Source organism: Heteronotia binoei, unplaced genomic scaffold (assembly GCF_032191835.1).
Source record: "Heteronotia binoei isolate CCM8104 ecotype False Entrance Well unplaced genomic scaffold, APGP_CSIRO_Hbin_v1 ptg001434l, whole genome shotgun sequence".
NCBI lineage: Eukaryota > Metazoa > Chordata > Lepidosauria > Squamata > Gekkonidae > Heteronotia > Heteronotia binoei.
This window is the reverse complement of record NW_026800273.1, coordinates 1-72,089: the sequence shown is the minus strand read 5'-3', so window position 1 is coordinate 72,089 and position 72,089 is coordinate 1. Positions and strand designations below refer to the sequence as shown.

At 45.4% G+C, this 72,089-nt stretch overlaps 1 protein-coding gene across 1 annotated transcript; it reads left to right on the top strand.

Moving 5' to 3' along the window:
* Window positions 1-28,232: 28,232 nt before the first annotated feature.
* On the top strand, window positions 28,233-67,794 carry LOC132591066 (B-cell receptor CD22-like; the record flags this gene model as incomplete). The annotated part of the gene is made up of 12 exons (XM_060263952.1): window positions 28,233-28,485; window positions 31,861-32,133; window positions 32,388-32,492; window positions 33,303-33,394; window positions 35,338-35,379; window positions 37,849-37,892; window positions 50,827-50,972; window positions 53,771-53,878; window positions 56,862-57,143; window positions 63,767-64,009; window positions 65,455-65,727; window positions 67,546-67,794. Coding segments are annotated over exons 1-12 (2,110 nt in total), but the record flags the coding sequence as incomplete, so codon positions are not given.
* Window positions 67,795-72,089: the final 4,295 nt, after the last annotated feature.

Sequence of the window (72,089 nt, the reverse complement as noted above, 5' to 3'; positions counted from 1 at the left end):
GAATGGAAAAACATCCAAAATTTTTCCCCATCAAGAGTATACCATTCAGTGTGATATTAAAAATTCATCTTTCCCAACCCTAAACGAGACCCCAATGTTAAATGGAACATAAGTGTGTCCTGAACTCTAACCCTAACCCTAACCCTTACCATATGGGCCCATTCACTCTAATGAATCTCATAGGCTATAATGGAGAATAGAAAAACATCCAAAATTTTTCCCATCAAGAGTATACCATTCAGTGTGATATTAAAAATTCATCTTTCCCAACCCTAAACGAGACCCCAATGTTAAATGGAACATAAGTGTGTCCTGAACTCTAACCCTAACCCTAACCCTTACCCTATGGGCCCATTCACTCTATTGAATCTCATAGGCTATAATGGAGAATGGAAAAACATCCAAAATTTTTCCCCATCAAGAGTATACCATTCAGTGTGATATTAAAAATTCATCTTTCCCAACCCTAAACGAGACCCCAATGTTAAATGGAACATAAGTGTGTCCTGAACTCTAACCCTAACCCTTACCCTATGGGCCCATTCACTCTAATGAGTCTCATAGGCTATAATGCAGAATGGAAAAACATCCAAAATTTTTCCCCATCAAGAGTATACCATTCAGTTTGACATTAAAACTTCATCTTTCCCAACCCTAAACGAGACCCCAATGTTAAATGGAACGTAAGTGTGTCCTGAACTCTAACCCTAACCCTAACCCTTACCCTATGGGCCCATTCACTCTAATGAATCTCATAGGTTATAATGGAGAATGGAAAAACATCCAAAATTTTTCCACATCAAGAGTATACCATTCAGTTTGATATTAAAAATTCATCTTTCCCAACCCTAAACGAGACCCCAATGTTAAATGGAACATAAGTGTGTCCTGAACTCTAACCCTAACCCTTACCCTATGGGACAATTCACTCTAATGAATCTCATAGGCTATAATGGAGAATGGAAAAACATCCACAATTTTCCCCCATCAAGAGTATACCATTCAGTGTGATATTAAAAATTCATCTTTCCCAACCCTAAACGAGACCCCAATGTTAAATGGAACATAAGTGTGTCCTGAACTCTAACCCTAACCCTAACCCTTACCATATGGGCCCATTCACTCTAATGAATCTCATAGGCTATAATGGAGAATGGAAAAACATCCAAAATTTTTCCCCATCAAAAGTATACCATTCAGTTTGATATTAAAAATTCATCTTTCCCAACCCTAAATGAGACCCCAATGTTAAATGGAACATAAGTGTGTCCTGAACTCTAACCCTAACCCTTACCCTATGGGCCCATTCACTCTATTGAATCTCATAGGCTATAATGGAGAATGGAAAAACATCCAAAATTTTTCCCCATCAAGAGTATACCATTCAGTGTGATATTAAAAATTCATCTTTCCCAACCCTAAACGAGACCCCAATGTTAAATGGAACATAAGTGTGTCCTGAACTCTAACCCTAACCCTTACCCTATGGGCCAATTCACTCTAATGAATCTCATAGGCTATAATGGAGAATGGAAAAACATCCAAAATTTTTCCCCATCAAGAGTATACCATTCAGTGTGATATTAAAAATTCATCTTTCCCAACCCTAAACGAGACCCCAATGTTAAATGGAACATAAGTGTGTCCTGAACTCTAACCCTAACCCTAACCCTTACCATATGGGCCCATTCACTCTAATGAATCTCATAGGCTATAATGGAGAATAGAAAAACATCCAAAATTTTTCCCCATCAAGAGTATACCATTCAGTTTGATATTAAAAATTCATCTTTCCCAACCCTAAACGAGACCCCAATGTTAAATGGAACATAAGTGTGTCCTGAACTCTAACCCTAACCCTTACCCTATGGGCCAATTCACTCTAATGAATCTCATAGGCTATAATGGAGAATGGAAAAACATCCAAAATTTTTCCACATCAAGAGTATACCATTCAGTGTGATATTAAAAATTCATCTTTCCCAACCCTAAACGAGACCCCAATGTTAAATGGAACATAAGTGTGTCCTGAACTCTAACCCTAACCCTAACCCTTACCATATGGGCCCATTCACTCTAATGAATCTCATAGGCTATAATGGAGAATGGAAAAACATCCAAAATTTTTCCCCATCAAGAGTATACCATTCACTGTGATATTAAAAATTCATCTTTCCCAACCCTAAACAAGACCCCAATGTTAAATGGAACATAAGTGTGTCCTGAACTCTAACCCTAACCCTAACCCTTACCATATGGCCCCATTCACTCTAATGAATCTCATAGCCTATAATGGAGAATGGAAAAACATCCAAAATTTTTCCCCATCAAAAGTATACCATTCAGTTTGATATTAAAAATTCATCTTTCCCAACCCTAAACGAGACCCCAATGTTAAATGGAACATAAGTGTGTCCTGAACTCTAACCCTAACCCTTACCCTATGGGCCCATTCACTCTATTGAATCTCATAGGCTATAATGGAGAATGGAAAAACATCCAAAATTTTTCCCCATCAAGAGTATACCATTCAGTGTGATATTAAAAATTCATCTTCCCAAACCATAAACGAGACCCCAATGTTAAATGGAACATAAGTGTGTCCTGAACTCTAACCCTAACCCTAACCCTTACCCTATGGACCCATTCACTCTAATGAATCTCATAGGCTATAATGGAGAATGGAAAAACATCCAAAATTTTTCCCCATCAAGAGTATACCATTCAGTGTGATATTAAAAATTCATCTTTCCCAACCCTAAACGAGACCCCAATGTTAAATGGAACATAAGTGTGTCCTGAACTCTAACCCTAACCCTAACCCTTACCCTATGGGCCCATTCACTCTAATGAATCTCATAGGCTATAATGCAGAATGGAAAAACATCCAAAATTTTTCCCCATCAAGAGTATACCATTCAGTTTGACATTAAAACTTCATCTTTCACAACCCTAAACGAGAACCCAATGTTAAATGGAACATAAGTGTGTCCTGAACTCTAACCCTAACCCTAACCCTTACCATATGGGCCCATTCACTCTAATGAATCTCATAGGCTATAATGGAGAATGGAAAAGCATCCAAATTTTTTCCACAACAAGAGTATACCATTCAGTGTGATATTAAAACTTCATCTTTCCCAACCCTAAACGAGACCCCAATGTTAAATGGAACATAAGTGTGTCCTGAACTCTAACCCTAACCCTTACCCTATGGGCCAATTCACTCTAATGAATCTCATAGGCTATAATGGAGAATGGAAAAACATCCAAAATTTTTCCCCATCAAGAGTATACCATTCAGTGTGATATTAAAAATTCATCTTTCCAAACACTAAACGAGACCCCAATGTTAAATGGAACATAAGTGTGTCCTGAACTCTAACCCTAACCCTAACCCTTACCCTATGGGCCCATTCACTCTAATGAATCTCATAGGCTATAATGCAGAATGGAAAAACATCCAAATTTTTTCCCCATCAAGAGTATACCATTCAGTGTGATATTAAAAATTCATCTTTCCCAACCCTAAACGAGACCCCAATGTTAAATGGAACATAAGTGTGTCCTGAACTCTAACCCTAACCCTTACCCTATGGGCCCATTCACTCTAATGAATCTCATAGGCTCTAATGGAGAATGGAAAAACATCCAAAATTTTTCCCCATCAAGAGTATACCATTCAGTGTGATATTAAAAATTCATCTTTCCCAACCCTAAACGAGACCCCAATGTTAAATGGAACATAAGTGTGTCCTGAATTCTAACCCTAACCCTAACTCTTACCCTATGGGCCCATTCACTCTAATGAATCTCATAGGTTATAATGGAGAATGGAAAAACATCCAAAATTTTTCCCTATCAAGAGTATACCATTCAGTGTGATATTAAAAATTCATCTTTCCCAACCCTAAACGAGACCCCAATGTTAAATGGAACATAAGTGTGTCCTGAACTCTAACCCTAACCCTTACCCTATGGGCCCATTCACTCTAATGAATCTCATAGGCTATAATGGAGAATGGAAAAACATCCAAAATTTTTCCCCATCAAGAGTATACCATTCAGTGTGATATTAAAAATTCATCTTTCCCAACCCTAAACGAGACCCCAATGTTAAATGGAACATAAGTGTGTCCTGAAATCTAACCCTAACCCTAACCCTTACCCTATGGGCCCATTCACTCTATTGAATCTCATAGGCTATAATGGAGAATGGAAAAACATCCAAAATTTTTCCCCATCAAGAGTATACCATTCAGTGTGATATTAAAAATTCATCTTTCCAAACCATAAACGAGACCCCAATGTTAAATGGAACATAAGTGTGTCCTGAACTCTAACCCTAACCCTAACCCTTACCCTATGGGCCCATTCACTCTAATGAATCTCATAGGCTATAATGCAGAATGGAAAAACATCCAAAATTTTTCCCCATCAAGAGTATACCATTCAGTGTGATATTAAAAATTCATCTTTCCCAACCCTAAACGAGACCCCAATGTTAAATGGAACATAAGTGTGTCCTGAACTCTAACCCTAACCCTAACCCTTACCCTATGGGCCCATTCACTATAATGAATCTCATAGGCTATAATGCAGAATGGAAAAACATCCAAATTTTTTCCCCATCAAGAGTATACCATTCAGTGTGATATTAAAAATTCATCTTTCCCAACCCTAAACGAGACCCCAATGTTAAATGGAACATAAGTGTGTCCTGAACTCTAACCCTAACCCTTACCCTATGGGCCCATTCACTCTAATGAATCTCATAGGCTATAATGGAGAATGGAAAAACATCCAAAATTTTTCCCCATCAAGAGTATACCATTCAGTGTGATATTAAAAATTCATCTTTCCCAACCCTAAACGAGACCCCAATGTTAAATGGAACATAAGTGTGTCCTGAATTCTAACCCTAACCCTAACTCTTACCCTATGGGCCCATTCACTCTAATGAATCTCATAGGTTATAATGGAGAATGGAAAAACATCCAAAATTTTTCCCTATCAAGAGTATACCATTCAGTGTGATATTAAAAATTCATCTTTCCCAACCCTAAACGAGACCCCAATGTTAAATGGAACATAAGTGTGTCCTGAACTCTAACCCTAACCCTTACCCTATGGGCCCATTCACTCTAATGAATCTCATAGGCTATAATGGAGAATGGAAAAACATCCAAAATTTTTCCCCATCAAGAGTATACCATTCAGTGTGATATTAAAAATTCATCTTTCCCAACCCTAAACGAGACCCCAATGTTAAATGGAACATAAGTGTGTCCTGAAATCTAACCCTAACCCTAACCCTTACCCTATGGGCCCATTCACTCTATTGAATCTCATAGGCTATAATGGAGAATGGAAAAACATCCAAAATTTTTCCCCATCAAGAGTATACCATTCAGTGTGATATTAAAAATTCATCTTTCCAAACCATAAACGAGACCCCAATGTTAAATGGAACATAAGTGTGTCCTGAACTCTAACCCTAACCCTAACCCTTACCCTATGGGCCCATTCACTCTAATGAATCTCATAGGCTATAATGCAGAATGGAAAAACATCCAAAATTTTTCCCCATCAAGAGTATACCATTCAGTGTGATATTAAAAATTCATCTTTCCCAACCCTAAACGAGACCCCAATGTTAAATGGAACATAAGTGTGTCCTGAACTCTAACCCTAACCCTTACCCTATGGGCCAATTCACTCTAATGAATCTCATAGGCTATAATGGAGAATGGAAAAACATCCAAAATTTTTCCCCATCAAGAGTATACCATTCAGTGTGATATTAAAAATTCATCTTTCCAAACACTAAACGAGACCCCAATGTTAAATGGAACATAAGTGTGTCCTGAACTCTAACCCTAACCCTAACCCTTACCCTATGGGCCCATTCACTCTAATGAATCTCATAGGCTATCATGCAGAATGGAAAAACATCCAAATTTTTTCCCCATCAAGAGTATACCATTCAGTGTGATATTAAAAATTCATCTTTCCCAACCCTAAACGAGACCCCAATGTTAAATGGAACATAAGTGTGTCCTGAACTCTAACCCTAACCCTTACCCTATGGGCCCATTCACTCTAATGAATCTCATAGGCTATAATGGAGAATGGAAAAACATCCAAAATTTTTCCCCATCAAGAGTATACCATTCAGTGTGATATTAAAAATTCATCTTTCCCAACCCTAAACGAGACCCCAATGTTAAATGGAACATAAGTGTGTCCTGAATTCTAACCCTAACCCTAACTCTTACCCTATGGGCCCATTCACTCTAATGAATCTCATAGGTTATAATGGAGAATGGAAAAACATCCAAAATTTTTCCCTATCAAGAGTATACCATTCAGTGTGATATTAAAAATTCATCTTTCCCAACCCTAAACGAGACCCCAATGTTAAATGGAACATAAGTGTGTCCTGAACTCTAACCCTAACCCTTACCCTATGGGCCCATTCACTCTAATGAATCTCATAGGCTATAATGGAGAATGGAAAAACATCCAAAATTTTTCCCCATCAAGAGTATACCATTCAGTGTGATATTAAAAATTCATCTTTCCCAACCCTAAACGAGACCCCAATGTTAAATGGAACATAAGTGTGTCCTGAAATCTAACCCTAACCCTAACCCTTACCCTATGGGCCCATTCACTCTATTGAATCTCATAGGCTATAATGGAGAATGGAAAAACATCCAAAATTTTTCCCCATCAAGAGTATACCATTCAGTGTGATATTAAAAATTCATCTTTCCAAACCATAAACGAGACCCCAATGTTAAATGGAACATAAGTGTGTCCTGAACTCTAACCCTAACCCTAACCCTTACCCTATGGGCCCATTCACTCTAATGAATCTCATAGGCTATAATGCAGAATGGAAAAACATCCAAAATTTTTCCCCATCAAGAGTATACCATTCAGTGTGATATTAAAAATTCATCTTTCCCAACCCTAAACGAGACCCCAATGTTAAATGGAACATAAGTGTGTCCTGAACTCTAACCCTAACCCTAACCCTTACCCTATGGGCCCATTCACTATAATGAATCTCATAGGCTATAATGCAGAATGGAAAAACATCCAAAATTTTTCCCCATCAAGAGTATACCATTCAGTTTGACATTAAAACTTCATCTTTCACAACCCTAAACGAGACCCCAATGTTAAATGGAACATAAGTGTGTCCTGAACTCTAACCCTAACCCTAACCCTTACCATATGGGCCCATTCACTCTAATGTATCTCATAGGCTATAATGGAGAATGGAAAAACATCCAAATTTTTTCCACAACAAGAGTATACCATTCAGTGTGATATTAAAACTTCATCTTTCCCAACCCTAAACGAGACCCCAATGTTAAATGGAACATAAGTGTGTCCTGAACTCTAACCCTAACCCTTACCCTATGGGCCCATTCACTCTAATGAATCTCATAGGCTATAATGGAGAATGGAAAAACATCCAAAATTTTTCCCCATCAAGAGTATACCATTCAGTGTGATATTAAAAATTCATCTTTCCAAACACTAAACGAGACCCCAATGTTAAATGGAACATAAGTGTGTCCTGAACTCTAACCCTAACCCTAACCCTTACCCTATGGGCCCATTCACTCTAATGAATCTCATAGGCTATAATGCAGAATGGAAAAACATCCAAATTTTTTCCCCATCAAGAGTATACCATTCAGTGTGATATTAAAAATTCATCTTTCCCAACCCTAAACGAGACCCCAATGTTAAATGGAACATAAGTGTGTCCTGAACTCTAACCCTAACCCTTACCCTATGGTCCCATTCACTCTAATGAATCTCATAGGCTATAATGGAGAATGGAAAAACATCCAAAATTTTTCCCCATCAAGAGTATACCATTCAGTGTGATATTAAAAATTCATCTTTCCCAACCCTAAACGAGACCCCAATGTTAAATGGAACATAAGTGTGTCCTGAACTCTAACCCTAACCCTAACCCTTACCCTATGGGCCCATTCACTCTAATGAATCTCATAGGCTATAATGCAGAATGGAAAAACATCCAAAATTTTTCCCCATCAAGAGTATACCATTCAGTTTGACATTAAAACTTCATCTTTCCCAACCCTAAATGAGACCCCAATGTTAAATGGAACATAAGTGTGTCCTGAACTCTAACCCTAACCCTAACCCTTACCATATGGGCCCATTCACTCTAATGAATCTCATAGGCTATAATGGAGAATGGAAAAACATCCAAATTTTTTCCACAACAAGAGTATACCATTCAGTGTGATATTAAAACTTCATCTTTACCAACCCTAAACGAGACCGCAATGTTAAATGGAACATAAGTGTGTCCTGAACTCTAACCCTAACCCTTACCCTATGGGCCCATTCACTCTAATGAATCTCATAGGCTATAATGGAGAATGGAAAAACATCCAAAATTTTTCCCCATCAAGAGTATACCATTCAGTGTGATATTAAAAATTCATCTTTCCCAACCCTAAACGAGACCCCAATGTTAAATGGAACATAAGTGTGTCCTGAACTCTAACCCTAACCCTAACCCTTACCCTGTGGGCCCATTCACTCTAATGAATCTCATAGGCTATAATGCAGAATGGAAAAACATCCAAATTTTTTCCCCATCAAGAGTATACCATTCAGTGTGATATTAAAAATTCATCTTTCCCAACCCTAAACGAGACCCCAATGTTAAATGGAACATAAGTGTGTCCTGAACTCTAACCCTAACCCTAACCCTTACCATATGGGCCCATTCACTCTAATGAATCTTATAGGCTATAATGCAGAATGGAAAAACATCCAAATTTTTTCCCCATCAAGAGTATACCATTCAGTGTGATATTAAAAATTCATCTTTCCCAACCCTAAACGAGACCCCAATGTTAAATGGAACATAAGTGTGTCCTGAACTCTAACCCTAACCCTTACCCTATGGGCCCATTCACTCTAATGAATCTCATAGGCTATAATGGAGAATGGAAAAACATCCAAAATTTTTCCCCATCAAGAGTATACCATTCAGTGTGATATTAAAAATTCATCTTTCCCAACCCTAAACGAGACCCCAATGTTAAATGGAACATAAGTGTGTCCTAAACTCTAACCCTAACCCTAACCCTTACCATATGGGCCCATTCACTCTAATGAATCTCATAGGTTATAATGAAGAATGGAAAAACATCCAAAATTTTTCCACATCAAGAGTATACCATTCAGTGTGATATTAAAAATTCATCTTTCCCAACCCTAAACGAGACCCCAATGTTAAATGGAACATAAGTGTGTCCTGAACTCTAACCCTAACCCTTACCCTATGGGCCCATTCACTCTATTGAATCTCATTGGCTATAATGGAGAATGGAAAAACATCCGAAATTTTTCCCCATCAAGAGTATACCATTCAGTGTGATATTAAAAATTCATCTTTCCAAACCATAAACGAGACCCCAATGTTAAATGGAACATAAGTGTGTCCTGAACTCTAACCCTAACCCTAACCCTTACCCTATGGGCCCATTCACTCTAATGAATCTCATAGGCTATAATGCAGAATGGAAAAACATCCAAAATTTTTCCCCATCAAGAGTATACCCTTCAGTTTGACATTAAAACTTCATCTTTCCCAACCCTAAACGAGACCCCAATGTTAAATGGAACATAAGTGTGTCCTGAACTCTAACCCTAACCCTTACCATATCGGCCCATTCACTCTAATGAATCTCATAGGCTATAATGGAGAATGGAAAAACATCCAAAAATTTTCCCCATCAAGAGTATACCATTCAGTGTGATATTAAAAATTCATCTTTCCCAACCCTAAACGAGACCCCAATGTTAAATGGAACATAAGTGTGTCCTGAACTCTAACCCTAACCCTAACCCTTACCCTATGGGCCCATTCACTCTAATGAATCTCATAGGTTATAATGGAGAAGGGAAAAACATCCAAAATTTTTCCACATCAAGAGTATACCATTCAGTTTGATATTAAAAATTCATCTTTCCCAACCCTAAACGAGACCCCAATGTTAAATGGAACATAAGTGTGTCCTGAACTCTAACCCTAACCCTTACCCTATGGGCCAATTCACTCTAATGAATCTCATAGGCTATAATGGAGAATGGAAAAACATCCAAAATTTTTCCCCATCAAGAGTATACCATTCAGTGTGATATTAAAAATTCATCTTTCCCAACCCTAAACGAGACCCCAATGTTAAATGGAACATAAGTGTGTCCTGAACTCTAACCCTAACCCTAACCCTTACCCTATGGGCCCATTCACTCTAATGAATCTCATAGGTTATAATGGAGAATGGAAAAACATCCAAAATTTTTCCACATCAAGAGTATACCATTCAGTGTGATATTAAAAATTCATCTTTCCCAACCCTAAACGAGACCCCAATGTTAAATGGAACATAAGTGTGTCCTGAACTCTAACCCTAACCCTAACCCTTACCCTATGGGCCCATTCACTCTAATGAATCTCATAGGCTATAATGCAGAATGGAAAAACATCCAAAATTTTTCCCCATCAAGAGTATACCATTCAGTTTGACATTAAAACTTCATCTTTCCCAACCCTAAACGAGACCCCAATGTTAAATGGAACATAAGTGTGTCCTGAACTCTAACCCTAACCCTAACCCTTACCATATGGGCCCATTCACTCTAATGAATCTCATAGGCTATAATGGAGAATGGAAAAACATCCAAATTTTTTCCACAACAAGAGTATACCATTCAGTGTGATATTAAAACTTCATCTTTCCCAACCCTAAACGAGACCCCAATGTTAAATGGAACATAAGTGTGTCCTGAACTCTAACCCTAACCCTTACCCTATGGGCCCATTCACTCTAATGAATCTCATAGGCTATAATGGAGAATGGAAAAACATCCAAATTTTTTCCCCATCAAGAGTATACCATTCAGTGTGATATTAAAAATTCATCTTTCCCAACCCTAAACGAGACTCCAATGTTAAATGGAACATAAGTGTGTCCTGAACTCTAACCCTAACCCTAACCCTTACCCTATGGGCCCATTCACTCTAATGAATCTCATAGGCTATAATGGAGAATGGAAAAACATCCAAAATTTTTCCACATCAAGAGTATACCATTCAGTGTGATATTAAAAATTCATCTTTCCCAACCCTAAACGAGACCCCAATGTTAAATGGAACATAAGTGTGTCCTGAACTCTAACCCTAACCCTAACCCTTACCCTATGGGCCCATTCACTCTAATGAATCTCATAGGTTATAATGGAGAAGGGAAAAACATCCAAAATTTTTCCACATCAAGAGTATACCATTCAGTTTGATATTAAAAATTCATCTTTCCCAACCCTAAACGAGACCCCAATGTTAAATGGAACATAAGTGTGTCCTGAACTCTAACCCTAACCCTTACCCTATGGGCCAATTCACTCTAATGAATCTCATAGGCTATAATGGAGAATGGAAAAACATCCAAAATTTTTCCCCATCAAGAGTATACCATTCAGTGTGATATTAAAAATTCATCTTTCCCAACCCTAAACGAGACCCCAATGTTAAATGGAACATAAGTGTGTCCTGAACTCTAACCCTAACCCTAACCCTTACCCTATGGGCCCATTCACTCTAATGAATCTCATAGGTTATAATGGAGAATGGAAAAACATCCAAAATTTTTCCACATCAAGAGTATACCATTCAGTGTGATATTAAAAATTCATCTTTCCCAACCCTAAACGAGACCCCAATGTTAAATGGAACATAAGTGTGTCCTGAACTCTAACCCTAACCCTAACCCTTACCCTATGGGCCCATTCACTCTAATGAATCTCATAGGCTATAATGCAGAATGGAAAAACATCCAAAATTTTTCCCCATCAAGAGTATACCATTCAGTTTGACATTAAAACTTCATCTTTCCCAACCCTAAACGAGACCCCAATGTTAAATGGAACATAAGTGTGTCCTGAACTCTAACCCTAACCCTAACCCTTACCATATGGGCCCATTCACTCTAATGAATCTCATAGGCTATAATGGAGAATGGAAAAACATCCAAATTTTTTCCACAACAAGAGTATACCATTCAGTGTGATATTAAAACTTCATCTTTCCCAACCCTAAACGAGACCCCAATGTTAAATGGAACATAAGTGTGTCCTGAACTCTAACCCTAACCCTTACCCTATGGGCCCATTCACTCTAATGAATCTCATAGGCTATAATGGAGAATGGAAAAACATCCAAATTTTTTCCCCATCAAGAGTATACCATTCAGTGTGATATTAAAAATTCATCTTTCCCAACCCTAAACGAGACTCCAATGTTAAATGGAACATAAGTGTGTCCTGAACTCTAACCCTAACCCTAACCCTTACCCTATGGGCCCATTCACTCTAATGAATCTCATAGGCTATAATGGAGAATGGAAAAACATCCAAAATTTTTCCACATCAAGAGTATACCATTCAGTGTGATATTAAAAATTCATCTTTCCCAACCCTAAACGAGACCCCAATGTTAAATGGAACATAAGTGTGTCCTGAACTCTAACCCTAACCCTAACCCTTACCCTATGGGCCCATTCACTCTAATGAATCTCATAGGTTATAATGGAGAAGGGAAAAACATCCAAAATTTTTCCACATCAAGAGTATACCATTCAGTTTGATATTAAAAATTCATCTTTCCCAACCCTAAACGAGACCCCAATGTTAAATGGAACATAAGTGTGTCCTGAACTCTAACCCTAACCCTTACCCTATGGGCCAATTCACTCTAATGAATCTCATAGGCTATAATGGAGAATGGAAAAACATCCAAAATTTTTCCCCATCAAGAGTATACCATTCAGTGTGATATTAAAAATTCATCTTTCCCAACCCTAAACGAGACCCCAATGTTAAATGGAACATAAGTGTGTCCTGAACTCTAACCCTAACCCTAACCCTTACCCTATGGGCCCATTCACTCTAATGAATCTCATAGGTTATAATGGAGAATGGAAAAACATCCAAAATTTTTCCACATCAAGAGTATACCATTCAGTGTGATATTAAAAATTCATCTTTCCCAACCCTAAACGAGACCCCAATGTTAAATGGAACATAAGTGTGTCCTGAACTCTAACCCTAACCCTAACCCTTACCCTATGGGCCCATTCACTCTAATGAATCTCATAGGCTATAATGCAGAATGGAAAAACATCCAAAATTTTTCCCCATCAAGAGTATACCATTCAGTTTGACATTAAAACTTCATCTTTCCCAACCCTAAACGAGACCCCAATGTTAAATGGAACATAAGTGTGTCCTGAACTCTAACCCTAACCCTAACCCTTACCATATGGGCCCATTCACTCTAATGAATCTCATAGGCTATAATGGAGAATGGAAAAACATCCAAATTTTTTCCACAACAAGAGTATACCATTCAGTGTGATATTAAAACTTCATCTTTCCCAACCCTAAACGAGACCCCAATGTTAAATGGAACATAAGTGTGTCCTGAACTCTAACCCTAACCCTTACCCTATGGGCCCATTCACTCTAATGAATCTCATAGGCTATAATGGAGAATGGAAAAACATCCAAATTTTTTCCCCATCAAGAGTATACCATTCAGTGTGATATTAAAAATTCATCTTTCCCAACCCTAAACGAGACTCCAATGTTAAATGGAACATAAGTGTGTCCTGAACTCTAACCCTAACCCTAACCCTTACCCTATGGGCCCATTCACTCTAATGAATCTCATAGGCTATAATGGAGAATGGAAAAACATCCAAAATTTTTCCACATCAAGAGTATACCATTCAGTGTGATATTAAAAATTCATCTTTCCCAACCCTAAACGAGACCCCAATGTTAAATGGAACATAAGTGTGTCCTGAACTCTAACCCTAACCCTAACCCTTACCCTATGGGCCCATTCACTCTAATGAATCTCATAGGTTATAATGGAGAAGGGAAAAACATCCAAAATTTTTCCACATCAAGAGTATACCATTCAGTTTGATATTAAAAATTCATCTTTCCCAACCCTAAACGAGACCCCAATGTTAAATGGAACATAAGTGTGTCCTGAACTCTAACCCTAACCCTTACCCTATGGGCCAATTCACTCTAATGAATCTCATAGGCTATAATGGAGAATGGAAAAACATCCAAAATTTTTCCCCATCAAGAGTATACCATTCAGTGTGATATTAAAAATTCATCTTTCCCAACCCTAAACGAGACCCCAATGTTAAATGGAACATAAGTGTGTCCTGAACTCTAACCCTAACCCTAACCCTTACCCTATGGGCCCATTCACTCTAATGAATCTCATAGGTTATAATGGAGAATGGAAAAACATCCAAAATTTTTCCACATCAAGAGTATACCATTCAGTGTGATATTAAAAATTCATCTTTCCCAACCCTAAACGAGACCCCAATGTTAAATGGAACATAAGTGTGTCCTGAACTCTAACCCTAACCCTTACCCTATGGGCCAATTCACTCTAATGAATCTCATAGGCTATAATGGAGAATGGAAAAACATCCAAAATTTTTCCCCATCAAGAGTATACCATTCAGTGTGATATTAAAAATTCATCTTTCCCAACCCTAAACGAGACCCCAATGTTAAATGGAACATAAGTGTGTCCTGAACTCTAACCCTAACCCTAACCCTTACCCTATGGGCCCATTCACTCTAATGAATCTCATAGGCTATAATGCAGAATGGAAAAACATCCAAAATTTTCCCCATCAAGAGTATACCATTCAGTTTGACATTAAAACTTCATCTTTCCCAACCCTAAACGAGACCCCAATGTTAAATGGAACATAAGTGTGTCCTGAACTCTAACCCTAACCCTAACCCTTACCATATGGGCCCATTCACTCTAATGAATCTCATAGGCTATAATGGAGAATGGAAAAACATCCAAATTTTTTCCACAACAAGAGTATACCATTCAGTGTGATATTAAAACTTCATCTTTCCCAACCCTAAACGAGACCCCAATGTTAAATGGAACATAAGTGTGTCCTGAACTCTAACCCTAACCCTTACCCTATGGGCCCATTCACTCTAATGAATCTCATAGGCTATAATGGAGAATGGAAAAACATCCAAATTTTTTCCCCATCAAGAGTATACCATTCAGTGTGATATTAAAAATTCATCTTTCCCAACCCTAAACGAGACTCCAATGTTAAATGGAACATAAGTGTGTCCTGAACTCTAACCCTAACCCTAACCCTTACCCTATGGGCCCATTCACTCTAATGAATCTCATAGGCTATAATGGAGAATGGAAAAACATCCAAAATTTTTCCACATCAAGAGTATACCATTCAGTGTGATATTAAAAATTCATCTTTCCCAACCCTAAACGAGACCCCAATGTTAAATGGAACATAAGTGTGTCCTGAACTCTAACCCTAACCCTAACCCTTACCCTATGGGCCCATTCACTCTAATGAATCTCATAGGTTATAATGGAGAAGGGAAAAACATCCAAAATTTTTCCACATCAAGAGTATACCATTCAGTTTGATATTAAAAATTCATCTTTCCCAACCCTAAACGAGACCCCAATGTTAAATGGAACATAAGTGTGTCCTGAACTCTAACCCTAACCCTTACCCTATGGGCCAATTCACTCTAATGAATCTCATAGGCTATAATGGAGAATGGAAAAACATCCAAAATTTTTCCCCATCAAGAGTATACCATTCAGTGTGATATTAAAAATTCATCTTTCCCAACCCTAAACGAGACCCCAATGTTAAATGGAACATAAGTGTGTCCTGAACTCTAACCCTAACCCTAACCCTTACCCTATGGGCCCATTCACTCTAATGAATCTCATAGGTTATAATGGAGAATGGAAAAACATCCAAAATTTTTCCACATCAAGAGTATACCATTCAGTGTGATATTAAAAATTCATCTTTCCCAACCCTAAACGAGACCCCAATGTTAAATGGAACATAAGTGTGTCCTGAACTCTAACCCTAACCCTAACCCTTACCCTATGGGCCCATTCACTCTAATGAATCTCATAGGCTATAATGCAGAATGGAAAAACATCCAAAATTTTTCCCCATCAAGAGTATACCATTCAGTTTGACATTAAAACTTCATCTTTCCCAACCCTAAACGAGACCCCAATGTTAAATGGAACATAAGTGTGTCCTGAACTCTAACCCTAACCCTAACCCTTACCATATGGGCCCATTCACTCTAATGAATCTCATAGGCTATAATGGAGAATGGAAAAACATCCAAATTTTTTCCACAACAAGAGTATACCATTCAGTGTGATATTAAAACTTCATCTTTCCCAACCCTAAACGAGACCCCAATGTTAAATGGAACATAAGTGTGTCCTGAACTCTAACCCTAACCCTTACCCTATGGGCCCATTCACTCTAATGAATCTCATAGGTTATAATGGAGAAGGGAAAAACATCCAAAATTTTTCCACATCAAGAGTATACCATTCAGTTTGATATTAAAAATTCATCTTTCCCAACCCTAAACGAGACCCCAATGTTAAATGGAACATAAGTGTGTCCTGAACTCTAACCCTAACCCTTACCCTATGGGCCAATTCACTCTAATGAATCTCATAGGCTATAATGGAGAATGGAAAAACATCCAAAATTTTTCCCCATCAAGAGTAAACCATTCAGTGTGATATTAAAAATTCATCTTTCCCAACCCTAAACGAGACCCCAATGTTAAATGGAACATAAGTGTGTCCTGAACTCTAACCCTAACCCTAACCCTTACCCTATGGGCCAATTCACTCTAATGAATCTCATAGGTTATAATGGAGAATGGAAAAACATCCAAAATTTTTCCACATCAAGAGTATACCATTCAGTGTGATATTAAAAATTCATCTTTCCCAACCCTAAACGAGACCCCAATGTTAAATGGAACATAAGTGTGTCCTGAACTCTAACCCTAACCCTAACCCTTACCCTATGGGCCCATTCACTCTAATGAATCTCATAGGCTATAATGGAGAATGGAAAAACATCCAAATTTTTTCCACAACAAGAGTATACCATTCAGTGTGATATTAAAACTTCATCTTTCCCAACCCTAAACGAGACCCCAATGTTAAATGGAACATAAGTGTGTCCTGAACTCTAACCCTAACCCTTACCCTATGGGCCCATTCACTCTAATGAATCTCATAGGCTATAATGGAGAATGGAAAAACATCCAAATTTTTTCCCCATCAAGAGTATACCATTCAGTGTGATATTAAAAATTCATCTTTCCCAACCCTAAACGAGACTCCAATGTTAAATGGAACATAAGTGTGTCCTGAACTCTAACCCTAACCCTAACCCTTACCCTATGGGCCCATTCACTCTAATGAATCTCATAGGCTATAATGGAGAATGGAAAAACATCCAAAATTTTTCCACATCAAGAGTATACCATTCAGTGTGATATTAAAAATTCATCTTTCCCAACCCTAAACGAGACCCCAATGTTAAATGGAACATAAGTGTGTCCTGAACTCTAACCCTAACCCTAACCCTTACCATATGGGCCCATTCACTCTAATGAATCTCATAGGCTATAATGGAGAATGGAAAAACATCCAAAATTTTTCCCCATCAAAAGTATACCATTCAGTTTGATATTAAAAATTCATCTTTCCCAACCCTAAACGAGACCCCAATGTTAAATGGAACATAAGTGTGTCCTGAACTCTAACCCTAACCCTTACCCTATGGGCCCATTCACTCTATTGAATCTCTTAGGCTATAATGGAGAATGGAAAAACATCCAAAATTTTTCACCATCAAGAGTATACCATTCAGTGTGATATTAAAAATTCATCTTTCCCAACCCTAAACGAGACCCCAATGTTAAATGGAACATAAGTGTGTCCTGAACTCTAACCCTAACCCTAACCCTTACCCTATGGGCCCATTCACTCTAATGAATCTCATAGGCTATAATGCAGAATGGAAAAACATCCAAAATTTTTCCCCATCAAGAGTATACCATTCAATTTGAAATTAAAACTTCATCTTTCCCAACCCTAAACGAGACCCCAATGTTACATGGAACATAAGTGTGTCCTGAACTCTAACCCTAACCCTAACCCTTACCCTATGGGCCCATTCACTCTAATGAATCTCATAGGTTATAATGGAGAATGGAAAAACATCCAAAATTTTTCCACATCAAGAGTATACCATTCAGTGTGATATTAAAAATTCATCTTTCCCAACCCTAAACGAGACCCCAATGTTAAATGGAACATAAGTGTGTCCTGAACTCTAACCCTAACCCTTACCCTATGGGCCCATTCACTCTAATGAATCTCATAGGCTATAATGCAGAATGGAAAAACATCCAAAATTTTTCCCCATCAAGAGTATACCATTCAGTGTGATATTAAAAATTCATCTTTCCCAACCCTAAACGAGACCCCAATGTTAAATGGAACATAAGTGTGTCCTGAACTCTAACCCTAACCCTAACCCTTACCCTATGGGCCCATTCACTCTAATGAATCTCATAGGCTATAATACAGAATGGAAAAACATCCAAATTTTTTCCCCATCAAGAGTATACCATTCAGTGTGATATTAAAAATTCATCTTTCCCAACCCTAAACGAGACCCCAATGTTAAATGGAACATAAGTGTGTCCTGAACTCTAACCCTAACCCTTACCCTATGGGCCCATTCACTCTAATGAATCTCATAGGCTATAATGCAGAATGGAAAAACATCCAAAATTTTTCCCCATCAAGAGTATACCATTCAGTTTGACATTAAAACTTCATCTTTCCCAACCCTAAACGAGACCCCAATGTTAAATGGAACATAAGTGTGTCCTGAACTCTAACCCTAACCCTAACCCTTACCATATGGGCCCATTCACTCTAATGAATCTCATAGGCTATAATGGAGAATGGAAAAACATCCAAAATTTTTCCCCATCAAGAGTATACCATTCAGTGTGATATTAAAAATTCATCTTTCCCAACCCTAAACGAGACCCCAATGTTAAATGGAACATAAGTGTGTCCTGAACTCTAACCCTAACCCTAACCCTTACCCTATGGGCCCATTCACTCTAATGAATCTCATAGGCTATAATGCAGAATGGAAAAACATCCAAAATTTTTCCCCATCAAGAGTATACCATTCAGTTTGACATTAAAACTTCATCTTTCCCAACCCTAAACGAGACCCCAATGTTAAATGGAACATAAGTGTGTCCTGAACTCTAACCCTAACCCTAACCCTTACCATATGGGCCCATTCACTCTAATGAATCTCATAGGCTATAATGGAGAATGGAAAAACATCCAAATTTTTTCCACAACAAGAGTATACCATTCAGTGTGATATTAAAACTTCATCTTTCCCAACCCTAAACGAGACCCCAATGTTAAATGGAACATAAGTGTGTCCTGAACTCTAACCCTAACCCTTACCCTATGGGCCCATTCACTCTAATGAATCTCATAGGCTATAATGGAGAATGGAAAAACATCCAAAATTTTTCCCCATCAAGAGTATACCATTCAGTGTGATATTAAAAATTCATCTTTCCCAACCCTAAACGAGACCCCAATGTTAAATGGAACATAAGTGTGTCCTGAACTCTAACCCTAACCCTTACCCTATGGGCCCATTCACTCTAATGAATCTCATAGGCTATAATGGAGAATGGAAAAACATCCAAAATTTTTCCCCATCAAGAGTATACCATTCAGTGTGATATTAAAAATTCATCTTTCCCAACCCTAAACGAGACCCCAATGTTAAATGGAACATAAGTGTGTCCTGAACTCTAACCCTAACCCTAACCCTTACCCTATGGGCCCATTCACTCTAATGAATCTCATAGGCTATAATGCAGAATGGAAAAACATCCAAAATTTTTCCCCATCAAGAGTATACCATTCAGTTTGACATTAAAACTTCATCTTTCCCAACCCTAAACGAGACCCCAATGTTAAATGGAACATAAGTGTGTCCTGAACTCTAACCCTAACCCTAACCCTTACCATATGGGCCCATTCACTCTAATGAATCTCATAGGCTATAATGGAGAATGGAAAAACATCCAAATTTTTTCCACAACAAGAGTATACCATTCAGTGTGATATTAAAACTTCATCTTTCCCAACCCTAAACGAGACCCCAATGTTAAATGGAACATAAGTGTGTCCTGAACTCTAACCCTAACCCTTACCCTATGGGCCCATTCACTCTAATGAATCTCATAGGCTATAATGGAGAATGGAAAAACATCCAAAATTTTTCCCCATCAAGAGTATACCATTCAGTGTGATATTAAAAATTCATCTTTCCCAACCCTAAACGAGACCCCAATGTTAAATGGAACATAAGTGTGTCCTGAACTCTAACCCTAACCCTAACCCTTACCCTATGGGCCCATTCACTCTAATGAATGTCATAGGTTATAATGGAGAATGGAAAAACATCCAAAATTTATCCACATCAAGCGTATACCATTCAGTTTGATATTAAAAATTCATCTTTCCCAACCCTAAACGAGACCCCAATGTTAAATGGAACATAAGTGTGTCCTGAACTCTAACCCTAACCCTTACCCTATGGGCCAATTCACTCTAATGAATCTCATAGGCTATAATGGAGAATGGAAAAACATCCAAATTTTTTCCACAACAAGAGTATACCATTCAGTGTGATATTAAAACTTCATCTTTCCCAACCCTAAACGAGACCCCAATGTTAAATGGAACATAAGTGTGTCCTGAACTCTAACCCTAACCCTTACCCTATGGGCCCATTCACTCTAATGAATCTCATAGGCTATAATGGAGAATGGAAAAACATCCAAAATTTTTCCCCATCAAGAGTATACCATTCAGTGTGATATTAAAAATTCATCTTTCCCAACCCTAAACGAGACCCCAATGTTAAATGGAACATAAGTGTGTCCTGAACTCTAACCCTAACCCTAACCCTTACCCTATGGGCCCATTCACTCTAATGAATGTCATAGGATATAATGGAGAATGGAAAAACATCCAAAATTTATCCACATCAAGCGTATACCATTCAGTTTGATATTAAAAATTCATCTTTCCCAACCCTAAACGAGACCCCAATGTTAAATGGAACATAAGTGTGTCCTGAACTCTAACCCTAACCCTTACCCTATGGGCCAATTCACTCTAATGAATCTCATAGGCTATAATGGAGAATGGAAAAACATCCAAAAATTTTCCCCATCAAGAGTATACCATTCAGTGTGATATTAAAAATTCATCTTTCCCAACCCTAAACGAGACCCAAATGTTAAATGGAACATAAGTGTCTCTAACCCTAACCCTTACCCTATGGGCCCATTCACTCTATTGAATCTCATAGGCTATAATGGAGAATGGAAAAACGTCCAAAATTTTTCCCCATCAAGGGTATACCATTCAGTGTGATATTAAAAATTCATCTTTCCAAACCATAAACGAGACCCCAATGTTAAATGGAACATAAGTGTGTCCTGAACTCTAACCCTAACCCTAACCCTTACCCTATGGGCCCATTCACTCTAATGAATCTCATAGGCTATAATGCAGAATGGAAAAACATCCAAATTTTTTCCCCATCAAGAGTATACCATTCAGTGTGATATTAAAAATTCAACCTTCCCAACCCTAAACGAGACCCCAATGTTAAATGGAACATAAGTGTGTCCTGAACTCTAACCCTAACCCTTACCCTATGGGCCCATTCACTCTAATGAATCTCATAGGCTATAATGGAGAATGGAAAAACATCCAAAATTTTTCCCCATCAAGAGTATACCATTCAGTGTGATATTAAAAATTCATCTTTCCCAACCCTAAACGAGACCCCAATGTTAAATGGAACATAAGTGTGTCCTGAACTCTAACCCTAACCCTTACCCTATGGGCCCATTCACTCTAATGAATGTCATAGGATATAATGGAGAATGGAAAAACATCCAAAATTTATCCACATCAAGCGTATACCATTCAGTTTGATATTAAAAATTCATCTTTCCCAACCCTAAACAAGACCCCAATGTTAAATGGAACATAAGTGTGTCCTGAACTCTAACCCTAACCCTTACCCTATGGGCCAATTCACTCTAATGAATCTCATAGGCTATAATGGAGAATGGAAAAACATCCAAATTTTTTCCACAACAAGAGTATACCATTCAGTGTGATATTAAAACTTCATCTTTCCCAACCCTAAACGAGACCCCAATGTTAAATGGAACATAAGTGTGTCCTGAACTCTAACCCTAACCCTTACCCTATGGGCCCATTCACTCTAATGAATCTCATAGGCTATAATGGAGAATGGAAAAACATCCAAAATTTTTCCCCATCAAGAGTATACCATTCAGTGTGATATTAAAAATTCATCTTTCCCAACCCTAAACGAGACCCCAATGTTATATGGAACATAAGTGTGCCCTGAACTCTAACCCTAACCCTAACCCTTACCCTATGGGCCCATTCACTCTAATGAATGTCATAGGTTATAATGGAGAATGGAAAAACATCCAAAATTTTTCCACATCAAGAGTATACCATTCAGTTTGATATTAAAAATTCATCTTTCCCAACCCTAAACGAGTCCCCAATGTTAAATGGAACATAAGTGTGTCCTGAACTCTAACCCTAACCCTTACCCTATGGGCCAATTCACTCTAATGAATCTCATAGGCTATAATGCAGAATGGAAAAACATCCAAAATTTTTCCCCATCAAGAGTATACCATTCAGTGTGATATTAAAAATTCATCTTTCCCAACCCTAAACGAGACCCCAATGTTAAATGGAACATAAGTGTCTCTAACCCTAACCCTTACCCTATGGGCCCATTCACTCTATTGAATCTCATAGGCTATAATGGAGAATGGAAAAACATCCAAAATTTTTCCCCATCAAGAGTATACCATTCAGTGTGATATTAAAAATTCATCTTTCCAAACCATAAACGAGACCCCAATGTTAAATGGAACATAAGTGTGTCCTGAACTCTAACCCTAACCCTAACCCTTACCCTATGGGCCCATTCACTCTAATGAATCTCATAGGCTATAATGCAGAATGGAAAAACATCCAAATTTTTTCCCCATCAAGAGTATACCATTCAGTGTGATATTAAAAATTCAACCTTCCCAACCCTAAACGAGACCCCAATGTTAAATGGAACATAAGTGTGTCCTGAACTCTAACCCTAACCCTTACCCTATGGGCCCATTCACTCTAATGAATCTCATAGGCTATAATGGAGAATGGAAAAACATCCAAAATTTTTCCCCATCAAGAGTATACCATTCAGTGTGATATTAAAAATTCATCTTTCCCAACCCTAAACGAGACCCCAATGTTAAATGGAACATAAGTGTGTCCTGAACTCTAACCCTAACCCTAACCCTTACCCTATGGGCCCATTCACTCTAATGAATCTCATAGGCAATGAATCTCATTTGGGCAAACTTATAGAGAGGGCAGCGGCGTTGCAGCTACAGAGTTTCCTGGAGGATGCTTCTGTCCTCGGCCCCTACCAGTCTGGTTTTCGCCCGGGCCACGGGACGGAGGCGGTGCTGGTCGCCCTGGTGGACGACCTTCGGCGACATCTGGATCAAGGCGGCTCGGCGGTGCTGATGTTGTTGGACCTATCGGCAGCGTTCGATATGATCGACCATCGGCTCCTGGCGTGCCGCCTTGCCGACGCAGGGATTCAGGGGTTGGCCTTGCAATGGCTTTCCTCTTTCCTTGACGGTCGGGGACAAAGGGTGGCGATTGGGGAGGAACTGTCCCGGAGACACACGCTTGAGTGCGGGGTGCCTCAAGGGGCGGTGCTTTCCCCGATGTTATTTAACATCTATATGCGCCCCCTTGCCCAGATGGCCCGAGGGTATGGGCTGGGTTGCCATCAGTATGCTGATGACACCCAGCTCTATCTGCTTATGGACGGCCGGCCCGCCTGCGCCCCAGAAAATCTGGACCGGGCGTTACAGGCAGTGGCTAGGTGGCTTAGGCTGAGTGGGCTGAAGCTGAACCCGGCGAAGACAGAGGTCCTTTGCTTAGGTCGCTGCGGCCCGGGAAGGGAACTCCCCCTGCCAGTTTTTGACGGCGCTCCATTAACAGCGTCGGGCAGGGTTAAGAGCCTGGGGGTGCTGTTGGAGCCTTCATTGACGATGGAGGCTCAGATAGCAGCCACTGCCAAGTCCGCTTTTTTTCATCTTAGGCGGGCGAGGCAGTTGGCCCCCTTCCTGGAACGTGACGACCTGGCAACAGTGATTCATGCTACGGTCACCTCGAGGCTGGACTACTGTAATGCCCTCTACATGGGGCTACCCCTGTGCCGAACCCGGAAACTGCAGTTGGTGCAGAACGCTGCTGCCCGGCTGTTATTAGGGCTCCCAAGATGGGAGCACATTCGACCGGGGCTCCAGGGTCTGCACTGGCTGCCAGTAATATTCCGAGTCCGGTACAAGGTGTTGGTTATGACCTTTAAAGCCCTATATGGCCTGGGACCTGCCTACCTTAGGGACCGTCTCTTCCCACACGTTCCCCAGAGAGTACTACGTTCAGGTTCACAAAACCTGTTGGTAGTCCCCAGGCCAAAGGAGGCCCGCCTAAAATCCACCAGGGATCGGGCCTACTCAATAACGGCACCTTATTGGTGGAACCAGCTGCCGGAAGAGGTGCGGGCCCTGCGGGATCTAGGGCAATTCCGCAGGGCCTGTAAGACAGTCCTCTTCCGGCAGGCCTATGATATTAACTGACAATGTAAAATATCCTGGATGAAAAATGTATCCATAGGCCGCCGGTTTTTACTCTATCTTGTTTTTTACTAAATTATGGTTTAATGGTATTTTAATTGTTTAAACTGAAATTGTTTTAATTATTGTGTTGTAAGCCGCCCTGAGACACCTAGGTGAGAAGGGCGGGGTATAAATCTTAATATAAATAAATAAATAAAAATAGGCTATAATGCAGAATGGAAAAACATCCAAAATTTTTCCCCATCAAGAGTATACCATTCAGTTTGACATTAAAACTTCATCTTTCCCAACCCTAAACGAGACCCCAATGTTAAATGGAACATAAGTGTGTCCTGAACTCTAACCCTAACCCTAACCCTTACCATATGGGCCCATTCACTCTAATGAATCTCATAGGCTATAATGGAGAATGGAAAAACATCCAAAATTTTTCCCCATCAAGAGTATACCATTCAGTGTGATATTAAAAATTCATCTTTCCCAACCCTAAACGAGACCCCAATGTTAAATGGAACATAAGTGTGTCCTGAACTCTAACCCTAACCCTAACCCTTACCCTATGGGCCCATTCACTCTAATGAATCTCATAGGCTATAATGCAGAATGGAAAAACATCCAAATTTTTTCCCCATCAAGAGTATACCATTCAGTGTGATATTAAAAATTCATCTTTCCCAACCCTAAACGAGACCCCAATGTTAAATGGAACATAAGTGTGTCCTGAACTCTAACCCTAACCCTTACCCTATGGGCCCATTCACTCTAATGAATCTCATAGGCTATAATGGAGAATGGAAAAACATCCAAAATTTTTCCCCATCAAGAGTATACCATTCAGTGTGATATTAAAAATTCATCTTTCCCAACCCTAAACGAGACCCCAATGTTAAATGGAACATAAGTGTGTCCTGAACTCTAACCCTAACCCTAACCCTTACCCTATGGGCCCATTCACTCTAATGAATCTCATAGGCTATAATGGAGAATGGAAAAACATCCAAATTTTTTCCACAACAAGAGTATACCATTCAGTGTGATATTAAAAATTCATCTTTCCCAACCCTAAACCAGACCCCAATTTTAAATGGAACATAATTGTGTCCTGAATTCTAACCCCAATCCTAACACTTACCCTATGGGCCCATTCACTCTAATGAATCTCATAGGCTATAATGGAGAATGTAAACCATCCAAAATTCTTCCACATTAAGAGTATACCATTCAGTGTGATATTAAAAATTCATCTTACAGTAGGCCCTGTAAGAAGAGCCCTGTAAGCTCTTGGAGGATTGGCTACATCGGAGGGTGTGGCCTAATATGCAAAGGAGTTCCTGCTTCAAAAAAAGCCCTGCTGTAAAGTATCCTCCTTGCTAGAATTCTGACGGGGAGGGTGGGGGAGGGGACTGATTGATAGGTAGAGGTGCCAGGTCTGGTTTGGGAAATACCTGGAAAGTTTGGGAGTGGAGCCAGAAGAGAGCAAGGTTTGGGGGGGAGGAACCTCATTGGATTATGTCATAGACTCCACCTTCCAAAGCAGCCATTTTCTCCAGGTGAACTGATCTTTGTCACCTGGAGTTGTAATCTCAGGAGATCTCCAGCCACCGCCTGGTGGTTGGCAACCTTATCTATAGGCCACAGCGGCCGCAGATCCTCAGGCCATTATCTTGGGAAGAAGCCCCACTGAATAACACGAGGCTTGCATTTGAGTAGAACTGTTTTGGCTTGCATCCAACGTTCCCTCTAAGCTGTGGGGTCTTGTGAGCAAAAATTCTGCTTTTTGAGTGACTGGCATTAAAGTGGTGAGCTAATGCAGAAATTAGCTTGCTCTGGGGCCATCCTTCCTGAGTTAAGACAAAAATGTGCGAGCCAGAGGCTAACCCCCCCCCCCACCACCACCACCATGAGCTAAGTCACACTCACTCAGCTCAGAGGGAACACTGCTTGCATCCCACTTACAGAGACAAAATTGCAGAAGGACTGAGTGCCTCCGAGTTCATTGCATGGGGATTTCTAGCTAGATGAGGTCAGATCTCTCAGGGTGAAGGAATACAGGGCTGAATCATTTCCTACTCAGTGCCCCTGAATCATATTTCCACCCTGCCCTTCCTTCATTGAGCTCAGGGTGGTAAAAGTGGGTCCCCTTCTCCCTTTTCTCCCCAACAACAACCTTGCAAAGTAGGCTAGGTGAGATTGCCAAAAACCACCCAGTAGTGGGGATTTGAGCCTGAGTCTTTGCAGGCCAAATCTGCAGGGGCCGGTTCACACTCCAAGTGACCCCAGAGGTTCCTTGAGGTACCAAACTGGCAAAGGGGCATGGCATTTGAACACGCCTTTTGCTTGTCTTCACCACCTGGGCTGGGTTCAAAGCAGTCTGCAGATTCTCTGTATGCAGTCCAGATCGGGAGTGACTCAGGGGGAACAGCACACTCTCCCTGAAGCCCATCCGGTGAGGAATTGTAGGAGAAGACATGCCCTCTCTCTTCTATCACCCAGCTCTAAATCAGACCCTCAGTCCATCAAGATCAGTCTTGTCTATGCAGCATCTCTCTAAGATCTCAGACTGAGGTCTTTCCCGTCACCTTCTGCCTGGGCTTTTGAACTGGAGATGGCGGGGATTGAACCTGGGACCTTCTGCCTGCCAAGCAGAGGCTCTTCCACTGAACCACAGCCCCAACTTCATGGCTCTCAAGGATCTCAGGTAGAGTCTTTCATATCACCTCCTGTCTGGTCCTTTTAACTGGAGATGCCAGGGATTGAACCTGGGACCTTCCGCATGCCAAGCAGAGGCTCTACCACTGAACCACAGCCCCACTTCATGGCTCTCCAGGGTCTCAGGCAGAGGTCTTTCATATCACCTCCTGCCTGGTCCTTTTAACTGGAGATGCCAGGGATTGAACCTGGGACCTTCTGCCTGCCAAGCAGAGGCTCTTCCACTGGACCACAGCCCCAACTTCATGGCTCTCCAGGATCTCAGGTAGAGGTCTTTCATATCACCTCCTGCCTGGTCCTTTTAACTGGAGATGCCAGGGATTGAACCTGGGACCTTCTGCATGCCAAGCAGAGGCTCTACCACTGAGCTACAGAGCCCCACTTCATGGCTCTCCAGGGTCTCAGGTGGAAGTCTTTCCCATCACCTCCTGCCTGGTCCTTTTAACAGCCAATCAAATCTCCAGTGGCCAGTCAGAAGTCTTGCTCGGCAGAAGCCCCACCCACTTTCTGAAAACCCAGAAAAGGTATCCGCGTGTGTCCCAGTGCCCACAAACACCGCGTTAGAGACCCCTATTGTCCATTGTTTGTTTGTTGATTAGGTCTGAATTCTTTTGGCTTGGCGAGTGATTTTTTTTTCTTGACCCATAGAAAATCTGCCAAAACCAAGAGTAATGGCCTCGCATACTCTTGTACTTCCGAACAAGTCTCTGAATCTCACCTGCCTGCCCCAGGGTGATTTCACCAGCATCCAGTGGCTGAAGGAGAACCAGTATCTTCAACAGAACCATCAACTGCATTCGTCTGATGGCAACCAGACTCTTGTTCGTACAGGGGTCACCTTAGCCGATTCAGGGGCCTACCAGTGTGAAGTCAGAAACCTGGCCAACTGCAGCAGCAGTGACCCTGTGATCATCTCTGTAGCCTGTAAGTAACTGAAGGCCTCAGATTCAGCAGGAGCTCACAGGAGCACAGCTCCTGAACTTTTCTGAGGGTTCCCCCTCTTCCTCCCCGCCTACCTACCTTGTCCATTGCATAGCAGGTGCAGCTGCATAACAATCCCTGGATTAGGAGAGCGGGCAGCCAGCCAGCCACCAGGGGCTTTGCCACGCCCCCAGCAGCCCTCGTTAACCCCTGGAGAAGCCTGCACCACCCTTTCTCCACTTATGTGATTTTGGGCAGCGGGTGGCTTGCTGGCCTTTTGACTGGGGGGTGGTGGCATAGGAGAGCCCCAGGAGAGTGAGGCCTGCTTGGGCTGGCTGGATCTCTAGCCAGCCCAAGCAGGCCTCGCTCACCTGGGGCTCTCCTTTCTTGCATTGGGTTGCTTTTGGCAGGGGTGGCATATGCGAATGAGTTATGCTAATGAGCTCCGCCACCTGTTTTTCTACAAAATAACCTCTGAGTAACTCTGACCCATGAAGCCAAAGGTTCCCCAGACTCCTCAACCTTAAACATTTGCTTGGGTGTGTGTCTGCACCTGGAAGTCATGGTGCCCTCTGGGATTGACCCCTACTGGGAGCCTGAAAGATATTCAGGGAAGTGGCTGAATATAGCCTGCCCCTGCCCTCTCGACTGCTGGTATTCCAAAGAGGTCTCCCCTCCAACTACTTGCCCGAGTCTGTCCTGCTTAGCTTTTGAGATCTGATGAGATCGCTAGTTAAAAGGGCCAGGTTGTAGACGATGTTGAAAGACCTCTGCCTGCAGTCTGAATAGACAATACTGACCCGGGCAGACTGAGGGTCTGATTCAGGCAACATCCTGGGTCTGTTTGTAAGGAAAGGGCCATGGCTCAGTGACAGATTCAATCTCCGACATCTCCAGTTAAAGATGTCCAGGCCCGGGAGGTTTGTGTAGCAGGAAGTACTTTGCATATTAGGCCGCACACCCCTGATGTAGCCAATCCTCCAAGAATTTACAGGGCTCTTCTTTCAGGGCCTACTGTAAGCTCCAGGAGGATTGGCTGCATCAGGGATGCATGGCCTAATATGCAAAGGAGTTACTGCTACAAAAGAAAGCCCTCCCAAAACCACACCTATGTTGCACAACAAACAAAAAGGAATGGGGAGTGTTCAAGGAGGGAACTGAGCGATCACAGGGTGACTGGGCTGTTAAACTGCCCAGGGGCTAGCCAAGAAAGTCACACAGCCAGGGCACGGCAAGGGGAAAGCATGCCAACTCAAACTGGCATATGGCCTTCCTTTTCCTTGCTGCTGGCTAGCTCTGAGCCAGTGCTCATCCCATATCACTTGCCACCACCAAGGTCTTCTGCTACACCAGGGGTGGGGAAAGTCTGTCCCAAGATCTGTCTCGAGACCACTTGGTCTGGTCCTCGGGGATTGCTGGACTGTAGGGGTCCCAACCCTCCCGCCCTAGCGGGGGACCCCAGGTTTTCCAGCCTCTTCCCCCGCTCTCCAAAAAAACGGAAGCGGGGGAGAGGGGGGAAACAGCGCCAAGCAGCGTGGCGAGCCGCCCCATCTCGGAGCAGCAATGCCGCTGCGCTGCTGCCGCCTCTTCTCTGAGGACCCCAGCTCAAGCCAGTTCTGGGGGCCCGAGAGGCCGCGCTCTTCACTGGCACCCGGGGAACTCAAGCCGCCGCTGCCGCCGCTGACCGAAGCCGGGGGAGGAGAGCGCCTGCCCACAGAGGAGATGGTGCAGGTAAGAGTCCTTCGGGCGCGCAGCTCGTCCCAGGAGAGCCTGCTTGGTGTGCCCCCCGGCTGTGGAGCAGCCGGCGTCCTTGGGTGGGGCCGGGCGAGGGCGTGGGGCGGACAGGCCGCCGCAGCTGCAAGTTTTTAGAAACAGGGCAGGGCAGGCCAGAGCTGAGCCACATGACAGCCTCCTTGGGCCCCAGCTGGCCAGTAAGAATTGTGAGGCACAGACACACTGTGCAGTGGTCTCTCCAGGGGCCGACTGGCTGGCAGGGATTCCTTTATTTCCTTTTCTTCCCCACACTTCTTTATTTCCCTTTATTCTACTTTCTTTCCCACTCCTCCACTTGCGCCTGCTGGAATGGCCTTGGGTCAGCCATAGCTCTGGCAGAGATTGTCCTTGAAAGAGCAGCTGCTGTGAGAGCCCTCTCAGCCCCACCCACCTCACAGGATGTCTGTTGTGGGGGGAGAAGATAAAGGAGATTGTAAGCCACTCTGAGTCTCTGATTCAGAGAGAAGGGTAGGGTATAAATCTGCAATTCTTCTTCTTGTTCTTCTCCCTTACAATTCTTCTCCCTCCCCCCTTTCTTTATTTTCCTTTATTACCCAGCTACCACCAGTTCAGTTTGTGCTTGATTATCCCAGATGGTGTGGCCTAATATGCTAATGAGTGAATGACCTAATATGCTAATATTAGGGGATGTGGTCTAATATGCTAATGAGTTCCTGCTGGGCTTTTTCTACCAAAAAAAGCCCTGGACCTTAGCATTTGCCTAGGGCAGTGGGTCATGTGTGTGTGTGTGCCAAATTAGGCTCTCCCCACATGACTTCAAATACAGACTATTTGCATTCATTTTGCCGGCCTGAATCATTCTCCCGTGGCAGAGCACTGTTTTTTAAGCTGATAATTTTGTATGGCCCGCGAATGATGTTATAAATATCCAAATTGCCCTTGGCAGAAAAAAAGGTTCCCCACCCCTGTGCTACAGAAACAACTCAGCCACCTAAGAACACAGTTGTTATGTAATTCCTTGACTGGTTATCAAACCATTACTACCCAACCTTTCTCTTGCAGGTGAAAGATCCCAGCATGCAATAAAATATTAAGAACTAGGATTGCCAGCTCCAGGAGATTCACTGCCACAGGAGGTGGTGGCGTCCACAAGCATAGCCACCTTCAAGAAGGGGTTAGATAAAAATATGGAGCAGAGGTCCATCAGTGGCTATTAGCCACAGTGTGTGTGTGTGTGTATATATATATATATATATATATATATATATTTGGCCGCTGTGTGACACAGAATGTTGGACTGGATGGGCCATTGGCCTGATCTAACATGGCTTCTCTTATGTTCTTATGTTCTTATGAGATTTTGAGGGTGGAGCTTGAGGAGGGGAGGGTTTGGGGAAGGAGGGGAGGGACTTCAATGGGGTATACTGTCAATAGAGCCCACCTTCCAATGTAGCCATTTCTCTCCAGGGGAAATGATTTCTGTCTCCTGGAGATCAGGTGTAATAGTGGGAGATCTCCAGGCCCCACCTGGAGGTTGGCAACCTTATAACTGGTGGCCATCCAGAGAGATTATTCAGCCCAGAACCAAGTCTTAGGGTGGCTCCTTTACGATTGATCTTCCTGTTTTGTTTTTGTTCTTTGCAGATGGACCGGACGCCGTTGAAATAAGCCCCTCTGGAAACATAACCCAGCTCTTGGGTTCCCCTTTGAATCTAAACTGCAGTGCCGATTCTGTCCCTGCCGCCGAATACAGCTGGTTTTTCAATAACACCCTTGTGGGTCTTGGGAGAATCATGACCATTAATTCCACAGCCTGGACACATGAGGGGACTTACGAATGTTGGGCGTACAATGCTCTAACCAACCTCACAGGCCGGGCCTTGGTTACGGTATCAGTGGTGATTGTAGCAAGCCAAGGTGAATTTCTAGAGCGTCTACTCTTTCTGGTCCAGAAATAAAGGGGATGGGGGAATCTTCTCTAAGACTTTTGAGAGATCCAATCAATCTCTGTCCATTCAGTCTACCTTGTAAGGGTGTTATGGAGGTGAAAAATGATGCTGTCTTTAGATATCACCTACATCTCTTGAGAGACAGGACTGGATAGAGCTGGGGGGAGGTCAATAAATGGTTGTCATTCATCATTGCTGAATTTCTCTGTGTTTCTTTCCCAGAATCCCCTTCTGTTCAGCCGACATTAATTCCAAGAATCATTTCAGGCACCGTTATTGGAATACTGGCGGGAGTGGTTTTAATCGTGATCCCCGTGTACTGTTTCTGTGAGTAACATCCCAGAATGGGAACAATCCAGGCTCCTTGGTTCTGATTCTCTCAGAATCAGAAGCAATAACTCAGAACAGGGAAGACTTGATCTTCTGCTTTCAATGGATAATTCGCAGCTTTCCTTCAAGCTAGGCTGCTCATTCATAATCCTGTTGTTACTGCAAGGCCGCAGGTCCTAAGCCAGTGAAACAACAGTACAGAAAACCTCTAAACTAGAGGTACAGTACAGAAAACCTCTAAGCTAGAGGTTCGCCAACCTTTTTGGGCCAGCTGACACCTCTGGAATTCTGACATGGTATGGTGGGGGGCACAGCCACAAAATGGCTGCCACAAAATGGGCTATCGCAGGAGGCCAAGCCAGCCACAAAATGGCTGCCACAAAAGAGCTGCCAGAGGAGGTGAGGCCAACCACAAAATGGTTGCCACAGCTTACTTCAGTCACAGTGAAGATATTGCAGAAGCAGTTGCTGCCAGAGGAATTGTTTTAAAATGACTGCCCAGCCAATCAAATCTCCAGTGGTCAATCAGAGGCCTAGCTGGGCAGAAGTCCCACCCAACTTCACCCACTTTCTAAAAACATTTGGTGGGCACTAGGAAAGGTATCGGCTGGTGCCCAGGCACCAAGTTAGAGCCTCATATTCTATTTCCTCTTGGACCTATCAACCACCAGGTTCTTCAGGGACACCTTGTGACTGGAGAGATGTGCTCAGTTTATCTCTCTCTGTGTTTGTTAAATCTACACTTTGAAACTGAACCCAACAGCAGGTCGGCTGGCCTCATTTTAAGCATGGTTCCCTTTTCCCCAGGTGTCCGTGTTCAGAGTCAGAAGCCTCCACAGGTCCCGCCAATTGTGTCCCAGTGTGACAAGAAGCCCCCTGACATACCAGCAAAGCATGGGGTGAGTATTAGAGAGACGGCTGCTGCTTCTAGTTTGGTGTAGTGGTTAAGTGTGTGGACTCTTATCTGGGAGAACTGGTTTGATTCCCCACTCCTCCACTTGCAGCTGCCGGAATGGCCTTGGGTTAGCCTTGAAAGGGCAGCTTCTGTCAGAGCTCTCTCAGTCCCACCCACCTCACAGGGTGTCTGTTGTGGGTGAAGAAGATAAAGGAAATTATAAGCCACTCTGAGACTCAGATTCAGAGAGAAGGGCGGAGTATAAATCTACGGTTTCTTCTTCTTCTTCTACTTCTTCTTCTTATTCTACGATTCCACTTTTATCTAGGGAAATAACAGTGGCCAAGAGACAGAGACAAGGCAGTCCCAAATTTGAATTTGGCCTATGGCAGGAAATTGTTAGCAACCTTTAGCCTCTCCGTCTCCAGCTCCCCACCTGCTTTTCTGTGTTTGGTTTTATTTATTTATTTAGAATTTATATCCCGCCCTTCCCACGAATGGCTCAGGGCGGCACTGAACATCCGGCTTGATGCAGCATTCTGCAGATGTCAGAAGTTTTTTCTCTGTCCTGATATAAGGTGTTACATTATTTTTAGAGAACAGAGTTAGAGTTCAGTGGCACCTTTAAGATCAACAAAGTTTTATTCAAGGTATGAGCTTTCGTGTGCATGCACACTTCCTCAGATACATAGAAATGGAAGATAACTTTTCAGACTTGTAGACAGAGGCTGAAGAGCAAATTAGCATGTAACATGCTGAAGATATTTTAAGATACGCCAAGGCAAAACAGGAATAACAGGTATTTGGGGTCAACAGTTGTTTGGGTTTAATTAAGGGGAGCAACAGTGAAGTAATAAATATGTCAAAATAGGAGGTAAATGCATAAGAGAATCCTTTCTAATTGTTGGAAGTTAACTGAGATGCTCCATTAGTCTCCTCTCAAGCATGAAGGTAGCAAACAGCATTTTTTTTCTTTTGTTGAGCTGGGGTGCAGTGTTATGTGGGGAAATATATATATATATATATATATATATATATATATATATATATATATATATATATATATATATATATATATATATATATACACACACACACACACACACATTTTCATTGCATTACATGTGGTTACGTATACTATTTCCCCCAGTATGAATTCACACAGAGTGTTCAGGAAAAGAGTTAAATCTCAAATCCACCCCCATCCTTCTTAGGGTCAAAAAACCCACAGCAGGGCAGTGGGGTGGGGAGTAGATTGGCCCTTAAAAGTTAAGAGACTCCAGGAGCCATTTCGTAGAAAAAGATATGCCAGAGCTCATTAGCACAACTCATTTGCGTATGCCACACACCCTTGACATCACCGGAAGGTGAACTAAATTGTATCAGCTCAGCATCTACCTTAAATGCTTCTTGAATTATAATGGTCGTAGTGAAACCTTACTCTCATCATACTTTTTAAATGACTTTCTCCTATGTGGCCACAGTGGCATGAGGAAGATTTCCATTTCTCTGCTTTGTATGTTTTAGTTATCTTCCCTTTTTTGTGGGAGGAAATATTAGAAAGTTTGTCAAATCTTAAGAGTTCAGCAAAATTCTCCCAGGGGGTTTCAACAATGGAGCCCTGAAGCAAGGGTTTGGGGGGTTTTGGGTGGGGGAGGCGGGTTAAGAAAGAAAGAGCACAATAAAGTTTTAGAGGGTCCGGAACTCCACTCCTCCTGCCCAAAACAAGGCCTGGTAGACTCCCAGTGTTCAGTGGGTAGCTATTCAGTACCCTGGAGAGCTCCTAGAATTACATAATGTCTGTGAGACAGTTCTGTAGGAGAGAATCTAATGTACACAGATCACAGACTGGTTTTTTTTTTCTGAGTGCAATTCACAGTGGGGGTGTCTCTAATTGTGCAAGAGACCCACTGAGCAATTAACATTTCTTTTTCTCTTTGTCTCCAGCCAAAGCTGGAAAACTCCCCTGATCCAAACTCCATGTATCAGGTAAATACCTATTCTCCCTCCCCACCAGCGAACTGGGCATGGCAAGGGAGGGAAAGGCCAAGCCAAAGGTGGGAAAAAACACAGTCCTGCTTTGGTTTTGGCCAAAATGTTGAATTGTGCTTCATCTGGATGGCCCAAGCTAGCCCAGTCTTGGTAGATCTCGGAAGCTAAGCTGGGTCAGCCCTGGTGAGTGTTTGGATGGGAGACCACCAAGGAAGTCCAGGGTCACCACGCAGAAACAGGTAATGGCAAATCACCTGCGTTCCTCTCTTGCCTTGAAAACCCTAAGACAGGGGTTTCAAACATGTGGCCCGGGGGCTGAATCAGGTCCCCAGAGGGCTCCTAGCAGGCCCTCGAGCAACTGGCTGTCACCTGCTTCCTTCTCTCCCTCTCTCTTGCTTCCTTCTGCATAACAGCTGGCTTTGCAAGGTTTGCTCAATCACATAGGAGCTACAGAGCAAAACCTCTGTTTTCTCCATTGGCTGAGGCTCCTCCCTTGGAGAGGAAGAGGGGACTGCGGAGCTTGTTTTTCCAGTCTCTCTCAGTCACACAACAGAGCTACTGAGCCTAGCCTCTCCTCTTTTCCCCTCCTGGTTCCCTGGGGAGGGAAGGAAGGAAGGAAGGAAAGAGCCAGAGCTTCCTTTGCCCAGTTCCCTGGATCCCATGGGAGAGATACAAAGAAAGCACCTTTGATACCAACAACTGCTAACGTTTTAAGCATGTTTTAAGGTTTTGTTTTTTTAAAAAAAAATTAACTGTGTTTGTCTGTGTCCTTTATAAAGTTTATATCTCTGCTACCTAATTTTAAATAGGTATACACATTGCCTGGCCCAACATGACACGGCCCAACATGACATGGCCCGGCCCAACTAGAATTCATTTATATCAGATCTGGCCCTTATACCAAATGAGTTTGACCATGCCCTAAGACGTCACCATAAGTTACTTGTGAGTTGGCAGCTCTTTCCATTGCTAAAGTATCTCTACAGCCATTTGCCCTCTTTGTAAGCTGTAGCCTCTTGTTTCCCAAGGCAGGCAACCAAATGTTTCTCTTATGAAGCTCCTAATTTAGGACACAAAGGGCAGGAGCAACTTGGTCATTTGCGGCTGAGCCCGTACCATGCAAGAAATTATTCTGAATTATTTAGCTGGACTTGGGATGTGGTTTCCCCTTTATGCCATAACAGAGACTGGTAAGCTTACAGCAGGGGTCATCAACCTTTTTAAAGCCTGCGGGCATCTTTGGAACTCAGACACAGTGTGGTGGGTGCAGCCACAAAATGGCCATCACAGCAGGCAGAGCCAGCCACAAAATGGCTGCCACAGCAGGCCAAGCCAGCCACAAAATGGCTGTCACAGCTTACCTTCAGTCACCCCATGAAGACCCTTGTGCTATGGCGGCAGCTGCTGCCAAAGCAACATTTAAAAAAAAAAAACTGTACAACCAATCAGAGGCCTTGATGGAGAAAAGCCCCACCTGGCCATGCCCACCTTAAAAAAATACTTGACAAGCTCCGGGAAAGGTATCAGTGGATACCATGGTGCTCACAAGTGCCGCTTTGGGGACTCTGGCTTAGAGGATCTCCAGGCATGGAAAGATTTCTGAGGCTAGAGGGGTTGCGGTGGTGAAGTTTCTCACAGCCGTTGTGTAAGGCCATGTTTTCTCCTAGTGTTGTGTGATACAGGATTAGTGCAGTGAGGGCAGATGACTCAGATCTGATGAGTGACTTTTACTCAGGATTTGATGGCTCATTACCCTCAGGAATAGAGAAAGTGTGGTGTAAATTCTGTCAAGTGACAGGATATGGGCTCAGTGGCAGAGCCTGGACGTCATGAAGGGCAGGAAAGCGTGAGCCAGGCAGACTGGAGGGTGATTATTTCCCCTTTTCAGAATTTGTTGTTGTTGTTCAGTCTCACAGTCAAGTCCAACTCTTTGCGACACCATGGACCAAGTCACGCCAGGCCCTCCTGTCTTCTACCATTCAGAAATTTCAGAATTTACCTGAGGTTAGATATGGAATTTGGGAGCTAAAAGATGGAACTCTTCAGATTTTGAGGTTTTAAACCTTGGTCAAAATGTGACAGGGATCAGCAAGCAGACCAAATTTATGTCACCCAGGAGGCCTCCTGATTTCTAGGGCCTATGTGAAGTGAAGGCTACGGAGGAGAAGGTGGGTATTAGGGTGGGGAAGAGGGCTTGGGAGGTCATGCTCCACCAATTCCCACCCCCTCCTTAGAATAGCCCTCCAACAACACTAGCTGTCAGCCTGACCAACCCAGCAGAGCACCAGTGTCTCTCAGGATGACCAAATTCTGACAGGAAAAGTATCCAAAAAAATGGCCGGCTCACGTGTCAAGACCTGCCTCAATTACTGCACAATTTCAGCATGATTTTCAACAGCCAGGCTCTAAAAGGGGTTCCAATGGATTCCAGATTCCAAGCTGAATAGTCTTTCATTTTCTCCTCAGGAACTCCAGTGTGGAGATGAGGCTTTATATCAAGAGCTGGAAAGGTAAATGAAGCCAATCACTGCCTCCTCCCCTTCTCCAGATCTAATTTCTGGACAAGAGAGGTGTTGGATCTTGCCCATGTCTTAAAGGTGTCCCTGCTGCCCCAAACATCCTGCCCTTCAGTCCCAGATAGAGGGGAGGTCGTTTCTGTTACCCAGAAGGAGCAGGCACTCTGTGCATGCTCAGAGGAGCCCTCCGTTTCCACAGAAGTGCTAAAAATACATTCTGGCACTGCGAGCTTTTATGTTGGCCAGACTCGACATATTTCCATCATCCATGGTCTCTGGTAGATATAAGGGCAGGGCCTTTTTTGTAGAAAAAGGCCAGCAGGAACTCATTTTCATATTAGGCCATACCCCCTGACATCACCATTGTTTTGCATAGGGCATTTTTGTAGAAAAACCCCAGCAGAAGCTTGCTTGCATATTAGGCCACACCTCTTGATACCAGAATAGCCCTGTGGTGCAGAGTGTTAAAGCTGCAGTACTGCAGTCCTAAGCTCTGCTCATGACCTGGGTTTGATCCCCAGCAGAAGCACATTCTATTAGACTTCCCGTTACTTACCCATCCATCACCCAATGCCGTCTAATCAAACCTCTCCTCTTAACCCCCAACTTGGTGACAAGCAAAAGGGTAGAGTTTTTGTTGGCTGACAAGTGTCCCTCAATTACTGAGCAGGTTGCAGATTTTCTGGCCCTAGCAGTGAATGAGAAATTGAAAATGGAGGAATACCTCGCTCCACTTTTCTTAGTTAAGTTTCGCTTATAACCTTGAATTCCCATGTTGGTTGGGCTTGCAAATAACTGTGGTTTGTATGCCCCATTTTGAAGTTCCTTTGGACCTTATATTTCTTTTCTGTTATGCCAATAAAGGTTATGTCTGTCTATTCTTGGCCTGACTCTAATGCAGGTCAAGTCCTGATTCCCAGCACCGCCCCTCCCACTCCTCAGATTTATTACCTTACAATGCTTCTGGAATTATAATTGTCATCATAAAACCTCACTCCCATCATACTTTTAAAATGACTTTCTCCTATGTGGCCCCAGTGGCACGACGAAGATGTCCCTTTGTCTGCTTGATATATTTAGGCTATTTTCCCATTTTTTGTGGGGAAAAATATTAGGAAGTTTGTCAAATCTTAAAGCAAAATTCTCACTGGGGGTTTGAGCAACGGAGGGTGGGGGGGGAGAAAGAAAGAGCACAATGAAATTTAGAGGTTCCAGAGCTCCGCTCCTGTGAGCTCCTGCCCAAAATGAGGCCTGGTTATGAGGATAAAACAGAGTAGAGGAGAACGATGTAAGCTGCTCAGCGTAATAAAATAAAATAACTCTTTTGCAGGTGACTTCCTCTGAGCCGTACAGGGGCAAGAGGCGGCCGCTTTCCCCACCCTGCAATATCCCAACTGGATGCTTCTCCGTTCAATGCCTTCTGCTTTAAAAGGGCTGGCCTGGCGCAGTTTGAAATGGCATCCAGTATATGCGTATAGACCATGGCTGTTATATGGCTGCCAGCCTCCAGGTTTGGCCTGGAGATCTCCCAGCATTACAACGGCTCTCCAAATGACAAAGATCACTTCTCCTGGAGGAAACAGTGGCTCTGGAAGGTGGACTCTATGGCATCATATGCTGCTAAGGGCCCTCCCCAGACTCCACCCCCATGAATTTATTCACCTGGAGATGATAACATGAGGCTATTTTGGGGTATTCAGCCAGCCTTTTTTTTTTCTTCCCCAGATGAGAAAGTATGCTTCAGCGTAATAAATTCTGTTGGTGTAAAATCTGGAATGGAAATATTTTCTTTTAGACAGTCCTCCCCTACAATCAAAATGCACAAATGATGATGATGATGATGATGATGATGGTGATGATGATGATGATGTTGATTTATACCCAGCCCTTCATTCTGAACCTGTCCTCCCAAGTTTGGTGTAGTGGTTAAATGTGTAGACTCTTATCTGGGAGAACCGGGTTTGATTCCCCACTCCTCCACTTGCAGCTGCTGGAATGGCCTTGGGTCAGCCATAGCTCTTGTAGAAGTTGTCCTTGAAAGGACAGCTGCTGTGAGAGCCAGTTTGATGCAGTGGTTAACTGTGCAGACTCTTACCTGGGAGAACCGGGTTTGATTCCCCCACTCCTCCACTTGCACCTACTGGAATGGCCTTGGGTCAGCCATAGCTCTTGTAGAAGTTGTCCTTGAAAGGACAGCTGCTGTGAGAGCCAGTTTGGTGTAGTGGTTAACTGTGCAGACTCTTATCTGGAAGAACTGGGTTTGATTCCCCCACTCCTCCACTTGCACCTACTGGAACGGCCTTGGGTCAGCCATAGCTCTTGTAGAAGTTGTCCTTGAAAGGACAGCTGCTGTGAGAGCCAGTTTGATGTAGTGGTTAACTGTGCAGACTCTTATCTGGGAGAACCGGGTTTGATTCCCCCACTCCTCCTCTTGCACCTACTGGAATGGCCTTGGGTCAGCCATAGCTCTTGTAGAAGTTGTCCTTGAAAGGACAGCTGCTGTGAAAGCCAGTTTGGTGTAGTGGTTAACTGTGCAGACTCTTATCTGGGAGAACCGGGTTTGATTCCCCACTTCTCCACTTGCAGCTTCTGGAATGGCCTTGGGTCAGCCATAGCTCTTGTAGAAGTTGTCCTTGAAAGGACAGCTGCTGTGAGAGCCAGTTTGGTGTAGTGGTTAACTGTGCAGACTCTTATCTGGGAGAACCGGGTTTGATTCCCCACTCCTCCACTTGCAGCTGCTGGAATGGCCTTGGGTCAGCCATAGCTCTTGTAGAAGTTGTCCTTGAAAGGACAGCTGCTGTGAGAGCCAGTTTGGTGTAGTGGTTAAATGTGCAGACTCTTATCTGGGAGAACCGGGTTTGATTCCCCACCCCTCCACTTGCAGCTGCTGGAATGGCCTTGGGTCAGCCATAGCTATCACAGGAGTTGTCCTTGAAAGGGCAGCTTCTGGGAGAGCTCTCTCAGCCCCACCCACCCCACAGGGTGTCTGTTGTGGGGAAGAAGATAAATAAGATTGCAAGCCGCTCTGACACTCTGAGATTCAGAGTGAAGGGCAGAGTGAAAATCCAGTATCATCTATCCTTCTTCTTCTTCTTCTTCTTCTTCTTCTTCTTCTTCTTCTTCTTCTTCTTCTTCTTCTTCTTCTTCTTCTTCTTCTTCTTCTTCTTCTTCTTCTTCTTCTTCTTCTTCTTCTCCTCCTCCTCCTCCTCCTCCTCCTCCTCCTCCTCCTCCTCCTCCTGGGTTAATATGAACCTGGTGTGTTGGGGGAGGGGTTTGGCCCAAATAAACGCCATCTTCTAGACTAGACCCAGCTGCAGCAGTGGTTTGTATAGACCAGAAATCCCCAAATGTGCCTGACTGCTGGGGAGGGTGGGAGAGATAGGGTAGTCTCTATGCTTTGAGGAAGAGATTGGTTGGCAAAGAAAGGGGAAGGTTTGGTCAACATGTGGCCGCAAGGAGAAGTAGCCAAGTTGGAGTCTGTCTCTAGAAGTATGCCGAGGACATTCAGCTGTGTTGTGTTGTGTGCGTCTGGGATGAGCTCATCTGGTGGGTAAACATGAAGCAGGGCAAAGGGCTCTTTAACTCTCTCCTTCCCAGCATGAACTGGTAACCAAGAGCTCTCTTCCTTTTAGGCACCTTTGGACAGCATTCCCCATTGGCTTGCGTTTGGGCAGAAATGCACAATAACCGGATACTCCCTGCAAGCTTCTGTGGCTATTTTCATGGGGAGGAGGGAATGAAAGAATCCTTTAATGGTTTAACCACCATTCACAGAGTGGGTTTAACCACCATTCCCAGGGAACCCTAGGAAATGTAGTTCTGTTGGGAGGGGTGATAAGTCTGTATCAAACAGGCACTAGTTTACCAAACTACGACTCCCAGGATTCTTGGAAGGGGGCAGCCATCACAATTGGTATAAAGTCAGTATAGTACATGGATGTGCTTAAAGAGGGAAGGTGGCATGATAGAACCCGAAGAACAAAGTCCGAGTCCAGTGGTACCTTTAAGACCAACAAAGTTTACTTCTGGGTATCAGCTTCTGAGTGCACGCCCACTTCTTTAGATACAAGTGTGCACACACCAGAATTAAGCTGCTGTATGCTTCAGACCAACACAGTGAGCCAGCTGAATGGTATAACCTGAATGGTTCAGCCTGGGGCGCCAGAACCCCTAGCACTGGGCGTGTTTATAGTTTGCTTGTCCTGATTGTAATAAATAGTGTATGATTTTTAGTAACTTTGCTCACAGTCACCTTTGGGTTTAGGTTGTTGGAATTCCCAGGTGGGTGCAGGGGGTCCCCTGGTTTGAAGGCTCTCCCCCCACTTCAGGGTCATCAGAAAGTGGGGAGGGGGAGAAAATGTCTGCTGGGCACTCCATTGTTCCCTGTGGAGACCGATCGCCATAGGGGATAATGGAAAATTGATCAGTGGGGATCTGGGGGGGGGCGCTGTTTTTTGAGGAAGAGGCACCAAATTTGTAGTATAGCATTCGGTGCCTCTCCTCAAAACACTCTCCAGGTTTCAAAAAGATTGAACCGGGGGATCCAATTCTGTGAGTTCCCAAAGAAGGTGCCCCTATCCTTCATTATTTCCAATGGAGGGAAGCCATTTAAAAGGCATGCAGTCCCTTTAAATGTGATGACCAGCACTCCCTTTGGAGTTCAATTATGCTTGTCACACCCTTGCTCCTGGCTCCACCCCCAAAGTCCCCAGATATTTCTTGAATTGGACCTGGCACCCCTAACTCACATACAATTAGGACGTACCCCCATTCACTGTGATATATAAATAGGACCTGCATTGCCAAACCTCTGGGATTATCAAAGGCTAAAAAAGCAGTCGTGGGTTGATTTGTCTGTTTTAAAAGACTCCCTCGTTACACTGGCTCATCGTTGTAATAACTTTTTCCCTCAAAGAATTATCTCACAACAAGTGGGAACCTGCAAGCACTTGGGGGAAGCGTCTCATTTTCTCTCCCCCCCCCTTTCTTTTCCCTTTCTTGAAAGCGTCCATAGCCTCTCCCCTGTCTAGCTTCCTTCTCGCCTTCTGAGGCTAAGCTGAGGATCTCTTGGAAATGAATCACAGTGGATCTCCCAACTACAGAGATCATTTCCCCTCAGGGCTATTTTTAACATCGTTTTGAAATGTGTACAAACATTGACAATTTCACACAGTTACACAGTTCGTATGTAGCTTTGAGCCTCAATTGTTGGAGAAATCGGGGTATAAATGCTTGAATAAGTAAATATCCCTTACCTGTGGTGAATCAGGTGTGTTCTACTCCTGAGTCACAGTAAAATAAAAGCATCTGTAGCTTTGACAACATCACAACCTTTCACCGAAAACCTTTTTTGGCAGGTGACTTGGCATTGAAATGGTCTCTTCTCCCTTCCCTTCTTCCGAACCACACCTTCACTTAAGTAAAGGACCATTTTCTGAATGACTCATGAAGTACTTCTTCACCCAAAGTGGTGATTGACACATGGAATTCACTGCCACAGGAGGTGGTGGCAGCTACAAGCCTAGATGGCTGGAAGAGGGGGTTGGATAAACACATGGAGCAGAGGTCCATCAGTGGCTATTAGCCACAATGTATAGATGGAACTCTGTCTGGGACAGTAATGCTCTGTATTCTTGGTGCTTGGGGGGCCACAGTGGGAGGGCTTCTAGTGTCCTGGCCCCACTGATGGACCTCCTGATGGTGCCTGTTTTTTTGGGCCTCTGTGTGACACAGAGTGTTGGACTCTATGGGCCATTGGCCTGATCCAACATGGCTTCTCTTATGTTCTTCTGTAGAGCAGAGGTCCATGAGTGGCTATTAGCCACAAGGTACAGATGGAACTCTCTGCCTGGGGCAGTGATGCTCTGTATTCTGGGTCCTGGGGGGCGGGTTAGGAGGGCTTCTAGTGTCCTGGTCCCACTGATGGACCTCCTGATGGCACCTGGGTTTTTTTGGCCACTGTGTGACACAGAGTGTTGGACTGGAAGGCCAATGGCCTGATCCAACATGGCTTCTCTTATGTTCTTATGTGACACAGAGTGCTGGACTGGAGGGCCAATGGCCTGATCCAACATGGCTTCTCTTATGTTCTTATGTGACTCAGAGTGTTGGACCGGATGGGCCATTGGCCTGATCCAACATGGCTTCTCTTATGTTCTTATGTGACTCAGAGTGCTGGACTGGATGGGCCATTAGCCTGATCCAACATGGCTTCGCTTATGTGTCTCAGAGTGCTGGACTGGAGGGCCAATGGCCTGATCCAACATGGCTTCTCTTATGTTCTTATGTGACACAGAGTGCTGGACTGGAGGGCCAATGGCCTGATCCAACATGGCTTCTCTTATGTTCTTATGTGACACAGAGTGTTGGACCGGATGGGCCATTGGCCTGATCCAACATGGCTTCGCTTATGTGACTCAGAGTGCTGGACTGGAGGGCCAATGGCCTGATCCAACATGGCTTCTCTTATGTTCTTATGTGACTCAGAGTGCTGGACTGGAGGGCCAATGGCCTGATCCAACATGGCTTCTCTTATGTTCTTAGGTGACTCAGAGTGTTGGACCGGATGGGCCATTGGCCTGATCCAACATGGCTTCTCCTATGTTCTTATGTGACTCAGAGTGTTGGACTGGAGGGCCAATGGCCTGATCCAACATGGCTTCTCTTATGTTCTTATGTGACTCAGAGTGTTGGACTGGAGGGCCAATGGCCTGATCCAACATGGCTTCTCCTATGTTCTTATGTGACTCAGAGTGTTGGACTGGAGGGCCAATGGCCTGATCCAACATGGCTTCTCTTATGTTCTTAGGTGACTCAGAGTGTTGGACCGGATGGGCCATTGGCCTGATCCAACATGGCTTCTCCTATGTTCTTATGTGACTCAGAGTGTTGGACTGGAGGGCCAATGGCCTGATCCAACATGGCTTCTCTTATGTTCTTATGACTCATTCTTGTGTATCAGAAAAAGCCATTCTTTGTAGAATACAGACCACGCGTATGCTGCTTGTGGTCTGCAGAGAATTTTTTTTTAAGTCTCTTGACGGTTTGGAGGGGTTGATGGCCCTAAAAGTGAAACCTGAATCTCGGGACCAAAAGTCAGTCCTACAATTAAATCTCTTTGGTTTTGATTTCTTTTGCTTCCATTCTGCCCTCCTCCCCGGCTCTATACTGGCTGTTTCTAAAAGCTGAGGAAGTTCTTCTAATTGCTGCAGTTTAAGGCTGCTGTTCTTATTTCTTAGATTGTTTTATGCTCTTTTTAAAATTATTATATTGCCTTTTTATGGCATTTGCATTGTAAACTACCCCCCCAAAAGGACAGCATGTGATTTTGAACAAATAAATTTTATCCGAAAGAATTTAGAATAGCACTTGAGTTTGCATTGAGGAGCAAACATACGATGGGGTGAAGGAGTGCAGTATAGAGATTGTGTCAAAGGCAATACTCCCTCTAAACTGTGGAGTCTTTTGTGCAGAAATTCTACTTTGTGAGCTACTGGCATTATTGTTGTGAGGTACTGGGTTGACTCAGCTGGCTCAAGGTTGACTCAGCCTTCCATCCTTCCGAGGTCGGTCAAATGAGGACCCAGCTTGCTGTGTGTGGGGGGGAGTGTAGATGACTGGGGAAGGCAAGGGCAAACCACCCTGTTAAAAAAAGTCTGCCATGAAAACGTCATGATGCGACGTCACCCCTGAGTCGGAAACGACTGGCGCTTGCACAGGGGACTACCTTTACCTTTTTACTGCATAAATTAGGTTGCTCTGGGGGGCCATTTTTCCTGCGCTAAGACAAAAATGTGTGAGCCGGAGGCTAAAAACCTGTGAGCAAGCTCACACTAACTCGGCTTAGAGGGAACACTGGTCAAGGGTATAATGCTGAAGTGTGCATAGATTGCCCTCTGTACAGCTCTCCATGATTCAGGAGTTTTATTTGCTTATTTATTTATTTTCTATTTATATCCTGCCCTTCCCACCGAAGTGGCTCAGGGCAGCTCACAGCATATAAAACTAACATAAAAATATTAAATTTAAACATTTTACACAGTTAAAACATTAAAAAACATAACAGCAGTCTATTTAAACTACACTCAGTTTCCAGTGCCGGTTAGTTCTAAGCCAGCCGGAAGAGGGCTGTCTTACAGGCCCTGTGGAACTGGGCAAGGTCCCGCAGGGCCCTCACCTCTTCCGGCAGCAGGTTACACCAGAAAGGGGCCGTTACAGAGAAAGCCCTTTCTCTGGTAGATTTCAGGCGGACTTCCTTTGGCCCGGGGACAACGAGCAGATTTTGAGTTCCCGATCTCAGTACTCTCTGGGGAACATGTGGGGAGAGACGGTCCCTCAGGTAGGCAGGTCCTAGGCCATATCAACATTGGGAACAACATTGGGAAGCAGTGGCGAGATGACTATTTTCCTAGATCAACCCAGAACACTGAGATGGAATGAATGGACAGGGGTCAGATTTACAGTAGAGGTTGATATGTGTGGAAACTGGGCATCTGCTGGACCAGGGGTGACCAAACTGTGGCTCGGGAACCACATGTAGCTCTTCCGCACATATTGTATGGCTCTCAAAGCCCCCATGTTGGACAGCTTGGAGAAGGCATCTATTGGTGGCTTGGAGAATGCATTTAAAATTGCTTACTTTTTACCTCTCTCTCCCCATCTATTCCTTCCTTCCTTCCATCCTTCTTGTGGCTCTCAAACATCTGCCATTCATGTCTTGTGGCTCTCACACATCTGGTGTTTATTCTATGTGACTCTTACGTTAAGCAAGTTTGGCCACCTGTGCTGGACCGAGAATCCAAAGATAACAAATGGGAAACATGGTGTAAAGGCTAATCATACTCAGAACCCACTGTGTGGGAAATGGCTTAAATGTTAGCACTAATGCAACTACAATTAACCATTGGAGTTTTCTTTAAAAATTTCTTCGTATATTTCTTCAAGTTAACATTATCCAATCTTTAGGAAGACACCACCGAATGTGACAAAAACCCTTCAAGGCTTAACAATACAAAGTTAGCGGCTACTGTATGTTATAAACCCAGGGACCGTTTTGTAAAGAAATAGGTGGCGGACCTCATTAGCATAACTCAGCATATTGCCCAGCCAAAAAGCAACTCAATGCAAGGAAGGAGAGCCCTGGGTGAGAAAGGCCTGCTTGGACTGGCTAGAGATCCAGCCAGCCCAAGCAGGCCTCGCTCACCTGGGGCTTTCCTGGGCTGCCCTCCCCCCCAGTCAAAAGGCCAGCAGGCCACCTGCCGCCCAAAATCAAATAAGAAGTGGAAAAGGGTGGTGTGAGCTTCTCCAGGCTTAATGAGGGCTGCTGGGGTGTGGCAAAGTTCTTGGTGGTTGGCTGGCTGCCCGCTCTCCTCATCCAGGGATTACTATGCAGCTGCACCTCCTATTCAATGGACAAGGTAGGTGGGAAGAGAGGGAACCCTCAGAAAGGTTCAGGAGCTGTGCTCCTGTGAGCTCCTGCTGAATCTGAGGCCTGTATAAACCTTATTAGCTGTGTGGGAACTGTATAATAAGAGTGGCAAAATAGTAAAGAGTCCAGTAGCGCCTTTAAGACGAACAAATTTTATTGTAGCAGAAGTTTTTAAGAAACACAGCTCCAGAGAGCTGTGTTTCTCAAAAGCTTCTGCTACAATAGAATTTGCTCGTCTTAAAGGTGCCACTGGACTCTTTAATTATTTTGCAGTAACAGACTGACACAGCTAACTCCTCTGGGGAACAGAGCTGGTTTTGTTAAGTATTGGTTAAACGTTGTTAAGCATGGAAGTGGTCCTGTTACATTTAGTTTGGTTTTGTTCGGGGTTCTTTTTGTAACAGGAGCTCCTTTGCATATTAGGCCACACACGCCTGATGTAGCCAATCCTCCGAGAGCTAACAATAGGCCCTCTAAGAAGAGCCCTGTAAGCTCTTGGAGGATTGGCTACATAAAAGGGGTGTGGCCTAATATGCAAAGGAGCTCCTGCTGCGAAAAAAGCCCTGGTTCTGTTAAGCAATGATTTGTTAAAGATTGTTAAGCACTGCTATGCTTTGAAGGGTTCTCGTTAAATTGGATATTGTCTTCCTAAAGCAGGGATGGTCAAACCTGTTTAACATAAGAGCCACACAGAATAAACGTCAGGTGTTTGAGAGCCTCAAGACGTGAACATCAGATGTTTGAGAGCCTCAAGACGTGAACATCAGATGTTTGAGTTGAGCAAGACAAGGAAGGAAGGAAGGAAAATAGATGGGGAGGGAGAGATGAAAAGAAAGCAACTTTAACTTTAAATGCATTCTCCAAGCTGCCAGCTGGCTTGGCTTGGAGCAGTGATTTGAAGAGAGAAATGCCTTCTCCAAGCCAGCCAACAAGGTGGTGGGGTCTTCAAGAGCCACACAGCATGTGTGAAAGAGCCACATGTGGCTCCCATGCCACAGTTTGGCTGCCCTATCCTAAAGTTTGGACAAGGAAACCTCAGCTATCTTGAATTCCCCTTACATATAATCTCTCAAGCAATAAGATCACTACAATCCAGTTGGCCTTCGGAGATCTATTGCTACAACTGTGCACACACCTTTGCTGTCATTTCATATGACAGGGGGAGTGGCTGTAATCCAGAAGAGCTTTTCTTATACCAAGAATAACACTTTATCAGTCTTCGAGGGGCCGCTGGGCTCAAACTTTGTTCCGCTGCTTCAGACCAAGACGGCGACCCACCTGCATCGATCCTTTTTCGCTTCATTTGTCCTGTGCCATTCCCCCTCCCCCAGAGCCCACCTGTGTTGGAATGACTTAATCTAAGGGCAAACGGGGGAACTCTTAGGCTTGGAGGAAATGTAGTTGAACCCCCACTGGAAACTGAATCTTCAGAGGAGGTGGCAGCATTGACGGTGCAGACTTCCTACACATTGTTTCCAAGTCGCACACGGAGTTTGTGTGGCACGGAAGGCGGACGAAAGAATCTTGGTTTCCGACTGACATCTTCGACGGAGCAGCCCCTGACACGATGGGCCGGACATGCGACACCCTTAGATGGAAGAGTTCTTGCCAAGTGGTGCTTTTAGCAGGTAAGGAAGCAGGGCCGTTCAGCGGGAAAGGGTCCCGCAATGACCAGAGACGTAGAGCAGAGGTCCCCAACCCCCGGGCTGTGGGCCGGTACCAGTACATGTCCTGTTAGCAACTGGGCTGTGAGTTGTATAATTATTTCATTATATATTACAATGTAATAATAATAAGATGACGGCATTGGATTTATATCCTGCCCTCCGCTTCAGATTTCAGAGTCTCAGAGTGGCTCACAATCTCCTTTACCTGCCTCTCCCGCAACAGACACCCCATGAGGTGGGTGGGGCTGAGAGAGCTCTCCTCAGAAGCAGCCTTTTCAAGTACAACCTCTGCGAGAGCTATGGCTGACCCACGGCCATTCCAGCAGCTGCAAGTGGAGGGGTGTGGAATCAAACCCGGTTCTCCCAGATAAGAGTCTGCCCTTTCAAGGACAACCTCTGCCAGAGCTATGGCTGACCCAAGGCCATTCCAGCAGCTGCAAGTGGAGGAGTGGGGAATCAAATCAAATTGTTTTCCACAAAACCGGTCCCTGGTGCCAAAAAGGTTGGGGACCGCTGACCTAGAGGGGCAGAAATTGAGCATGAGTGAATTGCTGGGATAGCCCTTGGGTGAGCGCTGCATGCCCCAATCTCCCTTTAAAAATCCTGACCGTGTGAACCTCTTTTGGGGTTTCCTCCTCTGCAATAGGTTACTATTGATATTATCAAAGTATTTTTAAGTTATAGAAAAGGTCGCGCATTGGTTTCCAGCACCGCTGACCAATGGCGCAGTAAAGACTGGGAAGGCGACGAAGATGGTGAGGGGTCTGGAGACCAAGTCCTGTGAAGAAAGGTTGAAGGAGCTGGGCATGTTTAGCCTGGAGAGGAGGCAGCTGGGAGGTCATAGGATCACCATTTTCAAGGACTTGAAGGGCTGTCTTACAGAGCAGGGGTGTCAAACTCATTTGTTATGAGGGCCGGATCCGACATGAACGAGACCTTGTTGGGCTGGGCCATGCCAGACCGGGCCATGTGTGTACTTATTTAAGATTAGGTAGCAGAGAGATAAATTTTATAAAGAACACAGACAAACCCAAATATATATATTTTTAAAACTTAGAACATGCTTAAAACATTACCACTCATTGGTTTTAAAGATGCTTTCTTTGAATTTCTCCCCTGGGATCCAGGGAACTGGATAAAGCTGTGGCTCTTTCCTTCCTTCCCTAGGGGACTGGTGTGTGTGGGGGGAAGGAGCCTCAGCCAATAGAAGGAAGAGAGGCTGGCTCAGTAACAATTGAGAGAGCCTGGCAAAGCAAGCTATTCCTCCCCCCCCTTCCTCTCCAAGGGAGGAGCCTTAGCCAGTGGAGAAAATAGAGGTTTTGCTCTGTAGCTCCTGTGGTGTTGAGCAAGCCTGGCAAAGCAAGCTGTGATGCAGAAGGAAGCAAGAGAGAGGGAGAAGGAAGCAGATGACAGCCAGTTGCTCGGGGGCCTGATTTGGCCCCCAAACTGCTTGTTCAACACCCCTGATATAGAGGGTGGTGTGGAATTGTTTTCTGTGGCCCCAGAAGGTTGGACCAGAACCAATGGGTTGAAATTAAATCAAAAGAGTTTCTGGCTCAACATTAGGAAGAACTTCCTGCCCATTAGAGCGGTTCCTTAGTGGAACAGGCTTCCTCGGGAGGTGGTGGGCTCTCCTTCCTTGGAGGTTTTTCAACAGAGGCTAGATGGCCATCTGACAGCAATGAAGATCGTGTGAATTTAGGGGGAGGTGTTTGTGAGTTTCCTGTATTGTGCAGGGGGTTGGACTAGATGACCCTGGAGGTCCCTTCCAATTCTTTGATTCTGTGACTGGGAAACATTTGCATAGACTTGTGAAACTTCCACATTTCCAAAGGTTCAGAGTCAAGTCTAAACATATCGGATTAGATTTAGATGAAGGTGGAGTGAAAATTAGTGGAAGGAACGTTTACCAGATGCAGATGGCACCACATGGGCAGAAAACAGGGAAGCAATTACTGGTGAAGGTTAAAGCAATTACTGGTGAAAGTTAAAGCAGAAAATGCCAAAGTAGAATTACAGCACCTGCTAGCATGGCCTTGGGTCAGCCATAGCTCTGGCAGAGGTTGTCCTTGAATGGGCAGCTGCTGTGAGAGCCCTCTCCAGCCCCACCCACCTCACAGGGTGTCTGTTGTGGGGGAGGAAGGTAAAAGAGATTGTGAGCCGCTCTGAGACTCTTCGGAGTGGAGGGCGGGATATAAATCCAATATCTTCTTCTTCTTCTTCTTCTTCTTCTTCTTCTTCTTCTTCTTCTTCTTCTTCTTCTTCTTCTTCTTCTTCTTCTTCCAGTTCCAACACTCTGTGTCACATAAGAATATAAGAGAAGCCATGTTGGATCAGGCCAGTGGCCCATCCAGTCCAACACTCTGAGTCACATAAGAATATAAGAGAAGCCCTGTTGGATCAGGCCAGTGGCCCATCCAGTCCAACACTCTGAGTCACAGAAGAACAGAAGAGAAGCCATGTTGGATCAAGCCAATGGCCCATCCAGTCCAACACTCTGTGTCACATAAGAACAGAAGAGAAGCCTTGTTGGATCAGGCCAATGGCCCATCCAGTCCAACACTCTGAGTCACATAAGAATATAAGAGAAGCCTTGTTGGATCAAGCCAATGGCCCATCCAGTCCAACACTCTGAGTCACATAAGAATATAAGAGAAGCCTTGTTGGATCAAGCCAATGGCCCATCCAGTCCAACACTCTGTGTCACATAAGAACAGAAGAGAAGCCTTGTTGGATCAAGCCAATGGCCCATCCAGTCCAACACTCTGTGTCACATAAGAACATAAGAGAAGCCCTGTTGGATCAGGCCAATGGCCCATCCAGTCCAACACTCTGTGTCACATAAGAACAGAAGAGAAGCCTTGTTGGATCAGGCCAGTGGCCCATCCAGTCCAACACTCTGTGTCACATAAGAACATAAGAGAAGCCCTGTTGGATCAGGCCAATGGCCCATCCAGTCCAACACTCTGTGTCACATAAGAACAGAAGAGAAGCCTTGTTGGATCAGGCCAGTGGCCCATCCAGTCCAACACTCTGAGTCACATAAGAATATAAGAGAAGCCTTGTTGGATCAGGCCAATGGCCCATCCAGTCCAACACTCTGAGTCACATAAGAATATAAGAGAAGCCTTGTTGGATCAGGCCAATGGCCCATCCAGTCCAACACTCTGTGTCACATAAGAACAGAAGAGAAGCCTTGTTGGATCAGGCCAATGGCCCATCCAGTCCAACACTCTGTGTCACATAAGAACAGAAGAGAAGCCTTGTTGGATCAGGCCAATGGCCCATCCAGTCCAACACTCTGTGTCACATAAGAACAGAAGAGAAGCCTTGTTGGATCAGGCCAATGGCCCATCCAGTCCAACACTCTGTGTCACATAAGAACATAAGAGAAGCCATGTTGGATCAGGCCAATGGTCCATCCAGTCCAACACTCTGTGTCACATAAGAACATAAGAGAAGCCATGTTGGATCAGGCCAATGGCCCATCCAGTCCAACACTCTGTGTCACATAAGAACATAAGAGAAGCCATGTTGGATCAGGCCAATGGTCCATCCAGTCCAACACTCTGTGTCACATAAGAACATAAGAGAAGCCATGTTGGATCAGGCCAGTAGCCCATCCAGTCCAACACTCTGTGTCACATAAGAACAGAAGAGAAGCCTTGTTGGATCAGGCCAGTGGCCCATCCAGTCCAACACTGTGTCTCACAGTATGTGTAAGTCGATACTAGTAAAAGCTGGGAATCTGCAGTTGGGGGCAGGGGATACCCTGGTTTGGAGGCCCTCCCCACTGCTTCAGGGTTAGCAGAAGGGCAGGCGGAAGGGCGACTGAGCGCCACTCCAGGCTGTGTAAAGGCGCCCCCTGCTGATCGGAAGGTAAAACCCTTGTGCGGGCTCACTCAGCCCGCAGCCAGGCTAGCAGCAGCTCGAACGAACCGTTTCCGAAAAGGGCACCATGGCTGCTACTTCCTTCCCATTTCCTGGATGGGAAGGAAGTGGGGAGGCGGGAGCAGCCGTGGCACCCTTTCAGAACGTGGTTCGTTCAAGCTACTGCTGGTCTGCCCAAGCGCTAAGTGAGTGAACAGCGAGGGGGGGGGGGGTGCTTTTATACAGCTGGGAGCGGCGCTCTATCGCCCTTCCGGACATTTAAATTGATCTGGAGTGGGGGAGGGAGGAGGTGCGGGCGGGGCAGGGGGGAAGTAGGCATTTGCCTAGGGGGGAGGGGAGAAGGCCGAATTCGGTGCACCCACCCTGCTGGCACTCTAGGCAACCACCTAGTTTTACTAGTAGGCGAGCCAGCCCTGGGCGGGGTATAAATCCAATGCCTTCTATATTCTTCTTCTTCTACACAAGGGCAAGCACGTGCAAACATAAAAGCAAACCTAAGAGTTCAAGCTTTGACTGACAGTCATAAAGATTGTTTCATCGAACGTTTAATGATCTTGTTTTTTTTTTTCTTTGAGGCCCTAAACTGTCTGAAAAGAATCAATGCAGCTTCTGCTTTGCAGATAGGGTTGCCAGATCCAGGTCTGGAGATTCCTGGAGGGCAGAGTCTGAGGAGGACAGGGACTTCAACGAGGTGTAACCCCATCGAGTCCCCCTTCCGACTTCTCCGGGGGAACTGAATCTCTGTAGTCTGGAGACGAACTGCAATTCTGGGGGATCCCCAGGTCCCACCTGGAGACTGGCAACCCTAGGTTATACCTGAGTTCCGGGTGTCTCTGTTTTCACTACTTAGTGAAGGATTCTTTCTCTCCCCACCCCTCTCCCTTCAGCCGCCATCCTGAGTTCTGCCTTCCTGCTGACTCAGGCTCAGGAGGAGATCCCTGTTACGGCAGAACCACCACAGCCATCAGAAGGACAGGACAGCCATCAGAGGACAGGTATGGTTTGTTCCCTCTGTCTTATCTCTCTCAGGAGTCAAGTCGCACCTTTAAGTCCAACAAAGTTTTATTCAGAACGTAAGCTTTTGTGCGCTAGAAGCACACTTCTTCAGTACCTGATCCCTTCATCTGAAGTGTGCTTTTAGCGCACGAAAGCTTACGTTCTGAATAAAACTTTGTTGGTCTTAAAGGTGCAACTTGACTCCTGCTTTGTTCAACTGCTTCAGGCTAGCACGGCTGCCCACTTGGATTTATCTCTCTCAGTGTGGTGGTTAAGTGTGCAAACTCCTATCTGGAGAACCGGGTTTGATTCCCCACTCCTCCACCTGCACCTGCTGGAATGGCCTTGGGCCGGCCATAACTCTCGCAGAGCTGTCCTTGAAAGGGCAGCTGCTGTGAGAGTCCTCTCAGCACCACCCACCTCACAGGGTGTCTGTTGTGAGGGAAGAAAATATAGGCGATTGTAAGCCGCTCTGAGTCTCTGATTCAGAGAGAAGGGCGGGGTATAAATCTGCAGGCTTCTTCTTCTTCTCAGCCCCACCCACCTCACAGGGTGTCTGTTGTGGGGAAGAAAATATAGGAGATTGTAAGCTGCTCTGAGTCTCTGATTCAGAGAAAAGACAGGGTATAAATCTGCAGGCTTCTTCTTCTTCTCAGCCCCACCCACCTCACAGGGTGTCTGTTGTGGGGGAAGAAAATATAGGAGACTGTAAGCTGCTCTGAGTCTCTGATTCAGAGAAAAGACAGGGTATAAATCTGCAGGCTTCTTCTTCTTCTCAGCCCCACCCACCTCACAGGGTGTAGTGGTGAAGTGTGTGGACTCTTATCTGGGAGAATTGGGTTTGATTGCCTACTCCTCCACTTGCACCTGCTGGCATGGCTTTGGGTCAGCCATAGCTCTCGTAGGAGTTGTCCTTGAAAGGGCAGCTGCTGGGAGAGCCCTCTCAGCCCCACCCACCTCACAGGGTGTCTGTTGTGGGGGGGGAGAAGATATAGGAGCTTGTAAGCCGCTTTGAGTCTCTGATTCAGAGAGAAGGGTGGGGTATAAATCTGCAGTCTTCTTCTTCTTCAACCCCTGCTTCAGAGCATTCTCTCTGCTCAGCCTCAGGAGGGTTTCTCCAAAGCACCAACCAAAGGACACAACTGCTTCCAGGAGTCACCCTCCGTGGGTCTCATCCCTTGTCAACGGGTTAATCAGGATGAACGAGGACACAGAAAGAACACTGTGATAGGGTTGCCAGCCTCCAGGTGGGAGCTGGAGATCTCCCACTATGACGCCTGATCTCCAGGCCAGAGAGAGCAGCTCCCCTGGAGAAAGCGGCCACTTTGGAAGGTGGAATCTGTGGGCGCAGGGCTTTTTTTGAGCAGGAATGCAGTTCTGGCTGGCTTGGCATCAGGGGGCGTGGCCTGATATGCCAATGAGCTCCTGCTGGGCTTTTTCTACAGAAGAAGCCCTGTATAGAAGTATAACCCCCTGAAGTCACTCACCTCCCCAAACCTCGTCTATCTCAGGATCTACAACCAAAATTTCCAGGTATTTCCAAATCTGGGGCTGGTACCCCTAAAGAACAGAGAACTGGCTATGTAGATTTTTCTTTTTCATTGAAGGCTCTTACAAATCTCAACATTTTGGTGGGCATCCTATAAAAGCAACCTGCCTAAACTGCATTAATTGTATTGATTGATGCTGTTCGTAGTCCAGCTTTCTCACCCAGACTGAAAATGGATTGTGCAATGTACATTGATATACACAGAAGGATACATCTCATACAAAGGGCATTTTTTGTAGCAGGGGCTCCTTTGCATATTAGGCATCGCCCCCCTGATGCAGCCAATCCTCCAAGCGCTTACAGGGCTTTTAGTGCAAGGCCTCCTGTAAGCTCCAGGAGGATTGGCTACATCAGGAGTGTGTGGCCTAATATGCAAAGGAGCTCCTGCTACAAAAAAAAGCCCTGCTCATAAGCAATGCAGTAGGACTAATTGTAAAATTTTTGAAACAGGGATTCAAAATCAGGCCATTTGCCTGATTTGGATGTGGGGAGCAGAGGAAATCTATCAAAGTGTATTGCTGTTAGGGGAGGGGCCAAAGCTCAGTGGCAGAGCATCTGCTTGGCATGCATAAGGTCCCAGGTTCAATCCCCACCATCTCCAATTAAAAGGACCAAGCAGGAGGAGATGGGAAAGACCTCAGCCTGAGACCCTGGAGAGCCATGAAGTGGGGCTGTAGCTCAGTGGCAGAGTGTCTGCTTGGCATGCAGAAGGTCCCAGGTTCAATCCCCACCATCTCCAGTTAAGAGGGTACCAGGCAGGAGGTGATGGGAAAGACCTCAGACTGAAACCCTGGAGAGCCACGAAGTGGGGCTGTAGCTCAGTGGTAGAGCATCTGCTTGGCATGCAGAAGATCCCAGGTTCAATCCCCACCATCTCCAATTAAAAGGACCAAGCAGGAGGAGATGGGAAAGACCTCAGCCTGAGACCCTGGAGAGCCATGAAGTGTGGCTGTAGCTCAGTGGCAGAGTGTCTGCTTGGCATGCAGAAGGTCCCAGGTTCAATCCCCACCATCTCCAGTTAAGAGGGTACCAGGCAGGAGGGGATGGGAAAGGCCTCTGCCTGAGACACTGGAGAGCTGCTGCCAGTCTGAGTAGACCATACTGACCTTGATGGACAAATGTTTGATTTGGTACTAGGCAACATCATAAGTTCACATGTTCCAGAACAAGCAAGAATAAGTAAAAGGGCAGATATAGCTAAGATGAGGCCTGGAGATCTGCTGGAATTACAGTTGATCTCCAGATGAGAGAGATGAAAGAAAACGGCTGCTTTGGCGGGTGGGCTGTATGGCATTACACCCTCCCCAAATCCCACCTCCTCAGGCCCCACTCCACCCAATCTCCAGGCACTTCCCAACCCAGAGTTGACAACCCTTCCCGATGCACACCTGTCTAAATCACTGACAGTAACCTTGGATCTTTTCCACCCGCAGAGATGCTCTCCAAACCGACCGTTTCGGCCTTCCCCTCCTCTTACCTCGTGGAGTTCATTGATTCCATTACTCTAACCTGTGAGATCCGCTCCGGAGCCACCAAAGTCCGCTGGTTCAAGAACGGCAGACCGTTGGGGAAGAGTGACCATATCAGCCTTTCTAGTGATAACCGGACTCTCTCCATCCCGAGCATAACCCGAGACGATGCCGGGGAGTACCAATGCGAAGTGTCCAACTCAGCGAGCACCAGAATCAGTGACATCCAATACGTCGATGTGATTTGTGAGTTGACATGTCTCCTTTATGGCTCTTGGGTGGTGTTCATGGGGACGCCCACTGTTCTTCTACAGGGGTGGCCAAACTGCGGCTCGGGAGCCACAAGTGGCTCTTTCACAAATATTGTGTGGCTCTTGGAGCCCCCACCGCTCCATTGGCCAGCTTAAATCACTTCTCCAAGTCAAAACCAGTCGGCAGCTTGGAGAATGCACTTAAAGTTAAAGTTGCTTTCTTTCCACCTCCACTTCCCCCATCTATTTGCCTTCCTGCCTTCTTTCCTTCACCCCTTCCCTCCCTCCCTCCTTCCTGTCTTGCAGCTCTCAAACATCTGACATTTATTCTATGCGCCTCTTGTGTTAAGTAAGTTTGGCCACCCTTGTTCCAGACCTTGGCTCAAGAAGAAGGGGAAACCAGGGACTAGCTGCTTAGACAGGTAGAGCAGAGATCCTTGACCTTTTTTGTTTGTTTGTTTTGGTATTTTTTTATTTGTGCGTGTGTTTGTCCCTGGAAGTCAAGACAACCACTGGTGCTGACACCCTACTGGGGGCCTGGAGGATATTGAAGGAGGTGGCTGAATAAAGCCTGCCCCTGCCCTCCCGACTGCTGGTATTCCAAGCTCTCCTCCCATCCAAGTACTTGCCAGAGTTGAACCTGCTTAGCTTCCAATATCTGACCAGGAGATCAGGCTGGCCTCGGCTATCCAGATCACGGCAGACCCCTGACCTTTCTGAGCTGACGCACACCTTTGGAGATCGGACACGGGGGTGGTGGTTAGCACAGTCACAAAATGGCTGCAGCAGGGGGCGGAGCCACCCCAAAATGTCGAGAAGTGAGGTTACACATAACTCATCTCTAACTGTAGTTTGTCAGCATTTCAGGGGGGGGGGGGAGTTCTGTTCAATGAAATGCTTTTAAAAATGACATCGTTTTAGGCAGGGCTTTTTTATTTTTAAAGCAGGAACACAGTTCCAGCTGGCTTAGCATCAGGGGGTGAGGCCTAATATGGACTCTGTGAAACAAAGGTGATATCGGGGGTGTGTGGTCTAATATGCAAATGAGTTCTTGCTGGGCTTTTGCTACCCCAAAAGCCCTGTGTGAAACAATGGTGACTTTGGGGGTGTGGCTCATCATGCAAATGAGTTCCTGCTGGGCTTTTGCTACCCCAAAAGCTCTGTGTGAAACAATGGTGACTTTGGGGGTGTGGCTCATCATGCACATGAGTTCCTGCTGGGCTTTTGCTACCCCAAAAGCCCTGTGTGAAACAATGGTGACTTTGGGGTGTGTGGCTTATTATGCAAATGAGTTCCTGCTGGGCTTCTGCTACCCCAAAAGCCCTGCACGAAACAATGGTGACTTTGGGGTGCGTGGCTTATTATGCAAATGAGTTCCTGCTGGGCTTTTGCTACCCCCAAAGCCCTGTGCGAAACAATGGTGACTTTGGGGGTGTGGCTTATTATTCAAATGAGTTCCTGCTGGGCTTTTGCTACCCCAAAAGTCCTGGCTTTAGGATATTTTCTCTCCTACCCACAACTATGCATAAGAAAGACTCATCTGGCAACATCTAGAGGATTCCTGATGGTCAATCAGAAGCTCTGCTGGCCCCACCCACTTCCCAGAATCCCTCATTGAGTGCCACGGTATCCAGGGGCAGCACGTTGGAAGATCTGTGTCAGCGTGTGGAAGTGGTTGACTATATATAAAAATAGCTATCAATTTCGAGTGTATTTTGGTCCCTGCCTCTAAGGGGCTTAGGAGGTCATTCACGGTTTCCCCTTCTCCAAGTTATCCACACAACAACCCTGTGAGGTGGGTTCAGCTGAGGATGAACAACTGGTCCCAACGTCTCCCAGTGAGCTCCCAGGCAGAGAAGGGATCTGAGCCAGGTCACACAGTCCAACCATTTAGGGTTGCCAACAAGTGATCTCTAGCTGGCAGAGATCAGCTCCCCTCGAGAAAATGGCTGCTTGGAAGGGTGGACTCTAGGGCAGGGGCGGCCAACGGTAGCTCTCCAGATGTTTTTTGCCTACAACTCCCATCAGCCCCAGCCAGCATGGCCAATGGCTGGGGCTGATGGGAGTTGTAGGGGGAAAAACATCTGGAGAGCTACCGTTGGCCACCCCTGCTCTAGGGCATTGGACTATGCTGAGGCCCCTCCCCAAACCCTACCCTCTTTCGGATCCACCCCCAAAGCCTCGAGGTATTTTCCAAGACAGACCTGACAACTCTAGAACCATTACACCCTAATTCTTCTTGGAGAAAAAGAGCATCCTTATTTTGACAGTGTAGCGTGGGGTGCAGAATCTCTTAAGGCATCTCCGTGGAAACCGAAAACTGAAAGCTATAAGAACAGAAAAATAAAAAATATAACCATAAAGCCGGCCTATATAACAATAAAGGCACAGAACAGACAATTGAAGACAGTAAGAATAGAAACAGCAACAATAAAAACATAACCATAAAGCCCTCCCCCAACTTCAGGGTTATCGGAAACTGGGGAGGGAAATATCTACTGGCCAGTCCATCACGCCCTATGAAGACCGATTCCCATAGGGTATAATGGAGAATTGATCCGTGAGTATCTGGGGCTCAGGGGGGCTGTTTTTTTGAGATAGAGGCATCAAATGTTCAGCATAGCATCTGGTGACTCTCCTCAAAACACCCTCCAAGTTTCAAAAAGTTTGGACCAGGGGGACTAACTGTATGAGCCCCCAAAGAAGGTGCCCCTATCCTTCATCGTTTCCAAATGGAGGGAAGGCATTTAAAAGGCCCTTTGGAGTTCAATCATGCTTGTCATACCTTTTCTCTCCTGGGTCTACCCCCAAAGTCTCCTGGCTCCACCCCCAAAGTCCCCACTCCCCAGCTATTTCTTGAGTTGGACTTGGCAACCCTAGAGGATAGGTCCCTGTCCTCCTCAAGTTCCACCCCCAAATCTCCAGGAGTTTCCCAACCTGGAGCTGGCAAATAAATAAATAAGTCCCCAGTTTGGTGTAGTGGTTAAGTGCGCAGACTCTTATCTGGGAGAAACGGGTTTTGATTCCCCACTCCTCCGCTTGCAGCTGCTGGAAATGGCCTTGGGTCAGCCACAGCTCTCGTAGGAGTTGTCCTCGAAAGGGCTGCTTCTGTCAGAGTTCTCTCAGCCCCACCTGCCTCACAGGGTGTCTGTTGTGTGGGGGGGAGAAGATTAAGGAGATTGTAAGCCATTCTGAGTCTTTGATTCAGAGAGAAGGGCGGGGTATAAATCTGCAGTCTTCTTCTTCTGCCAGTGGGTGTGGGAACCTGGCTGCCCTAAACCAAGGCTACCCTGAGTTTCTAACCCCCGTGTCAGGTTGGCTTCCAAGTTATTATTCACCACCACCACCACCCTGGCCTTGTTTCTCATTAACTCAGCAGATGTTTCGTTTTCAGGCCGATTCCCTTCAAACTAACTCCTTTGGGTCAAAGGGCACCAGGTACGAGGGAGGGACACCCAGAAGGAACCAAATTCTTTCCCGCTGGTGAAAGAAAACAGTGAGGAAAGGCCACTTGGGAAAAAATGTTCTTAGAACGTACAAAAGGGGGAGGCGCTGCAAGCATTTTCTGAGTGTCCATGAGATGAGGGGGCCTTTCCCCCTCTTCGTTGCTGTGATACGTTTGGTGGGGCCATTTTGTGCCTTCCCCATCTTGTCTCTGTCCCAACATAGATAGATAAGATAGATAAATTTATTGTCATTGTTCTCAAAAAAGAAAATGAGAGCAACGAAATGAGAGCAACATCATCACCAGGGGAGAAATGCTACATGCAGGGGTGGAATTCTAACAGGAGCACCTTTGCATATTAGGCCACACACCCCTGATGTAGCCAATCCTCCAAGAGCTTACAAGGCTCTTTTTTGTAAGCTCTTGGAGGATTGGCTACATCAGAGGGGTGTGGCCTAATATGCAAAGGAGCTCCTGCTAGAATTCCACCCTGGCTACATGTGAAGTGATAAGCCAGAAGAGGGCTTCCTGGGGTATGGGAGTCTGGGTTCTCCAACAGGGTGCCCACCGACACCTTTTCTGATGTTTGCCAAGTATTTTCAGAAAGTGGGAGGGGTCAGGCAGGGCTTTTGTCTAGCGGAGTTTCTGATTGCCTGTGGCAGACCTGATTGACTGTTCAGATTTTTCTTTTAAACGTTGCTTCAGTTGCGGTATGCTCTGTGTATTCAAGAAAACATTTTTAACAATATGTTCGTTGTACAGGACGTCCTTTTAAAACAGAGCTTTGGCCTGAAATGTTGAACAGTAGTGTTTCCAGCTCTGGGTTGAAACATACCCGGAAATCTGGGGGTGGAGCCCGGAGAGGGAGGGGTTTGGAGAGGGGAGGGATCTCAGCACGGTATGATACCATGGAGTCTATCCTTCCACACAGCCAGTTTCACAAGGGGAGCTGATCTCGGTTGTCTGGAGATCTGTTGTATCAGCAGGAGAAGCCAAACCTATTGAAGAGTTACTAGTAGAGTTTGGTGTGACTTCACACAGGTTGGCCTGCATCTTATAGAACCGTAGAATCACAGAGTTGGAAAGGGCCATACAGGCAATCCAGTCCAACACCCTGCGGAATGCAGGATCAGCCTAGAATGTAGAACAGGGGCGGCCAAACTGCAGCTCAAGAGCCACACGTGGCTCTTTCACACAGATTGTGTGGCTCTCAAAGCCCCCACAGCCCCATCAGCTGGCTTGGAGAAGGCATTTTAAAGTCTCTTTAAATCACTTCTCCAAGCCAAGCCAGCTAGCAGCTTGGAGACTGCATTTATAATTACAATTGCTGTCTTTTCCACCTCTTCCTTCCTTCCTTCCTTCCTTCCTTCCTTCCTTCCTTCCTTCCTTCCTTCCTTCCTTCCTTCCTTCCTTCCTTCCTTCCTTCCTTCCTTCCTTCCTTCCTCCTTTCCCTTTCTTTTCTTTCTTTCTTTCTTTCTTTCTTTCTTTCTTTCTTTCTTTCTTTCTTTCTTTCTTTCTTTCTTTCTTTCTTTCTTTCCTTCCTTCCTTCCTTCCTTCCTTCCTTCTTTCCTTCCTTCCTACATCTGCCATTCATTAATTCCAAAATGCAATGCAAGAAACTCACAAACACCTCCCCCTAAATTCACAGGATCCTCATTGCTGTCAGATGGCCACCTAGCCTCTGTTGAAAAACCTCCAAGGAAGGAGAGCCCACCACCTCCCGAGGAAGCCTGTTCCACTGAGGAACCGCCTCTAATGGCCAGGAGGTTCTTCCTGATGTTCATCACTGACGAGTGCTTGTCCAGCTGCCGCTTAATGGCTGCCAGTGAGGGGGAGCTCACCCCCTCCCTAGGTGGCCTCACAGCCTCTTGAGGCAGCCATTTTACATTTGTGCCACAAAATTCCAAAAGACTCCCTCAGGCTCAAAAGGTTTTGGGGACTCCTGATATGCAAATTGTGTTTGCTTTCCCTGCAGCATACAAACCCTCCCACCCTCCTTCTCGAAATCTCAGGGCAGCTTGGAGGGGGTTACCCCATTTTATACACCCAGCAGAGGATAGCCAGGTTGGGTGATTCTCGGTGTGCATGTCACTCTCTCAAATATGTCTGACTGGATTCTCAGTGCAGCACCAACCGAGGTCTGGCAGTTCAGGCAGCAAGACTGCCATGGTCTTCGGAGATTCCATTGCCTTCTGCTGTTGGGAACTGGTGAGAGGAGAGAACAGGGTTTACCACTGGTTTAGTGTCCACCCTCCTGCCTTCACTGAAGGTCTTTAAGGGGAATTTGGACAACCCACCTGTCCGCCCATTAGATGCTCTGCACTCAGCAGGGGGTTGGACTAGATGACTTCTATGACACCCCAACCTATTTATTTACAAAACTTGTATATCACCTTTCTGTCCTTTTGGGGCCCACCCAGGTGGCTAACAATTTACAACACAGGTGATCCACTCACATTTTTTTTTTAAAAAAAAGCATTACAATCAAGAACCCACTCCAAACACACATCATTAAAACAATCAAAATAACAGAGTGTAAACACCTAACTAAAAATACCATTTTTAAAAAACTGTTAGCATCAGGGCCACAAACTAGGTGATTGCCTAGGGCGCCGGCCTTCTGGGAGTACCAAATTGGGCACCCCCATGTGACTCAGTGATGTCATCAGTGGGGAGGGGGCACCAGACAGTCCAGGGCTGGCCCTGGTTGGAATGGAGGGGCCCCTGAGGGAATGCTGAGGAAAACAAGAAAGATATCAACCACTGGTGGAAGATGGCAACAGAAAGGGATTGATGAATCTCCTCGGGGAGAGATTTCCAGAGCTTTGGTGCCACAACTGAGAAGGCCATGTCCGGAGTTGCCACCCGCCTAATCTCCAAAGGTTCCTGAACAGGGGTGGAATTCTAACAGGAGCGCCTTTGCATATTAGGCCACACACCCCTGATGTAGCCAGTCCTCCAAGAGCTTACAAAAAAGAGCCTTGTAAGCTCTTGGAGGACTGGCTACATCAGGGGTGTGTGGCCTAATATGCAAAGGAGCTCCTGCTAGAATTCCACCCCTGCTCCTGAAGCAGAGCCTCCAAAGACGACCAGAGTGGTTGCACAGGTTCAACTTGAACCCTATTCACCTCTAGCTTAAGTACCCACAGTGACGCACCCTGTGTTTCCTCTAGATGGACCTGAAACTCCTGTGATCCACACAACTGAGGAGAGTTCAGACCTCAAGCTGACTTGTGAAGCCGACACGTTTCCGGATGCCCATTATGCCTGGTTTTTCAATGGGAGGGAATGTGGTACAGGATCCCCTCTGGTCATCCAGAATGCCACCCCAGAACATTCTGGGAGTTACGTTTGCCTAGCCTGGAACGTTCTGACTCTCCACAAGAGGAATAGCACACTGGATGTTGTGGTAGGAGGTAAGTAACCATTAGGGGGGCCGCAGGATCCATCCTGACCATTCTGCTGGGACTTGGGCAGTCTCAGAAGAGGTCAGGTCCTTTAACTTCAGGAGAATGCCAACTCCAGAGGACCATGGGTGGCCCAGGACAAGCTGTGCCAAGGGCTGGCAACCCTGTTGGAAGTTTTTCCTCAATCTTTGGTCTACTAGGAGGGGCTGTGGCTAAGTACCAGAGCCTCCACTTGGCATGCAGAAGGTCCAAAGTTCGATCCCCGGCATCCCTAGGTGAAAAAGGACCAGGCAGGAGGTGATGGGAAAGACCTCTCTGCCTGAGACCCTGGAGAGCTGCAACACTCACCTTGATGGACCACAGGGGGACTCTGCAGATCAACCGGGTCCAGCTGGGTTTGCTTTTCTGATTCACTGGCAACATAAATTGTGCCTCCAGTAATGTAGAGAGGAGTGGCCATGGCTCAGTGGTAGAGCTTCTGCTTGGCAGGCAGAAGATCCCAGGTTCATTCCCCAGCATCTCCAGTTAAAAAGGACCAGGCAGAAGGGGATGGGAAAGACCTCAATCTGAGACCCTGGAGAGCCAGGAAGTGGGGCTGCAGCTCACTGGAAGGGCCTCTGCTTGGCATGCAGAAGGTCCCAGGTTCAATCCCTGGCATCTCCAGTTAAAAGGACCGGGCAGGAGGTGATGGGAAAGACCTCAACCTGAGACCCTGGAGAACCAAAAAGTGCAGCTGTAGCTCAGTGGTAGAGCCTCTGCTTGGCATGCAGAAGGTCCCAGGTTCAATCCCTGGCATCTCCAGTTAAAAGGACCAGGCAGGAGGGGATGGGAAAGACCTCAACCTGAGACCCTGGAGAACCAGGAAGTGGAGCTGCAGCTCAGTGGCAGAGCCTCTGCTTGGCATGCAGAAGGTCCCAGGTTCAATCTCTGGCACCCCCAGTTGAAAGGAACAGGAAGGAGGGAATGGGAAAAATCTCAGCCTGAGACTCTGGAGAGCCAGGAAGTGGGGCTGTAGCTCAGTGGAAGGGCCTCTGCTTGGCATGCAGAAAGTCCCTGGTTCAATCCCTGGCATCTCCAGTTAAAAGGACTAGGTAGGAGGTGATGGGGAAAGACTTCAGCCTGAGACTGAGGGAACTTTGTGTGTGTTCATGTGCCCAGGAGCCAGACAGTTGGCTAATGCATTGAAATCTCTCCAAAATGCTGTGGTTTTCTCTGGTGGCAACTATGGTGAGGAAATTCCTGGAGATTTAGAGGAGAAGCCATGGGAAGGGAGGGCCATAGAGTCTCCCCCTCCAAAGCAGCCATTTTCTCCAGGGCAACTGATCTCTGTCATCTCATAATCCTGGAGGGTGGCAACCCCATCGTGTGCTCTTCCATTTCTGTCTGCATGCACCCAGCAAGTCCTCACCATTAACCGAAACCCATTCGCCTCTTCAACTTTTCTATCCCTGCAGCTGAAGTGCGTGACGTCACAGTCACTGGCCCCTCTGTCGCCACTGAAGACCAGTCCGTCACTTTGACATGCACTGCTGTGGGCAGCTCAGTTTCTTACTCCTGGTTTAAGGGGGACCAGAGCCTAGAACCAGGACATTACACCGTACTGACCAACAACAACCAGAATCTCATGTTCAGTCCGAGTCACCGGAGTGACTCTGGGGACTATACCTGCAGAGGGTCCAACAGTTTCTCTTCTGACATCAGTGAGCCTCACCGGCTGGATATTCTGTGTAAGTCTGGACTCTGTAAGTCAGTGTAAGGCTGTCTATGGCAGTTGTTGGTAACCGGAAGCCCATAAATCCAGCCTGGCTTGTAATCACTTCTTATTGGTCTTCTAGGGTTGCCAAGTCCAACTCAAGAAATATCTGCGAACTTTGGGCGTGGAGCCAGGAGCAAGGGTGTGACAAGCATAATTGAACTCCAAAGGGAGTTCTGGCCATCACATTTAAAGGGACCACACGCCTTTAAAATGCCTTCTCTCCATAGAAAATAATGAAGGATAGGGGCACCTTCTTTTGGAGCTCATAGAATTGGACTCCCTGGTCCGATCCTTTTGAAACGTGGACGGTATTCTGAGGAGAGGGATTGGATGCTATGCTGGTAATTTGGTGCCTCTACCTCAAAAGACAGCCCTCCCAGAGCCCCAGATACCCGCAGATTAACTCTCCATTATACCTTATGGGAATCGGTCTCCAATAATGGAGTGCCCAGCAGACATTTCCCTCCCCCTCCCCCATTTTCTGATGACCCTGCCCCCACCTGGGGATTGGCAAGCCTATGGTCTTCACATGCATTTAGAATGCATTCTTCTTCTTCACATGCATTTATACTTCCTAAACACCCCTTTCTCCCTAGCTGATAGAACTGGCAGCTCTAGGAGATTTGGGGGTGGAGCCTGGGGTGGGTGGGATCTGGGGAGGGGAGGGACCTCAGCAGGGTATGATACCACAGAGTCCACCCTTCGGAGCCGCCATTTTCTCCCAGGTATAAGAGGAGATCTCCTAGCGCCACCTAGAGGTTAACAAAAAAATTAATCTGCTAGAAAGGTCATTGCATTATTAAGCTGCGCCTTGCCAGAGAGCTAAAGGGCTCTTGGCCTGTGGCTCTTAGCCTGGGGGCTGTGTAAGGACCAGGAACCCAGATTCCTTGTGTTCCCAATAAGGTAAGTAGACTCTCCAGGCGGGGAGCCACATAAACAAGCTATCATGAAGGTAGAATGCCAGCAGGGGGGTGGGGGCTTTCCAGTGTTTTGCATTGAGTGTCACATGTATGACTATCTGCCCACAGGACAGAAGTCTTGGGTGTGTGCTCAATGCAAGGAGCTCCTGGTCCTCAGGGAACGAGTTCGTACCCTTGAGGCTGAGGTGACTGACCTGGAGAAGCAGAGACAGTCAGTTAGACACTCGGAGAAGACTCTCGGGGACGTGTTAGATGAGCCCCGGTCTGAACGTGGCAGCCCCGTTGCCGCCAGGGAGCATGAGAGTCGAGAGGGAACAGGGCACCGGGCTGAGGATAAGGGGGATGTGCCCTCCGAAGGGACCTCTTCTTCAGTTGGTGAGCGGAAATCCTTTCGTGCCAAGGAACCATCCCTGGGTAGGGAGAGAGGAGAGGTCTTGGTAGTTGGTGATTCGATCCTTAGGCAAGTAGACAACCGCGTACTGATCGTATGATGACTTGCCTGCCTGGTGCGAAGGTAGCGGACATTACGCGTGTAGTAGATAGACGGTGCTGGGGAGGAGCCTCTGTGTCACAGAAGAACATAAGAGAAGCCATGTTGGATCAGGCCAATGGCCTATCCAGTCCAACACTCTGTGCCACATAAGAGAAGCCCTTTTGGATCAGGCCAATGGCCCATCCAGTCCAACACTCTGCGTCACACAGTGGCCAAAACCCAGAGACCAATAGGAGGTCCATCAGTGGGGCCAGGACACCAGAAGTCCTCCCATTGTGCCCCTCCAAGCACCAAGAATACAGAGCATCACTGCCCCAGACAGAGAGTTCCAACAATACGCTGTGGCTTATTGTTTTCCCCTGCTTGTCTGCTGCAGATGGACCCGATCCTCCCGTCATCCATGAGGTTTTTGACCGGGGCCGTTTCAAGCTCAAGTTCTCCTGCCGATCTGACTCGTATCCCGCGGCAAGTTATGTCTGGTTTCTCAATGAGAAGTTTCTCTCTGACCAACAAAATCCCCTCGTTCGGGATCTTGCCACTGAGAATGGCGGGAATTATACTTGCCAAGCCGAAAACAGAAGCACCCGACAGAAGAGAAATACCACCCTGGAGCTTGAAGTGCAGGGTAAGTACGCCTTGAATTCAGCCGGAGCTCACAGGGTTGCAGCTGCTGAACCTCTCTGAAGCCCCCCTCCTCTTCCCCACCTACCTTGTCCATTGAATAGCAGTGCAGCTGCATAACAATCCCTGGATTAGGAGAGCAGGCATTCAACCAGCCACCAGGGGCTTTGCCACACCCTCAACAGCCATCATTAATCCCTGGATAAGCCCACGCCACCCTTTCTTCACTTCTGATGTGATTTTGAATGGGTGGCTTGCTGGCTTTTTGACTGGGGGGAGGGTGGCCAAGGAGAGCCCCAGGTGAGCGAGGCCTGCTTGGACTGGCTGCATTTCTAGCCAGCCCAAGCAGGTTTCGCTCACCTGGGGCTCTTCTTTCTTCTGTCGGGTTGCTTTTGGTTGGGGGTGGGCGGGCATATACTAATGAGTTATGCTAATGAGCTCCGTCACCTATTTTTCTACAAAATGACGCCCCGAGGGTAAGTAAATAGAAATTCGGCCAGCAATACCACCTGATCGCTGGTTCAGAATGATCAGCCACTAATCTCTGCAGAAATCGCTCTCCATCTGCCATGAATCTGGGATGTGATCCATCAGCACTTGACCAGACTCTATTCTGGGGTCCCCAAGCTTTTTAAGCCTGCAGGCCCCTTAGAATTTCAGCACAGTGTAGTGGGTGCAGCCACAAAATGGCTGTTGCAGGAGGCGGAGTCAGCCACAAAATGGCTGCTGCAGGAGGCGGAGCCAGCCACAAAATGCCTACCACAGCATACCTTCATTCATACAACAAAGATTCTTGTGCTGTAGTGGCAGCTGCTGCCAAAGCAACGCTTTTTAAAAACTCTGCAGAGTTGATCAAATCTCCAACAGCCAATCAGAAGCTGTGCTAGGCAAAAGCCCTGCCTGGCCCTGCCCACTTTCTAAAAACATTTGCTGGGCACCAACTTGGAGACCCTTTGCTCTGTTCTCTCTTGGACTAATCAACAGCCATCTGTTCATCGGTAGGGTTTCCGGGTCCAGTTCAAGAAATATTTGGGGACTTTGGGGGTGGAGTCAGGAGACATTGAGGTGGAGCCGGGAGCAAGGGTGTGACAAGCACAATTGAACTCCAAAGGAAGTTCTGGCCATCACATTTAAAGGAACCACACAACTTTAAATGCCTTCCCTCCTTTGGAAATAATGAAGGATAGGGGCACCTTCTTTTGGGGCTCATAGAATTGGACCCGCTGGTTCAATCTTTTTTGAAACTTGGGGAGTGTTTTGAGGAGAGTTACCGGATGCTATGCGGAAAATGTGGCGCTTCTATCTCAACAAACAGCCCCACCCGAGATACCCACAAATCAATTCTCCATAGGGAATTGATCTCCTTAGGGAATAATGGAGTGCCCAGCAGACATTTCCCTCTCTGCCCCCACTTTCTGATGACCCTGAAGTGGGGGGAGGGTCTTCAAATTGGGGGATCCCCTGCCCCCACCTGGTAATTGGCAACCCTATTCATTGGGGTCACCCTGTGAATCAGTCTGCTTAGAGCATACCAAAGCTTACCTTCTGAATAAAACTTAGTTGGTCTTAAAGGTGCGACTTGTCTACTGCTTGGTTCTGTCGCTTCAGACCAACACGGCTGCCCACTTGAATATCTCTCTGTGTTTGTTATTTACATAGGACGGTGGATGTAATCAAGAAACCCTGAGCGATTTGGACCACAGTGAGTACCAATGCAGAATGTCATGAGTTTTCCCTTTACATGGCCCCGGTGTTGCCAGAACAAAAAGTTACTTCTGCTATCAACAAGAAAGATGGCGTCTCTCGTGATTATGGCCATGGAGAGCCAGTTTGGTCTAGTGGTTAAGTGCGCGGACTCTTATCTGGGAGAATCGAGTTTGATTCCTCACTCCTCCACTTGCAGCTGCTGGAATGGCCTTGGGTCAGCCATAGCTCTGGCAGGGACTCCATTGCACCAAATGCACAGAAACGACAGCACAGACGTTGCCCAGTTTGGTGTATTGGTTAAGTGTGCAGACTCTTATCTGGGAGAACCGGGTTTGATTTCCCTCTCCTCCTCTTGCAGCTGCTGGAATGGCCTTGGGGCAGCCATAACTCTGGCAGAGGTTGTCCTTGAAAGGGCAGACTCTTATCTGGGAGAACCGGGTTTGATTTCCCTCTCCTCCTCTTGCAGCTGCTGGAATGGCCTTGGGGCAGCCATAACTCTGGCAGAGGTTGTCCTTGAAAGGGCAGACTCTTATCTGGGAGAACCGGGTTTGATTCCCCACTCCTCCACTTGCAGCTGCTGGAATAGCCTTGGGTCAGCCATAGCTCTGGCAGAGTTTGTCCTTGAAAGGGCAGACTCTTATCTGGGAGAACTGGGTTTGATTTCCCTCTCCTCCTCTTGCAGCTGCTGGAATGGCCTTGGGGCAGCCATAACTCTGGCAGAGGTTGTCCTTGAAAGGGCAGACTCTTATCTGGGAGAACCGGGTTTGATTCCCCACTCCTCCACTTGCAGCTGCTGGAATAGCCTTGGGTCAGCCATAGCTCTGGCAGAGGTTGTCCTTGAAAGGGCAGCTGCTGTGAGAGTCCTCTCAGCCCCACCCACCTCACAGGGTGTCTGTTGCGGGGGGAGAAGATATAGGAGATTGTGAGCCACTCTGAGTCTCTGATGTAGAGAGAAGGGCGGGGTATAAATCTGCAGTCTTCTTCTATGTGGGGTGGGAAGGGGGAAGTTTGACTCCAGATGCATTGTGGGATATTCCATTCAATCATGAGAGAAGATGCTACTGCATCAGTATGGCCTGGGGACATCACGTGGTTTTCTCTCTCCCTCTTGGCAGGGATTGACCTGGCGCACGTGTGAATGTGTCACTCCTGGGATTTCTGACATACCGTCAGATTGTGAAGAAAACCACAGTCACGCCAGAGAAACAGAAGCAGATGACAGGAGGGAGACTAAACCACAATATGGAAGAATGAACCCTTGTCCCCTGCTTAATTTCTCTTGATATTCATTCAGCCCTCCCCTCTCCCATTACTACAAATAGCCTCTTGGTTCAAGACTCATTGCAGACCAACTAAGCTAAATAGATTCTCTAAGACACCAAAGCACGAGCTTCGATCCTCTGCAATCCATCAGAGATTGTTTTCAGTGACTGGTCCAATATGCATACGATCACCGTCACCCTTTGGCTTGCATCAATCAAACCCCAAACCCTCCAGGTCTGAGATCTTCTCTGGGCAACACCTTCTTTTTCTGCTCCTTCTGTATTGTCAACACACCGACATCCAGGGGCGGAATTCTAGCAGGAGCTCCTTTGCATATTAGGCTACACACCCCTGATATAGCCAATCCTCCAAGAGCTTACAAGGCTCTTTTTTTGTAAGCTCTTAGTGGATTGGCTATGTCAGGGATATGTGGCCTAATATGCAACGGAGCTCCTGCTAGAATTCCACCCCTGAGGCCATACACCCCTGATGCAGCCAATCCTCCAAGAGCTTCCAAGGCTCTTTTTTGTAAGCTCTTGGTGGATTGGCTACATCAGGGGTGTGTGGCCTCATAAGCAACGGAGCTCCTGCTAGAATTTCACCCCTGCCGACATCCACTCAAATTCTGCTCTGATTCACCAGTGAATGGTGACCTATAGCATCCTTCTTTCACTCCACCATTAGGCATCTGCTGGAAATCCTCAGAAATCAACAACTATTTAAATTCCCTATTTAATAAAATGTTATTTAAATTGCAATCCTCTCCATGTGCAACTACATAACGCTCGTGCTGTGAGACATCTCTTGGTCACAGCCTAAATTGCAGAAAAAGGACAACTAGAATGATTAAAGGGTTGGAACGCTTTCTCTATGAAGAAATGTTAAAGTGCTTGGGGCTCTTTAGCTTGGAAAAACATCGCCTGAGGGGTGACACGATAGAGATTTACAAAATTATGCATGGGATAGAGAAGGTAGAGGAAGAAGTTCCTTTCTCACAACACGAGAACTTGTGGGCACTCCATGAAATTGCTGAGCAGTCGGGTTAGAACGGATAAAAGGAAGTCCTTCTTCACCCAAGGGTGATTAACATGTGGAATTCACTGCCACAGGAGGTGGTGGTGGCTGCAAGCATAGCCAGCTTCAAGAGAAGATTGGATAAACATCTGGAGCAGATGAACAAAGCAGGAGTCAAGTGGCACCTTTAAGACCAATCAGTTTTTTTTAGAACTCAAGCTTTCATGTGCTTAAGAGCACATGAAAGCTTACGTTCTAAATCAAAATTGGTTTGTCTTAAAGGTGAAACTTGACTCCTGCTTTGTTCAACTGCTT